This window comes from Carassius auratus, unplaced genomic scaffold (assembly GCF_003368295.1).
Source record: "Carassius auratus strain Wakin unplaced genomic scaffold, ASM336829v1 scaf_tig00046743, whole genome shotgun sequence".
Lineage (NCBI taxonomy): Eukaryota > Metazoa > Chordata > Actinopteri > Cypriniformes > Cyprinidae > Carassius > Carassius auratus.
This window is the reverse complement of record NW_020526995.1, coordinates 1-52,900: the sequence shown is the minus strand read 5'-3', so window position 1 is coordinate 52,900 and position 52,900 is coordinate 1. Positions and strand designations below refer to the sequence as shown.

Below are 52,900 nucleotides of genomic sequence, written 5' to 3'. Positions count from 1 at the left end.
ACCTCCGCACACACACCTCCGCACACGGACCTCCGCACACGGACCTCCCAACACCACACCCCCTGAACACACACCTCCCAACACACACCTCTCAAAACACACACCTCTCAACACACACCTCCGCACACACACCTCCCAACACACACCCCTGAACACACACCTCCCAACACACACCTCTCAAAACACACACCTCCCAACACACACCTCCGCACACACACCTCCGCACACGGACCTCCCAACACACACCCCTGAACACCACACCTCCAACACACACCTCTCAACACACACCTCCGCACACACACCTCCCAACACACACCCCTGAACACACACCTCCCAACACACACCTCTCAAAACACACACCTCCCAACACACACCTCCGAACACACACCTCTCAAAACACACACCTCCCAACACACACACCTCCCAACACACACCTCCCAACACACACCTCCCAACACACACCTCCCAACACACACCTCCGCACACACACCTCCGCACACACACCTCCGCACACACACCTCCGCACACACACCCCTGAACACACACCTCCGCACACACACCTCCGCACACACACCTCCGCACACACACCTCCGCACACACACCTCCGAACACACACCTCCGCACACACACCTCCGCACACACACCTCCGCACACACACCTCCGCACACACACCTCCGCACACACACCTCCGCACACACACCTCCCAACACACACCTCTGAACACACACACCTCCGCACACACACCCCTGCACACACACCTCCGCACACACACATCCGCACACACACATCCGCACACACACATCCGCACACACACATCCGCGCACACACACCTCTGCACACACACCCCTGAACACACACCTCCGCACACACACATCCGAACACACACCTCCGCACACACACCTCCGCACACACACATCCGCAAACACACATCCGCACACACACCTCCGCACACACACCCCTGAACACACACCTCCGCACACACACCTCCGCACACACACATCCGCACACACACCTCCGCACACACACCCCTGAACACACACCTCCGCACACACACATCCGAACACACACCTCCGCACACACACCTCCGCACACACATATCCGCACACACACCTCCGCACACACACCCCTGAACACACACCTCCGCACACACACCTCCGCACACACACCTCCGCACACACATCAGCATCAGGTCTAGACCGAATCAAGCCGCTCCATCACTCGTGTGTCATTGTAACAGATCTAGTAAGCTGTTACTTTACTTTCTTATTTAATTTGAGTGGTAATTTTGCTCCCAGTCATAAGGGGGCATTAGGGAGTCATTATCAGTAAAGTTTCTCTAGATCAGAGAATCAGAGGAGTAGGAAGTTTGAGAAGGGACACTTGTGAGCTGGGAGTGTTTGCTCTCCCCATGCTTAACCAAACCCTTATTGAGGAACATTAGTGTTCTACATCTCAATGTAAGTTACTTTTTGTTTCTTTAGTATTGTCAGAGGTTGTATAGTTGGTAATATACTTTGCTTCCAGAACCTCATGTTGTATTGTTTTTGTTTGTTTAGAGGGTTTTTGTTTCCACTTAATTTGAGGGCATCTCAACTCAGCTGGTCAATGTTTCTAATTTACGATCTGCTTCATCTTTGGACTTACTTCTAAATTGATCTCTACTCTACTCTGGATTGCCGCTGTGGATTATCTTGGACTTCATCCTTTTAACCTCCTAAACATCTACAATACTGTGATGAACCCAGGGCATTTGTGGATATTCAGACATTGAAAGGTTTTGCCTCTAGATAGGGACAGACTTGTTACAGAATATATGGATTAGACAGGTATGGTATTTGATGTTGTGTGCTCCTTAAAGAAATATATTCTGCTATTCAACCGTGATTGATCCCCCTTCATTTTTTTATGTGACATTTGTTATGACTGTTACATCATGATATGGCACTCCGGAGGATTCCTCCCTCTCATCCTCATCTTTCTCCTCTTCCTCCTCGTCCTCCCTCTCCTCCTCATCCTCCTCATCCTCCCTCTCCTCCTCATCCTCCTCTTCCTTCCTCTCCTCCTCATCCTCATCTTTCTCCTCATCCTCCCTCTCCTCCTCATCTTCATCTTTCTCCTCTTCCTCCTCATCCTCCCTCTCCTCATCATCCTCCTCATCCTCCTTCTCCTCCTCTTCCTCCCTCTCCTCCTCATCCTCATCTTTCTCCTCTTCCTCCTCATCCTCTTCTTCCTCACTCTCCTCCTCATCCTCCCTCTCCTCCTCATCCTCCTCTTCCTTCCTCTCCTCCTCATCCTCATCTTTCTCCTCTTCCTCCTCATCCTCCCTCTCCTCCTCATCCTCCTCTTCCTCCTCCCTCTCCTCCTCATCCTCCTCATCCTCCCTCTCCTCCTCATCCTCCTCATCCTCCCTCTCCTCCTCATCCTTCCTCTCATCCTCATCCTCATCTTTCTCCTCTTCCTCCTCATCCTCCCTCTCCTCATCATCCTCCTCATCCTCCCTCTCCTCCTTTTCCTCCTCTTCCTCCCTCTCCTCCTCATCCTCATCTTTCTCCTTTTCCTCCTCATCCTCCTCTTTCTCCTCTTCCTCCTCATCCTCCTCTTCCTCCCTCTCCTCCTCATCTTTCTCCTCTTCCTCCTCATCCTCCTCTTCCTCCCTCTCCTCCTCATCTTCCTCCTCATCCTCTTCTTCCTCACTCTCCTCCTCGTCCTCCCTCTCCTCCCTCTCCTCCTCATCCTCCTCTTCCTTCCTCTCCTCCTCATCCTCATCTTTCTCCTCTTCCTCCTCATCCTCCCTCTCCTCCTCATCCTCCCTCTCCTCCTCATCCTCCTCTTCCTCCTCCCTCTCCTCCTCATCCTCCTCATCCTCCCTCTCCTCCTCATCCTCCTCTTCCTTCCTCTCCTCCTCATCCTCATCTTTCTCCTCTTCCTCCTCATCCTCCCTCTCCTCATCATCCTCCTCATCCTCCCTCTCCTCCTCTTCCTCCTCTTCCTCCCTCTCCTCCTCATCCTCATCTTTCTCCTCTTCCTCCTCATCCTCCCTCTCCTCCTCCTCATCTTTCTCCTCTTCCTCCTCTTCCTCTCTCTCCTCCTCATCCTCCCTCTCCTCCTCCTCCTCATCTTTCTCCTCATCCTCCTCTTCCTCCCTCTCCTCCTCATCCTCCCTCTCCTCCTCCTCCTCATCTTCCTCCTCTTCCTCCCTCTCCTCCTCATCCTCATCCTCCTCTCCTGCTTGTTTTTAACAAAAAAGCTCAGAAACAGGGCCATGGATCTCCAAGGGTGACGCTGCTTATATAATGTTATAAAAAATTCACACATCACATGTCCTTATTACAGCCTCAAAAACACATGAGAACAAATCAGAGAGAGAGAGAGAGAGAGAGGAGAGGGAAGGAGGGGTTGCTTTAGTCTGTGCAAAACAACAAGAAAATGAAGCGCCTGCATTTTCATTTCCGTCCTGAATGTCACAAGCCCCCATCCCCGTGAGACGCCGAACAGACGTACAGTAGAATGAGAGAAGGATCTACAGAGAGCTGAGCGTGCCGGTGTGTCCGGTCTTTCTCCTGGGCCGGGGTCTGTGAGCACAGGGGTCTGTATGAATTAAAACAGCTGCTCTCACGGCCGTGGGACGTTACAGAAGATATTCATCACAGAAGCTCGTCTCTTAACACTCTTCACAGAGAAGACCAGAGAGCCAGAAGCGGGACAGAGATAAACAGATCGGCTCTGCGCTTCGGTGTGTGTGTGTGTGTGTGTGTGTGTGTGTGTGTGTGTGTGTTAGAGGACGTGTACTGACCTGAGAGACACACAGATCAGACAGGGACAGTACACATCTCTGCCACTGATCGAGAGAGAGAGCAGTGCATGATGGGAAACACCTCCACCGTGATGGAGAAACCAGCTGCGTCTGATCCTCTGAACACAGACAAACTAGTCAAATTAATGAGGAATATTCAGAAATTAATTATGGCTAATGGGTGAAAGGCTTCATTATTATTATGGCTTGTAAATCTTCTATAATCCTAAAAATAGAATAACTGAGCAGAAGATCTGCTGTGTGTGTGTGTGTGTCTGTGTGTGTGTGTGTGTGTGTGTGTGTGTGTGTGTGTGTGAGTGAGTGAGTGTCTGTGAGTCAGTGAATGTGTGTGTGTGTGTGTGTGTGTGTGTTTGTGTGCACGTATTAGCAAAATGTTGCATAATAAATAATTAATAAGGAATAAAACAAAAATGTCATGCAAAACTGATTTTTAACATTGATAATCAGAAATGTTTCTTAAAAAAATAAATCAGCATATTAGAATGATTTCTGAAGATCATGTGACATAACTTGAGCAAGATTGGAGCAATGATGCTGAATATACAGGAAAAACAGTTATGTGAAACTATAATATTTCAACATTTTTACTGAATATGATATATATCTGTGTGTACACCTGCATCTCTTTCCTTCTCTTTTATGAATCAAACATTTGAGCACTTTATATTAATCTGATTTGTAACAACGAGAGCAGTAAATGATAGACCCGTCCACAGCCAGAAAACACCTGATCGTAGAAATCCATTCAGCCCCTTTGGTTTGACCTCTGACCCCTCACATAATAAAGCCAATCCTTCTGTTCCCGGGTGCTGATTGGTCAATGCAGTCGAGTGGTTAAAAGACAGAGAAATATAACAGAATGTGTGCATGAATTAAGCCCTGGGGTCATTAAATATTTGTGGGTTTGTTCTAAACTTGAATGTTTTAGAGCATCAGATGTGACAGCTTCTCTGAAACCAGTTCACAAAATGAACCTTCAAATGAAAACGCAGTGTGTTAATGGAGCGAGACGCTGTCTTCTGTCTGCCTCATCCACCTCGATGAAACACTGACACAAAAACACCAAGAAACCACAACAGGGCAAGTGCTACAAGAAGGATGAAATGAATAAATAAAACCATTGAGCGAAGGAGAAAAAGGCAAACCACTGTGTCACTGTCAGTCGAGACCTTTGGCACAGATTCTGCACGGTGAGCCTGAGACAGACACAGAGTCAATGTGTTCTCTCCATCCTCTCAGTTCCCCTTTAATCACCAATGATGAGTTCAGAATCAAATACAGCACGTTCACACAACACATGGAGGAGCCAAACAACCTGAGAATGCAGGAAGTAACATGACATATTCTGTGACGTCCATATTTCACATTCTCAAACACAGACAGTATTTGTCCGAGAGGATCCATGAGAGCTTTCATTTCCAGTCTCAGACTTTCCATCAGCTTGGGATACATCACAGCCACCAGATCTTTCATTTACAGACGAGACATCGCCATGTGCTTCTCTCTAGGGTTAAAGGAAGAAACAGACAGAGTCGGTGATCCACCGCGATCCAGACCCGCTTTTGTCCTCCTCAAATACTCTGATGTTCTTCATCTTCATGTCTGAATGAAGACGTGGATGTTTGAAAGCCGTATGACTTCAGTCAACAGATCTGTGAATCAAAATCTAGATCAGAGAAGAAAAACCATGTCCCTACAAATAAATCCACAGGTTAAGACGCACAATGCTCATTTCTCGATCGTCAACAGCTCAGATTTCAGTCCCAGAGGGGCATTTGATCTCGCAGCGTGAGCCTGTAGCAAACCAATTTACTCCAAATCACACGCAACCCAAAAAAGAGCCAGAAAAGCACATTTCCACACAAAACACCACCAAAAGAAAATTTAACATTCTGCCTTTCATACGGGAAAATGCTGGAAAACATTTGCCCGGCCTTCTGTATTTTAACTTCACTAAATATCAGACACCGAAGCAATTGAATAATAAAGTCATTCATATTCCATTCAGAGTGAGGGAAAGGTGATTTACTGAACGCTGAATGGATGCGGGAGACGGAAAGAGAGTGACCTTCTTCACAAAGCTGCAGTTACACGCAGACGGAGTCATTCAGCGGCTCTAACGATCCCCGGGTGATCGTTCTGTTCACAAATGACTAACGTGAACCGCGGCCGTGCGTCCTCGGGGTGAGAAATGTCTGCCAGGAGACACACAGAGAGAAATCATCATGACTTCACGAGTAACTCATGTGAAAGAGCTTTCAAAACACAAAATATCGCTGTGAAATGCCCAAACTGTCACTACGTTATGACGACGCGACTCACTGTATGTGGCACTGAGTTCATTCAAACCCATGACCTCCGTGTCTCTAGCGAGGTCTTCTACTGCTTGAACACATTAACCCTGTTAGTAAAGATCACTGCTGAATCAACCAAACACAAACTATCATTTAACTTCTGGAAAACGACAAGTATATCATTGAGTAAAAGATCCATTAGGTAAATTACACCAGATACAGACTTCTAGTGAGTGACATCATCAATATTCTCAATTTAATTCTTTTCAGTACGTTTATATTTATGTAAACAATGCGTAACTTTGACGTGTTTTAGTCACCATGGAAACAGGACGGCAAGTTTTCACTGCTTTCAGGTGAGTTACAATCACACAAATAACACATTTTACTGTTCCTGATACTTTCTTACATGTAACTGACATTCTTACAGAAGTAGTTCAGTCCATTAGCATTACAACCATTACCAATAGGCTAATAGATTTGAGCTTTGAGATTTGAAGTTTGTAGTAAACATTTGTCAAAATGTTCTGATTAGGCGTTCATGTGTCAATATACAGTACAACTACAGCCCTACAGTACAGGTAACTATACTGCAATTTGTGACATAAAAGCCTACAATGAATTATAAAGAAATATAAAAACACCACTTAATTAATCTTTTTTTATTATTATTCAGTAATTGTTTCATATTAAAGTCATTTTACTTTCAAAAGTAATGTGGAAAGTTTGTACATGGTGAGTATGTTTCTAAAGCGTTACAAGGAGACATGATGATGTGATAAAAAACAAAGTTATAAATACGTTTCTGCAATGTTTTGAAAAACATTTTTATAACGTAAAAAAAAAAACGACATCTTTTTAAAACTAGAGTTCCGACAGAAAACCTGAATACTGGATATTCATAGCTTTCACCTGGAGATATTTTATTAAATATTTTAATTGTTTATAATCGTGGTTTTAATACAGGTCAAAAAAGGCTGAGAAGAGTTGCTCTATATGAAGCTGCCTGATGAATTAGACCGGGATTGATGGAATCAGAAAAGGCGTTTCACAGGTGGAGCAAGTGATTGTATGATTTATTTCTTTAGAAAATCAAATAAGAGCAGGAACCTGAATTAAGACAGTAAAGCCGTGTTGATTTCACGTGATTGAACACGTGTTCCTGGTGAGAGACAGGCGTGTGTAATCAATCCCAGAGTAATGACCAGCAGATGGTTCGGGGGGCGGCGGCAGATTTGACTTATTACGAGGGTCCTTGATGTGTTTAACTGAACAGGCTGTTCACGGATCCCCCGAGAGCCTCAGACAGACTCGTGCCAGCCGCTTCACAGAAACAAACATTATTTCCACATCAACCAAGAAAACAGAAAAAATGATCTCTAGAGGGCAAATCCCAAATTAGGTTGGTTGTAAATACACAGCAACAGCAGGTGGTTTTACAGCAGCCATAGAAAAGTGCTAAGACATCTCCTTTTACACTTAAGTCATATTTAAATTGAGTGAATTTCATTGCATTAGATATACAACATCAAGTCAAGTGACATCTGCGCTTAAATGATGCTGCTTAGCTCTCAGAACCTGAAATCAGTTTTCCTCACAGGAATCACATTCACTATCAACATGATACACAAAGCTTGACAATCAGAAAGTTTCCAGATAAATACTTAATGTTCATATATTCTGAATTGTGTATTTTTAATTGTGATTCAATATCTAAACACAGGTGTGTTAGAGTTCTTGCTGAAAATCTTAGTTTTTTTTTTCTCTCACTTCAACCTAGAGTATTAATACAGCAATCCTATTACCACGTGAAACATGAAGGACAGCTCAGATGATCATCACGATCTTCAGGTTTAGTTCACAAGGCATCAGCTGAGAAACACACTGGAGAAACTGAAGGTCATGTATTTAAACTGTGTTATGATCCGATAAACATGCAGGAACGAGAATCCTGAAATAAAGACCCGATCAAAAATGGGAGGCATTTGGCATTCCAGCCAGGAGTGTCTTTGGCAAAGCTGTTATTGTGAGTAGGTGGAGAAGTCTAGAAGAGAATGCAATCCCAGAATGCCTTTCTCCTCCTCCTGCACACAGACCAAAATACATCTTTATTACATCACAGCCACCTGTGCATCTCGAGCACAGCAAGGAAAAGGTCATGCAGTTTGATGAACTTCTCACATCAGGTGAGCTCAGATTACTCATTGATCACTCTGACAGATGGATCAGTTTTACAAGTCTACACTCATCCTCTAATACACCCATCTGAAACTCCCAGAGCGTCACGATCCTCCCCAAAAATAGAGTCTGCTATCTCACATGCTTCACGTCCATCATCTTACACATCTACTGTCTCTCACACACTTTTGCTCTTTTTAAAGACAAATTACATTAGAAATCCGAAATGACTCCTTCTACAGTGAGGTCTAAAATCTAGAATTTTGCTTCTAATTGCCGTTCATGGCCCCGAGCGCACCGCTAGACAAACTATTATACAAATCGAATGATTATTGTATTTTCTGGCCTTCACTACACGCAGAGCATCTGACGCAGTATAAACTGCTCTCATTCACATGTATGGATGAGCTGAGGAGTGATGGATCATGGGTAATTCAGCTTTGGCAAGGTCTGTGGGATGCCAGCCGAGGAGCGCTTGGGCTTTGACTGATTTATTCAGCGCCAGCGGCTGGCAGCAAATCACAGACGACATGGCCTCGTCATAAAATCTGTCTGAAGCATTTACCTGCATGAAAATCAACCCATTAACTCATTAATAACGTCAGTCAGATCTCATCTGATGGCCAAATTCTTGAACAATAACTTGTGCCCAAAAATAACACATAAAACTAACAAATAATGAAACGACGAGGTCAGTGCTGACAGCCTGTGGTCTAGAAACCAGGACACTCCTTACATCCTCTACACACCATCACTGTCTGTCATCTGTCCATCCATCATCTGTTCATCTGTCTGTGTCTGCTATCTGTCCGTCCATAAGCTGTCCATCTGTCTGTCTTTGTCTGTCATCTGTTGTCCATCTGTCCATCTATCTATCCATCCATCTTCTGTCTATGTCATCTATCTGTCCATCTGTGTCTGTCTATCTGTCTGTCAATCATCTGTCTATCTGTCTGTCCATCATCTATCTGTCTGACCATCTGTCCATCATCTATCTGTTTGTCCATCATCTGTCTGTCCATCTGTCCATCATCTATCTGTCTGTCCATCATCTGTCTATCTGTCTGACCATCTGTCCATCATCTATCTGTTTGTCCATCATCTGTCTGTCCATCTGTCCATCATCTATCTGTCTGTCCATCATCTGTCTATCTGTCTGTCCATCTGTCCATCATCTATCTGTCTGTCCATCTGTCCATCGTCTATCCATCTGTCCATCATCTGTCCATTGTCTGTCCATCTGTCCATCATCTGTCCATCATCTGTCCATCTGTCCATCATCTGTCTGTCTGTCTGTCCATCTGTCCATCATCTGTCTATCTATCTGTTCATCCATCGGTCTGGCATCTGCAGAGGAACTGAAGCTCCAGGTAACAGACAGATTAGAGGCTTGACATAAAAAGCTGCGCAAACACCTCAAAAACTGAGCATTATGAGAATAATTCAAACCTGCCATGTTGACGTTTGTGTGCAGCTTCTTCTCATTCTATGGTGCTTCACACAGAGAAGATATTGCAGATATCACCAACATATATGACAGACTCTCAGTGAATAACAGCTTAAATGTGCACATTCAGGAGAGCAGGAATATAGTCCAAGAATCAGATAGAGTCATCAATAAAGAGTGCAGTTAGACATTTTCTTTTCTTTACTGATATGTTTTGAAAGTTTTTCTTTTTTCAAATGACTAAATCACTAAAAATACTTAGTGTAAAACCTAGTTACAGGCTTAACCATCTCCAGTTTGACAGTTTAACACGTTGATCTGATTCTTTCACCTGTCCTGTCAATTTGTTTAATTCATTCCTCCTCTTTTTGTTTTAGTCTCCCTTGTTTTCCTGCAGTTGTCGGCTGACATTTGAGACTTGTGCAGCAAACACAAACGCGTCAGGCTGCACAATTTGCCCAGAGAGGTTATTTTTCTTCTGCCTTTTCTGACCTTCTGATGGCATCTCAAAGCATTTCTCTGGCAAAAACACCAGTAATAGCAGAGCCCAATCTCTCCAATCACTCGCCAATCAGATACTACAGCCATGCAATTTCTCAGTGTGGAGTCCAGACACCCGGAGGACCAAAGCGTTTGTAGGCTTTCCCAGCGGCTGTGTTTCTAACACCCCCGGAGCGCCAGACGTCAGAATCAGGGGCCGAAGATCCACTCACAACCTGACAGGCTGGAAAAGACCGAGAGACACAGAGAGAGAGAGAGAGAGAGAGATGAGCAGAGCCGCTGTGGTGACGAGCTGCTTCTGTTCTCTCAGGAAGCCCACAATCACAATGATGGATGAGAGAGAGGAGGAGGATATTCATCCATCCATGTGTCAGGCCGGTTAATGAGGGCTCACACACACAGACACACACACACACACACACAGATCACTCCTGTAACGTGCATCATCTTGAAGACGCATCAGATGCATCGACAGCATCATCAGAGCAGCTTTGGTGAGAAACGAGAGCACTGAAGAACAAAGAGTGAGAGAAAGACGTCCTAGAGTTCACTTAAACTTAATCGTACACATGATTATGGTCTGTTCGAGTCACAAACAGGAAGAGCCATGTGATGTCATTTCCTCTACCGCTGCGCTAACAGAGACTCTCAAAGCCACACAAAGCGTCTTTCATTCCTCTCCTGCCAGCTCCATTGCAGCCGTTCATATTAATCTTGTGTGGCAGAGTCATTTATAATATCTGACATGTAAAGAGGGAAATGTGAGGTCTGGAGGGGTCTGAGGGGTTTGGGTAGTTAGCGGCTGACTCCGGACATACGCCAACAAATCCCAGCAACGTCGAGAAATACTTCCAGCTAATAAACCACCATCAGCGCTGCTGCGCTCCCATTCACACACTCTCATCTCAGCAGCTGATTCATGATTTATGAGCTCAGCTCATGCAAACATAAAATACAAATATGATTTTCATGACTTCACGTGACATCAAGACTTTCTTAACCCTATCATATTTAATCATGAATTCCAACATCATCAAACTTTGCAGATAGACCCGTTTCAGTCAATCTGCTCCTGTCTGTCTGAATGTCTTCTCTTTTATGAGTTTTCATCCAGTCAAAGCTCTTTTACTCTCTCCTGATTGTGATCAAGTAAAGGTCAGAATAAGGTCAGTAATATCTCCAGATGAACTCTTCCTGGACTGAAGCAGCTCAGCTTTACTTGATTCTCCATCAATCATGTTTTAGAGTCTCAAATCTGATCCTCAGGATCTTTTGAGGAGCTTTACTTTCACTGTTCCTCAGCGGAGGAATGATCTTCACAAGCCTCCAGAACATCTCACATCTTCTGAGGAGCCTTGATTTCTTCAGCTCTCCATCACTGTGTTATATGTGCGGATCATTTACGTGTGTTTACAGCAGCTCATCAAACGTCCGTCTCACTGTTCGTGAGGCACTCGAGTGTTTGAGTCTGAGGATGACGAGGATGAAGAGGATATGGCTAATAGGGCATCTTGGGTCTGTCGGGCATCACAGTGTCGTCCAGAGGGAGAGCGTCTCTGTGTGTCTGGTCAGAGCAGAAATGGTCCCCAGACTTAGCCTGGTTTCTCCCAAGGTATTTTTCTCCGTTTCTGTCATGTAGCTTTGGTTTCTTTGTCTCGTTCAGCTGGTGACACTTGACTGATTGCACAGACACTACTGAAGAGGACTGAGCTGGATGATGACCACTGAATCAACAATGAACTGACTTTAGCTGAAAAACGACTCCGTTCTTGTCTTCTTGCATTATTGACACTGTAAAGCTGCTTTGACACAATCTGTATTGTAGAAGTCCTACATAATTAAAGGTTACTTGATTTGACCTGGCCTCACACACTTGAGTTGTTCCCATCTGAGACACTGTTGAGATCTCCAGTGAAACTCCAGAGGAGACACCGGTGTGATTACTGAGCTCTTCTCCTCATCTGACCATCATACAGACAGACAGCACACACACAGCGGCTTTAACAATCCCACAGAGGAAAGCACCGCTGCTGCTGCTTCAGACGGATGTTCTGTACGTGGCATCAGCAGCGAGGACATTAGCGTTCCCAGTGTGTGTCAGCGGTGATTGTTGGGAAGGAGATGTTTCAGTGGCATCTGTTGGTATTACAGTAGTTATTCACACAGCATCAGCAGAAAACTCCATCAGCTGCCGCTCCAGTGTAACCATGGCAACATCAATCCATCCGATCCATATTACATTCAATTAAATTCTTCTGAGCTAATGAGGAGGCGTACGAGCGTGACAGACCTGAGAGCTGTGAACTAGGATCATGGAGTTTCAGGAAACATTTCACAGATACACAAACGCCACACACACCGAAATATGATGTGTAAGAGCATTTTAATACACCACTAATATTAATCCAATTCAACTGAATGACTCCGACTTGTTTTAAAACACATTGTCATATATGCGTTTGTGTAACAACAGAAAAACAATCACACACTTACTGCAGGAAACATCTGAAGAGGAGAAGTGGAGGACGGCAACAAATAAAGAAAGAAAGAAAAGCAATTAAAGAGAAACAGTCAGTCAATGAAAGCTGCTGCAGCACAAACTCAGATCTCTGCAGGGTTAGACCCAGACTTTGAAGTAAACGTGTCTTATCTGACCCCAACACACCCACTGCTCCCTGACAAGGGCCCTCAGAGCTAGAGACACCTCCCAGGACAGAAGAGCCACCGGCCCCGATCCACGACACACACACAGAGACACACACACACACAGAGACACACACAGAGACACACACACAGAGACACACACACACACACACAGAGACACACACACACACACACACAGAGACACACACACACACAGAGAGACACATACACACACAGAGACACACACAGAGAGACACACACACAGAGACACACACACAGAGACACACACACACACACAGAGACACACACACAGAGACACACACACACACACACACACACACACACACAGAGACACACACAGAGACACACACACACACACACACACACACACACAGAGACACACACACACACACACACACACACACAGAGACACACACACACACACACACACAGAGACACAGACACACACAGACACACACACACACACACAGAGACACAGACACACACAGAGACACACACACACACACACACACACACAGAGACACAGACTCAGAGACACACACACACACACACACACACACAGAGACACAGACACACAGACACAGAGACACACAGACACAGAGACACAGAGAGACACACAGAGAGACACAGACACACACACACACACACACACACAGAGACACAGACACAGAGACACACACACACACACACACACACACACACAGAGACACAGACACACAGACACAGAGACACACACACACACACACACACAGAGAGACACACACACACACACACACAGAGACACACACACACACACACAGAGAAACACACACAGAGACACACACACACACACACAGAGACATGCACACAGAGACACGCACACAGAGACACGCACACACACACACACACACACACACACAGAGACACACACACACACACAGAGACACACACACACAGAGACACACAGACACAGAGAGACACACACAGAGACACAGACACACACACACACACACACACACACACACACACACACACACACAGACACACACACACAGAGACACACACAGAGACACGCACACACACACAGAGACACACACAGAGACACACACAGACACACACAGAGACACACACACACACACACACACACACACAGACACACACACACACAGAGACAATCACGGCAGGGGAATGTGGCTGAAGAAGCGCGAGAGAAAGACAGGAGAAAGCTGAACTTTACGCACGAAGGCCGCTTACTGCTGACACACCACACCATCATTAAACCTCAGAGCAGCTCTGCTCCTGTCTGGATCCAGCACTCACACTTTACTAAGCATTTCTATGAATTATTGAAAAAGCCAACAGTCAGAGAGAGAGAGAGAGAGAGAGAGAGAGAGAGAGAGAGACACTTCGACATCTGATATTCCTGATTTAACCCTCGCTGACACACACACACACACACACAACCCCACAAAACACTCGGCATCATGGCACACTTTTGATAGATGCTTGAAAATACTGGCTCCAAACACCAGGTCCCATGTGTCAGAGCCGACTGAAGCCAGCGGAGGATCAACACTCACAGGAGAATCACAGACACACGTATGAATCATCAAATATATGCATCTGCATCATATGGGATGACTCAAAAAATGAGATCCGAAACTCTCAAATGATGCCAGAGCTGTTCTCCATCTAACCCTAACTTTAACCAGCTCCTCTTGATCACATGTGCAGGGTCACACTTACTATCGACATGATCCAAACACTGATGATCGGAGAAGGACCAGAACTTTATCTTCATTTTTAACAGTATATTTAGTAGATTTCATTTTCTCAAATGTTTTCACAAAAAAAAAAAAAAGTGTACTTTTGCTATAATTTGCCAGTTTTACATTGATTTATATTGTGCAAAACACATGTACACTTTTTTCAATATTTCTTAAATGTACAGATACTTTGTGTAACAAACACAACATCCTGAAGTACTCCAGTGTCTACCCAGAAATCATATTTATATTTCCAAAAAAAAAATCACTTTGTCTAGAAATCATCTGCTGCAAGCAAAGATCTGATAAATGTCTTTGTAAAAACATCTGATCCAAGTTAGTTTTACATTCATTCTAAATTGTTTTTAATGTCTATTTAGAATCTGTGAGGAAATGTCTCTGTCTTCATCTGAGTCTCAGACGTGTCTATAGATGGATTGCTCCACCTGACAAACGTCTACAGAGCGATCAGACACTCGTCATCGTGTCGTTATCACACATGCGGCCCAACTGTCAGGCCATATCTTTGTTTTCTAACTGAATGAGATGCTGTTGGCGCGGTTTAGCACATTAGCTTTAGCGGCTTTGATGTGTGATCAGAAAGAGCTGTTAGTGTTTGCATTGACTGGGATATTCCTCCGAGTGTAGGGACGAGAGAGAGCTGCGTGGACAGAAACTGGGTCACTTAGAGTCACAATGTTTCAGCACAACACAGAAGCACTCGAGCGTCTGGGCTCAATGTCGCTTGCTATCTCATCTTTAATAAGCTTTTCCCTTCCCTACAGGACCAGCGTGTCCCTCACGAGGAGAAGACAGATCCCTTCACAGCGCTTTCGTGTGTGGATGAGCCTCTCATCATCCCCTAAATGAATCAGCCACTCGAGAGTCCCAACACACCTCAGTACGAGCAGAACAGATGAGAATAAAGTCCTGAAGCGCTGAAGGGCAATGGTTTCTGGAGGCCAATACACCTGCAGGACATTCCCTATCAGATGTCAAATAGACGTTTAGAAGATGTCTTTAAGATGTTTATGATGTAAAACTGACATCTTAGAGACGTCTGTCAGATGTGCCTGATCTGTTTAACACCAAAGAAACATTATATCGAGCAGACTTGCTCTGTTCTGTGATTTTCTCTGAACCACCGTCTCGTGTATGTTTGGAAGGCTGAATTCTTCACAAGCTTGGTGTGTATAAAAACACTACAGGACTAATAACACTAATTTGAGATGGGAGAGCAAAAGCACTTCCTGTCAGGTGGCTCTAGCATCACATCTTCGATCTGACATGACAAAGCACTCGCACAAATGTGTGTCCCCGGCTCGAGTGTGTGAGACTCGCTTCAGAGAGCTGTCTGCTTGCGTCTCCATCCGCTTCAGATCTCCATGCATCATTGATGAAGCCCGTCTGACCAAACCGTCCCGAGAGCTTCACACGCTCAGAGAGCACTTGTGCGGACGGGTCACCGAAGGACACCTCCACTACTGCCCACAGGACTGCGCTCTGCAGTAAATTTAAGAACATTTTGCGGATACCTTCAATGGAACACACTATACATCAGTTTGTTCTCTTAATGTAAATGTCTAGTATTAGCAACACTTTAAAATAAACACACCTACACTACTTTTTTAATTTTACAAGAAAGTAGCTTCGGGCTTGAATATTTATGCTCACAAACACTAGAATATGGAATCATTTATCCTGTACCTTCTGATCACACTAAAAAAAAAAAAAATAAATAAATAAATAAAAGATTTCTGTGTTGTTTTCCAGTGCCAATGTTCAAATATTCTTATATCAAGATCTTTTACTTGAGAAGCAAAATGATAGAAAATAAGAAACTGACCTAAACAAAGTGAGTTTATTATAAAAAGATAAATGATCTGCCAATGGAATCAGAAAATAAATTGACTTAATTCAAAAAGAAAACCACTGGCAGATAATTGTCCTCATTTTAATCATAAAACTCACTTTGTTTTGATCAGTTTCTCTGAAAACAAGACTTCATGTGTTCATCCTGCATCTCCAGTAAATGTCTCTTGATTTATAATTATTTAGATATTTCACCTGAAAACAAGACAGAAATACTGAGATTCAAGTAGGGTGAATTAAGACTTTAAGACCTGCAGAAACCCCTGCACGGAGAACCTGACAGAGCGCTCTTCTTAAACTCTCCAGAGCTAAACGCTGCCACTGCGTCTCACATCTCCTCATCGTCTCCGACCGGCCTCGTCTTCTCAGGGACGTTATCAGAGTCCAGCTCGTCTTATCAGCCTGCGGTCAGTAATTAGCAGAACTCACAGCAGCGCTATCGGCTGCTCGAGCCTAGAGAGAGACCGACTGCGCACACACACACACACACACACACACACACACACACACACACACACACACACACACACAAGACACACACATCTGGTCAGATATCCTTGTGGGGACTCTCCATAGGTGTAATGGTTTTTATACTGTACAGACCGTATTTTCTATCGCCCTACACCAACCCTACACCTAAACCTAACCCTCACAGGAAACTTTCTGCATTTTTAGATTTTCAAGAAACTTTCTGTGTAATTTATTAGCTTGTTTACCCGTGGGGACCTCAATTTAGGTCCCCACCGTGACACGAGTCCCCATGAGTCTGTGTGTATTCAGGTTTAAGTCCCCACCAGAATAGAAAAACAAGTACACACACACACACACACACACACACACACACACACACACTCACACACATATACACACACAGAGACACACAGAAACAAACAACCAAACAATAGACGTGTGCTGAATCTCTAGGAAACATTTCAGCTTCCATCACAGCAGCAGAATCAAATAAAATTCTTAAAGATACATTTACATTGGAAGAAAAATCACTTTTGCAAGTCTTGTAAGTCTTATTTTATTTTTAAAGTGTATTAAATCAATCAATTTTTTAGCCTTAAAACAAGAAGAAAAAATCTGCTAACAGGGTCAGAAAAATCTAATTGTTTTCCCTTTGAATTAAATGAAACCAAGCCAAAAACAAAATTCTCCAAATATCTTTTTTCGTGTTTCTCAGAAGATGTAGTTATGAGACTCAGACGAAGCATGTGGAAACATGTGAAGCTGTGCCTGCAGCGGGAGCCGAGCGTCTGAGCGTCTGTGCCTCTGTGTGTCTGAGCGTCTGAGCGTCTGTGCCTCTGTGTGTCTGAGCGTCTGTGTGTCTGAGCATCTGAGCATCTGAGCGTCTATGTGCCTGTGTGTCTGAGCGTCTGAGCGTCTGTGCGTCTGAGTGATGTTTGTTGACATCGGTCTGAGACAGAAACACGCTGTGACCCTCCTCCCCTTGCTCAGATCAAAGGAAACGCTCAAATCGCTGCTGTCCTGAACACTTTAGTGAGCACTTATCTATCCTGCTGAATGCAGTATGCAGATATGTCTGGAGCAGCGTAATCTCACAGCCCACAAGCATCCTGACGCTCACACACACACACACACACACACACACAATCCCACAGCTTCATCTGACAGATCTCTCTCAGGAAAGTCCTCCTCTGTGTCTTAAATAAAGGTAAGGTGAAAACACCAGCAGCTCTGTGTCACAAAAACATCACTCACATGATTAACAGCAAACTGAATGCACATTATCTGAGAGATTCAACTCTTACAGTAAACCTATTTATTTTTCATTTATTAATAAGGATTAATAGTTTAAGAATTGTCCATTGATAAACTCATATTGATCTGCAGTCTTAAGTAATCTGTCACAAACACTGCAGATGATGTGAACTTGTGCTGACACAATACAGCTGTAAACACAGATACATCTCACATTACACAACGCATCTTTTATTTGTCAACAGGAAGCACATGCAGTATGTGATCTCTGATGATAAATGAGTGTGACGAGGATGACTTCCTCTACTGTAAAACCAAGCGCTCATGCGAAAAGGGATACTCATCATCGGTTTATGAATATTCTGCCATCACTTACAGGATATCTGTGAAAACACTGGGAAAACAAACCACTGACAAAAGAGAGATCTGGATTTGTGTTCCACAGAATAAAGAAACTCACACAGGTTTGATACCAAAGAAGGGCGATGACAGAATAATCATCTGGGGGTGAACTGTCAACATGTTGTACTCAAAATTGTGTCTCAGATGAGAGTCTTTCTTTTCCACAAGCAGCACGAAATGACAAAAACAGGTAGATATCTGGAGAAGCCCCTCGTGCTTGTCAAAAACAGCTCATTTGACCAGCAACTTTGTCCTGTATGATGAGAGAAAATACTGTAAATGTCAAAATCCTGTCCTCATGTGAATCAGTCCAAACAGAGCGACAGAGACTCGTCAGTCGAATCCAGCAGATAAAGCTAAACGTGATGTGTGTCAAAGACGGTCAAACGCACATTCACATGCTTCGGTGCGGCTAAAACACAGACAGGATGGGACAAACGGTCCTCCTGCACACGAGATCAGCACTTACTCATGTGTGCATACAGCGTGACGGATGATTTCCAATCAGTTAAAAGAGCAGCGCAGATTAGAAAGAGTCACATCAAAGTCATCTGTCATGAGATGAAGGAGACGCGAGGAGGAGCAGGCCAGACACATCTGAACGTGACATGCAGAATTCATCGAGGTTTGAAACAGCAGGGAATCATGGGAAACAGAGCAGTGTAATAAACATTCAGCACACAGGAGAGAGAAGAATCCAGCAGGATAAATCCGACAGAGATTGGGAGCGAGCCGTCAGGAGAAATCACTACGGTTCAGACGCAATTACACAGAACTCCACCAACACACTGAGGACACGCCACAGCTGACCTGGAAAATGGAAAACAACGGGTTATTTTCTTTTCATTAGAAACAGGCATGACTAAATCGACTGCTGAATGACACTTTCCCATCATGCAATGGGGCGGATCAGCGAGCGCATCTGTCCTCGACCGCTGTGACCCAAAACACACAAGTGAAGGAGGAGAAAAGCCCAGCACTGGAGTCCTGCTCACGGCCGAAGCTTTTCTCCTGAATGGAAGGAAACGGGCTGATTGTTTTCTAAAGAAGACGTTCATTAAGGGAACAAGCGCACAGTGTTCCAGAGCAGCAGACAGACGCTGTGTTTTAGACATTCATTTGTGCGTGTCCTTAAAGAGCCACATGCTGAGAGTCTGACGGGAACCAGCGACTCGGCTTCCAAACAGGATTCAACACGCACACACACACACACACACACGACCAGTTTAGACTAGTCTGTGCTGGTCTTACTAGTGAAACAGTGATGTCTTAATGGTTGAAGTTAGGCTGACCATTTCTATGACACCAAAAAGGAGGAAAACACTTTGTAGGATGCAGCCAGAATAAAAACTGAAAAATAACCCAAAACCTGAGCAGTGACAAACACCCAGAACTTTCCACTGAGGAATGGAATTTAAATCAATTTTTACCTTTATAAAGGCATTTTCATAACCTATTTAAATGTGTGTGTCCCCTTTCATTTACACATTTAAATACATTTAATAAATGTAATTAGAATATTAAGACATTATAGGGCTCTTACCAATTTAAAAAATCAGACAAAATCCATCTGCACTAGATTTATTTACACACACCATTTACAACTGAATGAATAATATTATGAGATAAATATGCTAAATACAGAAATGTTGGAAAAATGTTAAATATAATTTTTTTGCAAAATGCAATATTAATTTAAACGATTCGTTCAAAATCACTGATTCCTTCAGTAACCAAAGAGAGCTGAACTGGACGATGACGTCCCTGAATCATCGGTGAACTGGCTTGAACTGGAAAAAGGACTCTGTTATTGTCCTCTTGCTTTATTGACAAATGTTTTACTGTTTGACACTGTAAAGCTGCTTTGACACAGTCAGTATTGTGTGTTACAGTGTTAGTCAGAATTAGCGCTACACAAATAAAGGTGGCTGGACTTGACTTATTGATTGGAATCCATGCCTTATTAATTGTATACAACTGTCAGACAAATGAACATCCAACAAAAGCCTGCGCTGGCAGACGGGCACGATATGAACCGATGCCCTGGTTAAAGTCAACATGACGACAGACGACGGTGTGCTTCCAGAAGTGTCTGCTTTAGACCAGGACACAATGTTTCCAAACAGACAGCTCATAATGCTAATGCTAACACAAACGTGCGGGGACTGGGACTGACAACTGAAAAGCGTGTACAGCTGCTAGGGAGTTTAGACATGTTTGCTCCAAACACTCGTCTTCATAATTGAGTCTCTATTGACGCTAATGATGTTTATGCATAAGCAATATATGCAAACATATTCAACCAACCGCCTCATTTTCATCACACTGTTGTCCTGAGATCAAAGGCTCCTCGTGAGGCGCAGCGGCTCTAGAGCAGAGCACAAATGCTCCAGTGTCTCTCGACGTGAACCAGACGCTCGATTACACACCATCACACAAAGTCAACCGGACATTAAACACGGGAGCTGATCGTTTTTCTGTTTGATAAGTGTGACATCAACAGCTTGCCCAAAACATGACTAAATAAACGTTTAACATGTTCCAGCCGAACCTCAAGCTCTGGTTTCACTGAGATGCAAATGAGCAAACAGCCAATCAATGCTCCCGAAAACGGGAACAGACAGGAAATCATTCCTCAGTATCTTGGTCTTGTTTTCCAGAGCAAACATCCTTAAATCAAGATGCGCTTACTGGAAATGTGAAATGACAGACGAGTCTTGCTCTCTAAGAAACTCAAAAAAGAAAAATCCTCTTAATTTATAGAGAAACCAAGCTAACGCTGGTGAGATTTTGAGACATCTCATCTTTAGGTCATTTTGCAGTCAGTCAGTAGGTCAGGATGTTTAGATGCTTGGACTGGAAAACTGGGGGAAAAACTGATGGAGAGCATCATGTTTTGCAGTTTGAGAACTTGATGCAGGTTTACACTCAGTGGAACTGGAATGGTGAAAGGATTTTCCCAAAACACAACTCCATTTCCATTCTGTGTAAGACATCCGTGTGTAGGTTTAGGTTTCTGCAGGTAAACAAAAAGGAACTTAAATGTTTTCCTGTTGACGAACACAGTTCAGCCACTGCACAGCGTCTCGAATCCCAGCTCCGCTAACAGGATGCTGGGATAATTGGAATCAATGGTCAGGATTATGAGGACAAATCTCCCGTGTTTGATATCGCAGTAGATCTGATCAATAAGAGCCGCTGCTCATAGCGTTTGTGTTGGATCAATGTTCACAGCAGCCCAGACTTCAGGAGCTAAATGTGTAAGTGATCCGCGATGAGTCGATGCCTGATTGGGCCGGACGCTCACAGAGACACCGCTGAGAAGATCAATCCCCATGTGACCTCAGGTCACACACACACTGATGGTCATGACTGTGTGTGTGCTGGACAGAGACAGAAGCAGAATTGTATTAGTATATTAGGATATACTAGCAAAGACCCCAAAGACAGGCAAAGGTCAATAATGTTAGGCTGTTATAAGTACCAAGTTTATGAAACAGAACCGTTTTACTACAAAGAAAATACATACCCAAGAAAGTTTTTTACACAGCAGACAAAAACTATTTATACTAGTTATTGCAGATAGTGGCAGTTATCTGCACCTCAGTATTATAGTACATTATAAAACATTACGCAGTTATAACGTATTTAATGTAAATTATCATTTTAATTCAAATTATTAAATGGATGGGACCTAATTGGGACAAAATAGCCCTCCCTGTACCTACTCTAACCCTACCCGATATTTAATTTAATAGATTACTTTTATTTACTTAATTTCCATTGAAAATAAATGCTTTTCTGATGTGATTTGAAATTTGAAAAGGGAGAAAAAGATTCACCAAAAGGCGGATTAGAACCCGGGTCGATCACGTCGAAATGAGTGAATCACAGTTTACCATCTGCACCACAGGAGTTGAGGAGTGTTGGCTGTCTTTGTAGTGTTCACAAACCAATTCACAAACAGTTAATTTAAATAGTGTACTTTCATGTACTCTTGGGGGCCCCCTGGTGGCCACAGGGTCCTAAGCAGCCCGGCTCTGTTGCTGGGACTGTTACTAGGGTGTTGCTAAGCAGTTGTTGGACTTGCAATCCAAGGGTTGTTCAAGTCTCGGGCTGGTGGTGTGTGTGTGTGTGTGTGTGTGTGTGTGTGTGTGTTCACAAACATTACGTGTGTGCGTAATGGTTTGAATGAAAACCTGATGCTCTGTGTGTCTCATCCCCGTATGTTAGTTGGGGAAGTCATCCCTCAGAGGAAAACAAGATCCCAGTTCTGACTGTTCACATCGTCCATTACTGAAGTCAGGCGTTTGGAGCGAGTAAAATCACTGAAAGCTTGCACCGGTGAAAGCTGTTGTGGATTTTCTACAATTACGTGTGGAAAGAAACAGTAATGGCTCCTCAATATCTGAATCCTTCACTGCTTAAAGCTCATTAGCAACAGCACATTTAATCTGCAGAATTGGCTACAAATACGAGTCTGTCTCTCCGAACACATTCACACGCATTCAGCAGCATTTATCTGTTTCAGAACGATTTGCTCATCTGCCGTCTGAAAGATAAACACACACACGGACCCCAGCGATGGATCAGGAGCATGTCAGGCTTTTATTTGTCGAGCAGCAGTAAAACTGAACACAGATCACTGCGTGTAGCTGTAATAATCTGCTCATACATGACGCCGCACGAGAACAGACAACCTCCAGACATTCAATGACATTCTCATCATCAAACACACGTGTTGAAGAGCCCATTACCATACAGACATTCATTAACATTAACAACATCATGATTATATCCCCTGAAGGAACAACACTACTAAAGGCCACAGACGAGACATGATGTGTAAGATGATCACGCATGATTAAGGGGTCATTTGATGTTGCTACAAGAACATTATTTGGTGTAATTAAATGTGTTTATGTGGTTTAAGGTAAAAAAAAATTCATTATTTTCCACATACTGTACAATATTGTTGCTCCTCTATGCCTTCTGAAATGTGTCGTTTCTAACAAATCTCATCGTTCTTGAAAGCGAGGTGTGCTCTGATTGGCCAGCTATCCAGTGCGTTGTGATTGGCTGAATACCTCAAGCATGGGAGGGAAATGTTACGCCCCTCACCGCATTGTGATGTGTGTCCCGGTCAGAACACCGGCGGGAAAAGACAATAACAATAAAACCCATTACAAACCAGACATTTGTTGCATCCAGTGGGGACATCATTTCTGATTATAATGACTGATACTGTGTTTGTATGTGTCGCATCGCGCCTCATAAACACAAAACCATGTCTGCATGAGTGATGTTCACGGTGTGTGTGTGCACTCTGGATGGGTTACATGTAGAGCACAAATTCTGAGAAATGGTCACCAAACTTGGCTGTATGTCACACACTCAAATAAATGGAAAATACTGTTTGTGTTTTATAGAGGCAGTGGTTGGTGTGTGTGGTGGTTTATGGTCTTGTGGGTCAGTTAGTGTGGTCAGTATAACAGCTTGTAAGTGTTAAACTGACCGATGTGCCACTCTTCATCACTCAAGAAAGTGACACATTACTCTTCAGAAAAACTATCTCAGTTTTCTAAATCATGATTTGATGCATCTGAAACTCCTCTGTAATGCATCATTCCAGCACAATTCCGAGTCAATCCCGCTCTAACCACTGAAAATAGACACGCAATTTTGCGGGTGTCAGAAAGGCTGTGTACGCAAAGAAAACTGCTGGAGACTGAATCCTGGAAGTTTCTGGCTTTTCTTCCACTGACTGCACTGATAAATTGCTTTCTTCTTTCTGCAGGCTCTGACAGGAAATCAAGGCTCGCATTGCTTAGCAGAGATGATTTGACAATTTGGTGAGACAGGAGCCGAGAGCTGGACGCGGCTGAGATTTTGTGGTTGGAAGAGCACGTCTGATGATCGATACAGAAATGTCTTCAGCGGAGGAGAGAAACACGCGAGTGTCATAACTGTTTCGAAGCTTCAGACGCTGAGCTGAGGTTACAGGGAACACGTGGGTCACAGTATTTATTCATTCATTACGCACAGCCATTTCGGTTTCCTCAACACACCCCCTCGTATGTCATTGGTCAGACGGGCTGATAGTCCCACCCCACACTCATGTCATTGGTCAGACGGGCTGATAGTCCCACCCCACACTCATGTCATTGGCTGAGTCAGAAGCTGACGTGTCACTCAAACAGACAGATCAATGTTGTGTAAGTGTTTCACTCTTCAGGAATCAAACTACCAATGTCTGAACTGTGTGTGTGTGTGTGTGAGTGTGTGTGTGTGTGTGTGTGTGTGTGTGTGTGTGTGTGTGTGTGTGTGTGTGTGTGTGTGTGTGTGTGAGTGTGAGTGAGTGTGTGTGCGTGTCAGTGTGTGTGTGTGTGAGTGAGTGAGTGAGTGAGTGAGTGTCAGTGTGTGTGTGTGTGTGTGCGAGAGAGAGGGAGAGAGAGTGTGTGCGTGTCAGTGTGTGTGTGTGTGTGTGTGAGTGAGTGAGAGAGAGTGTGTGCGTGTCAGTGTGTGTGTGTGTGTGTGAGAGTGAGTGAATGAGTGTCAGTGTGTGTGTGTGTGTGTGAGAGAGAGAGGGAGAGAGAGTGTGTGCGTGTCAGTGTGTGCGTGTCAGTGTGTGTGTGTGTGTGTGTGAGAGTGAGTGAGTGAGTGAATGAGTGTCAGTGTGTGTGTGTGTGTGTGTGAGAGAGAGAGGGAGAGAGAGTGTGTGCGTGTCAGTGTGTGTGTGTGTGTGTGTGTGTGTGTGTGTGTGTGTGTGTGTGTGTCAGTGTGTGTGTGTGTGTGTATTGGTGCTGTGGGATGGTTGTGTATCCCATGAACAGAAATCAATAAAGAGACTGGTGGGGAATTGAAGGAATTGCCCGGAGGGGAAAATCTAATTAGAAATTAATTTGCGGAATAGATTCCAGCTCTGAAAACCTGCGCTCACAAATTTTATTTGCTCCAATTGTGTGACCATATGCTCGTATCTCCCGCGGCTCATGGAGAGTGACAGACGGGTTTATATCTTCCCAGAGAAGCTCTTGTGGGAAACTGGAACGCGACCAAAGCATCTGAATATCTCACTTTAACTCAGAAGCCAATTCAACATCTTTAACAAAACAGCACAGAGAGTTTGACATGTTTCTCTCTCCCTTGCACTTCTTGGTTCTGGTCACAGATCATGTCTGTCCATCCCCGTATTTAACAGCCTTTAATATTAATTATAAGGCGACGTGACGAGCTCTAAGTGAATCTGTGCCGTGCTGATGTGCCTTGTTTGGAATAATCCCTGCTAGTTCTCTAATTAGCGGCTCTTTGTTCATTAGTATGTGTGTGTTTGTGTGAGCAGAAGAGACTCCTGACCTGAACAGAAACTGATATATTGATCCTAACACCGTTAACAACATGACATCTGTCTCATGTTGAAGCGTGCCCTAACCTTTCCTGGAGCATCTCAGTCCATCAGAGACGAGATGCTTTTACTTCAGCCACTCCAGGACAGGAGAAAAGAGACTGAGATCAAACTAATGCACATGATCTTCAGCCAATCAGTGGAGCCTGTCATGTCATGTGACTAATGACTCTGATGATGTCATGCAACACAATCAATAGTGATGTCACAGACCACAGAGCGACAGATATAAGAGTATCACATGCTTTTCTCATGAGACACTGACAAAACAGCTGCTAGAAGATCAATATTACACATATAACACACTACAATATTATGTCACACAAATGCGTGTTACAGTTGAATATGAGTTTCCAGGTCCTGAAGAATCAGAAACACTGAGTCTTGTTGAAGTACGTGCTTCAATCATCAGAGGATCACTGACGCAGGCCGCGGCCGACAGATGATCATTATGAGAGGCGTGTGAATATCATCTCACTCTATTGAATCAATCATCTGATGAAGATGAGCAGAATAATGACTGCAGATCTGATGATCCAGCCCCGTCCACGGTCAGAGACACAGAACATCATGTAGGACGAGGCTGTCTCCAGTGCACTTTTAAAGTAATGTGTTATAATACTGCGTTATTCCCTAAAAAAGTAAGTAAACTGAGTTACTTTTTTATGGAAAGTAATGTGTTACTTTATTTTTTTCTGTTTCTTATTTGGGCTGGGTTTGCTTGTTTGCGTCATATTTGCATTTCTCTTCTCATTGATCTTGAGGAAGACAGAATGTGTGTGTGTGTGTGAGTGTGAGGAGTAAAAGCATGTTGATATTGAGTCTAGATCTACAGTAAGATCATGTTCACACACACACAACGCATCTGAACTCACTCCTGATTCTCTCTACATGAGCTGTCCTTCAGTACAGGAGAAAACTGTTTGGGAAAAGTTATTTTATTGTAAATTATAAAGTAACACATTGGGAAAAGTAATGATTTCATACCTCCTGTTACCCCCAACACTGCTTTATATTATCACCATACTGTTCCTGTCATGAGCGGAGCATGTACAAATGAGGATCTCAGTGGTTTTTGGTCTATTATGTGTGCTACACAAGGGTTTTTTCTTCTGAAAAAGCATAATGGTGTTCACCCAGGTGTTTCATTAACATCAGCGCTCTGAACGTCTCTCTCATGCTGAGCTGGTCAACAAACATTCAAAGCACACATATCTTAACAGACGTGAAACCTGTGCTGATGTGAAATCTGTGTGAGAACACAAGCATCAGCTGAAAGAATCAATGTTTCTGCAGATCAGTGCAGAGACCTGAGACCGGCTCATCATGTGAAGCAGTCTGAATGACTCCTGAAGCACTGGAGATACGCTGAACATCAGGAGATTCACTCCTCTCCACAGACACACACTTAACATGCAAAACAAGAGCACATTCAGACTCCACACGCTCCTTCTCTCCTTCTAAGGTTTCCGTCATAAATTCTGGGAAACCCATTCATATACAAAACATCTGAATCTGTCACACGTCTCTTATTCTGGGTCTGATCTGGCCCTGGACTGTGTGACTGATGATCTCCTCGGTCTTCACAGAATAAAGTCATATTCTTCATCAGTATTTACTAGGGGTGGAAATCTATGGTTATCTCACGATTCGATTCGATTACTATTAGCGATGTATCGATGAATCACAGTGTTGTCATAAACCCTGTACATCTATTAGGGTTGGGAATCTTCTGGCTCTTCACGATCCGATCTGATTCTGGGAGTCACGATCACAATTCCTAAATGATTCTTGATCTACATTTTTCCTTAATTCTTCTGCTGTGCTTTAAAACTTTACATCTTAAATAATATTGCAGTTATATGCTTTTTGTTAATAGTTGTAATCTCTGTATGTCAGTACTGCTATATTAAAACAGGAGTGTGCATCTTCACTGGTTTCACTGTTCAGTGGTGTATATTGTTCTAATTCTGTTCAAAGATCTGTCCTTCAGGAGCTACAGGAGATATCTGTATATTTGTATTTCGAGCAGATGTTTCCCTGAAGAGCTCTGCAGTGTGTGATGTAGAAGATGCTCAGATGGACCGGCGCTGCTGGACGCTCTCTATATTCACACAGCGGCACATAAACCCAATTCTCCAGACGTGACGCGGGTCGATTTATACCTGACCTTTTGCTTTACAGATAAGAGGAAGTAAACACCATTAAAAGGTCACATCCTGACCAGAGCGGGACGATGCCACAGGAAGCCTTACATTAAAGCAGCGTGTCACGTGAGCTGACCCCGGTGCACACGGATCTCCCATCAGCCCGTGTTTGCTGTTCCTCAGGGATCTCATTCATCATGTTCCTGTGTTTCTCCCCGTGCTTCCACCTTCAGCATGTTCCCACGTGATGTGTGCAATACACCTGCCGTCACACCCCACTGCTGCAGATTAGTCCTGATAATGACAGAGACGCGTCCCAACACAGACACCAGAGCGGCCATCTGGACCTCAGCGGGACGGGAGACACAGCACTGCAGCCCAGCACGCTCACACACACACACTTATACACTCTCACACACACACACACACACACACACACTTCAAAAACCTGATGTCTAGAGAAGATCATCCACACACTGAACACAGAACCCAAGAGCTTGACTGTCATCTGGAGATGAGCAGAACTAACCCTAACTGATCTGAAGGAGAGCGAGAGCATCATAACCTCCAGAGAAACTCTTCAGAGAAGCTGCAGTGAACCAGTGAAGAAGATTTACTTCTGTCTCCAGAAGCACAATCTAGAATGAGACACGGGTCAAACGATCTGATCCGGTCAGCAGATGAGCAGAGAGAAGGTGAGGGGTTTCTTACCTGAGCCGCGCTTGGACACCACTTTCAGACTTCTGATGACCGTGGCATACAGCAGGATCTGCAGAGGAAGCCGTGATCTCATGTTCACCGCTGAGTCTCCTGCAGAGACACGAGAAGACAAACAAGCGTCACACTCCTCCGTCTGATCCAGCGCTCGGCATCACCTCAGATAGGACCACCCGATCAATGAGGTCACACTCTAACGGTTTATACATGGTCTCCAGCGCACACACACACACACACACACACACACACACACACACACACACACCAGGTGTTCATCTCTGTGTCCACAACACATTTGATCAAGAACTCCCACAGAAACCAAGCTCCAGCCAAAACAAAGCCAAAGATCTCTGAACATCAAAATACAAGGAGTTGCAATAATCTAAATGTGATGTGATAAAAGCAGGAATGACCTTCTCCAAATCTTGAAATGACAAGAATGATATACGTTTAGAAATTATCCATAACTGATAAAAACTATTTTTAACAACCAAATTTACTTGTTTGGTTAAGCATAATTCAGAGTCCAAGATGACACCTAGGTTCCTGACCTGAGAAGAAACTGAGGGGAAATGATTGCCAAGTTCCTTAATAAGCCTGTTTCTCAATTTCAGGGGACCAAAAACTATTTCAGTTTTAGTTTCATTAAATTGGAGAAAGTTATTTTTTAACCATTTCTTGACATCATTAAGACAGTCCAACAACTGTTGAATGGAATCAGCAGCTTTCAATGGGATATACAACTGGGTATCATCAGCGTATAGATGAAATGAAACATTGTGCCCTCTAATAATATTCCCTAATGGAAACATATACGAGTTAAAAAGGAGCGGGCCCAAAATGGAACCCTGAGGGACACCACTAATAATAGGAGCTGAAGAAGAGAAGAATTTGCCCAATGATACAGAAAAGGACCGGTCTCTAAGATATGAAGTGAACCACTGTAAGGCAGTACCCTTGATCCCAATCAAATTCTCTAAACGCCAAAGAAGTACACCATGATCCAATGCAGCTGTAAGATCGAGTAGCATTAAAACAGTATTTTTACCAGCATCAACTGAAAGTAAAATATCATTAGATACCTTTAACAAAGCAGACTCTGTGCTATGATAAGCAGTGAAGCCAGATTGGAAAGGTTCCAATACATTTGCTGAATTTAAAAACAGGATCAATTGTGATTGCACAACTTTTTCTAACAACTTTGACAAGACAGCTTAGAGACAGGGCGATAATTATTTAAAGAACTCAACCAAACCCTGTTTCTTGAGCAAAGGTTAAACAACAGCATGCTTAAAACAATTTGGCACTAACCCAGCATCCAAAGATGAATTTATCAATACTTGGATACTGGGGCCAATTTCAGAGAAAGATGCTTTTATAATCTCCGAGGGAAGGACATCAAGTGAGGTGGAAGTTATTTTCATTTGTTTGACCAGATCACCCAGATCCTTTAAAGAAACCTGTTGAAAACTATAGAAGCATACCTGAGTAGCCAATGAATTCAAAGTCAGATCTGGGAACTGTCAAGTGAAGGAAGAACGGATGGCAATCACTTTGTCAGAAAAAAAAATGTCTCAAAGTTCAGCCGAGGGTTCCCCATGAAATTGGCAACTGGGATTAATTATTGAATTAATTGTGGTAAATAAAATCTTAGGCCTATGAAGATGTGTGGCAATTAAATCAGAAAAATACCTTGACCTAGCAAATTTAGCAGCATGCTGAAACTTGAACAGATCAGTCTTTAAAAACCTCAAAGGACACAGTTAAACAATCATGCTTCCGTTTCCGCTCCGCTTTACGCCAGGCATGTCTGAGAGAAAGAGTATTATCATTTGAAGGGTGCAATGGCATCTAAAATGTTAGAACAAAATGTATAAAATAAAGTAATCAAGTCATCGTGCCCAGAGGAAGACTCGGCAGCATTTAAGACAGATAATTCAACAGCATTAGCTAGATAACATTCACTAAACTGAGAAGCAGTAAGTGAGTTTATAAATCGGGAGTAGTAGCCAATAGGCGTAATTAACAGAGCTTACAGCAGGGACATTAAAAACAATCAGCTTGTGATCAGAGAAGGAAGCATTTTCAATATTAACATTATCAATACGTGTCCCATTTCACAATATAAAGTTATAAATATAAAGACAAAAAAGTAGGCTAAATCATGCACACGGTTTACTATTTCGAGTAAGGTGAATATATTGTAAAGCCTCCTGTATACAGGTGCAGCTCAATGAATTAGAATGTCATGGAAAAATTCATTTTAGTAACTCTACTCAAATTGTGAAACTCGTGTATTAAATAAATTCAATGCACACAGACTGAATTCAGTATCAGAATTCAGTATCTCAACAAATTAGAATAACTCATAAGACAATGTGTTTCTCTCAGTTGGTTGCGCATCTTTTTCTTCCACACACTTTTTCCTTCCACTCAGCTTCTTTGGCAATGAATGTTTGTGTCTTACCCTCCTTGTGAAGGGTGTCAATGATTGTCTTCTGGACATCTGTCAGATCAGCAGTCTTCCTCATGATTGTGAAGCCTAGTGAACCAAACGGAGACCGTTCTGAAGACTCAGGAAACCTCTGCAGGTGTGTTGAGTTGATCTGCTGATTGGCATCATGTCACCATATTATAATTTGTTGAGAGGGAATTGGTCGGTTTTTGTTAAATGTGAGTCAAAATCATCACAATGAAAGAACCAAAGACTTAAACTACTTCGGTGTGTGTGCATTGAATTTATTTAATACACAAGTTTCACAATTTTAGTTAAATTACTGAAATAAGTGTACTTTTCCTCGACATTCTAATTTATTGAGATGGATTTGTATATTGAATATTGAATAATACTGAATGTTTGTTTATATTCAACACTTGGATATTACAAAAATACTGAAGTTTAACTGCAAATGCCAAAAAGGTCAAATAAAACTCTAATTGAGTATCATGTTACAGAACACTCAAATACTGTAAGTGTGCAATTGTAAAATCAGGTGAAAGAGAGATTAATTCTGTCTCAGCATCATGTCTTTGTGCTTGAGTCCGGCCTGAGGTAATGTTCACAGGTCACATCACAGGTAATGTTGTGTTCTTTAGACAAAGAGGAAACCCCCTCCTGTCTGACAGATCCAGCCTTGATAACCCTCTCTCTCTCTCTCTCTCTCTCTCTCTCTCTCTCTCTCTCTCTCTCTCTCTGTCTCTGTGTCTCTCTCTCTCTCTCTCACACATCGTTAGAAACAAGTGTGACCAGTTTTGAATCAATGGCTCTCATTCATGAAACACGAGCAGAACGAATTTTTGTGTAAATCGTGTGTAAAGTGGTTCTGGCGTAAATTTTCGGATTCATTAAAACGTTCGTATTTTCCAAATGTTAGTTAGTACGAAATAAATCTACACCTGCTCCCAGCCACGCGTGAATAGTGCGTTTAACATCTGAACGTTTTGCTCAGTAATACGGATGCATTTTAATTCATAATCGGGTACATATTTACACAGCATTTGGAAAAATATATTATATATAGTAATTACATACGGTTTTTCTTTTCACTTCTGGGACTGTTCGATTAACAGATGAAACTCCATTAAAAGCATATGTAATATGCTGCCAAGCTTCCTTTCTTTAGGACCTGATACGCCACTAGCTTGAAATAAAATGTGGCGTTTTGAATGAACTTCTGATAATAAAACTTCAATTTCTGCAGCTGATAAATTATTATTTTCATTCGTTTTTGAGAAGACATGAAATCCTTCGTTTGGTGTCATTATATGATGCTCATATATAGTTGTCAGTCGGGTCTAATGGGCGGGATTTATGGTAATTGAGAGTGAGCGTGCACGCGCGTCCCATTTACGACTGATTGGAATTCATTAACACACACACACATATTTCACATCTGACGTTTACGAAGTATTTGTGAATCAGGAGAAGATAGGAAGTTCTCTTTACGCGCAAATCACTCACATATTTACTCTTATATTTACGAATGTTTCACGAATGAGAGCCAATGTGTGTAAACGATGAGAACTGTGCTTTAGTTGTGTTTAACATTTAGCAGCACAAATGCATCACAGTGTGATGCGTGTTTAAGAGAATGAATATGTGCTTAGAGTTGTCTGAACTTGATCAAGGTTCAGCAGAAAGAGTGATTTATTTGACAAATTAGTTTAAGCTAGTAAGAGTTTGGCTCAGAGATTTTAGCAATCCAGACAAACTGTAATTAGATTAATTAATCACCACATCATGTGATTAATTAGATTAAACATTTTACAGTTTGCTAAGACATTAAATCTCTGAACCAAATGCTCACAAGCTTAAACTAATTTGTCAAATAAATCACTCTTTCCACTAAACCTTGATCAAGTTCAGTGTGTGTCTGCTATTTTCCTTTTTGAGAGTAACCTTTTTTTTGGTATATTCTCTTACATTGGTTGTGTGAATTATTGTATGTGTTTTTACAGTATTGCAAAAATATTTACTGTATACAATAATTGTTTTATTAATTTTGTAACTCTGGAACAGTTTGTAGCGTCCCATGGTTGTGGTGTGTGTGCTCAGGAGATCTGAGCATCATCAGAGACACACAGCACACTAACACTAACACGGATTAAAGGCTTTAGAGATTCAACCACACACATCCTGAGCCCAACACACGCAGCATCGGAATATGCACAGCATCCTGCAGCTGTTTCCAAGGAAACGCTCGTGTTGTTCATGTTGCGGCTCACTCTCACCTGCACACGGCCCTCGTGCACTTCACCATTCTGCTTTCCAACCAAAAACACCTCCTGAAACCCTGAGCGGATCTCCACAGACACGCGACGTCTCTTTCTGTCTGTCTCTCTGGCTCAGGAAAGAAAGAGAGGAGAACATCGGATGGTTTCTCCACCTCTTTACCATGTCTCCTCTTCTTTTAGCTCCTGTTATACTCAGCCAAATTCTGTTGCTCAGTAGGACTCGGTGCCAAACAGAAGAGAGAGAGTCTACAGATTCCACCGCTCCAGTCTCTCTCTCCTGTTTGTGGAACTGGGTGAAAAATTGATGTGCCAGCTGCCTTTGCTAGTCATTAACATTTCTATTTGAGAGAAACTGTAGCGAGAGCCTCCTTCTCTACCTTCAGCTCACCCACGCAAAACCTGAGCTGCTGCGCCCTGAATTATTCTGTTTCACATTATCCACTAGCGCATCTCAGAGAGAGAGAGAGAGAGAGAGAGAGAGAGAGACAGAGAGAGAGAGAGAGAGAGAGGGAGAGAGACAGGGAGAGAGAGAGAGAGAGAGAGAGAGAGACAGAGAGAGAGAGACAGAGAGAGAGAGAGAGAGAGAGACAGAGAGAGAGAGAGAGAGACAGAGAGAGAGAGAGAGAGAGAGAGACAGAGAGAGAGAGACAGAGAGAGAGAGAGAGAGACAGAGAGAGAGACGGAGAGAGAGACAGGGAGAGAGAGAGAGAGAGAGAGAGAGAGAGAGAGAGAGAGAGACGTTTAAAATTCTTTACTCAATCAACAATTACATTACACACTCAACATTAATACAATATATGTTCAAAAGTATTCACCAAACAAATGATAAACAGTTTTCTTCACAAAACACAAACAAACCGCTATTTACACACCATTTGTTCATAAATTCGCCCATATTCCCGGTAGTTTTAAAAAATATATATTCTGCCCTTATTCTTGATTCAACAAGTGCTGTAAACAGCGTCAAAACTTTAACAATTCTTCCTTCCAGAGCAAGTCTGCAAGTCTTCCACATAGCCAATTTTGCTTGCCCAAGAATAAAATTAGCAACAGTACAGCGATCCTTGTTCACTTTAGAATACCTACAGCCAAAAATAAAAAGTACTTTGTTAAACTCAAAACCCAGCCCATCAATAATTCTTTCCAGCAATGCCAAAAGTGGCACTAACCTTGGACATTCAATAAAAACATGAAAAACCGTTTCATGACTATTACAGGCATGACACAAGGGCAGAACATTCAAGTTGAGTTTGGACACAAAAGCATTAGTGGCTATCACACAGTGTACTATTCTCCATTGCAAATCCCCTGAACGCTTTGGAAGGGGACTTTTATAAAAGAGTCTCCAAGAAGGAGAAATATCATCTGCAACTGTGAGCTTTTCTCTCCATTTTGTATCAATTCTGTCATGAAGATCCTTAAAATACGCAGTTTTTACACAGGCCTGATACATGTCTTTTTTCCCCACAGAATGAAAAAGTAACCCTTTTAATCTCTCAAAATTTAGCAGCTTTCCAACCTGGCTGGTTTCAGGACAAACTCCAGGGCACACACCTAAATCAGGAAAATCAAGATGTGTAGGCCCAGCCTCTAGAGAAAGCTCTACAAACTGCAAAAGAGGGAACGGAAGAGCAGCTTTCATCCCTGAAATCAGCCGCTCTACCACCCTCACAGACCTCAAATCAACCTGACTGGCAATATCTTCTGCTGACCTCCACTCTTTTGATTCTACATTAATCAAATGCCCCACTTTGGTAAAACCTTTCTTCATGCATAACTTAACTATACTATTAGCCACGCAAACATTTCCTAAAAAAGGATTAAAAAACAGTGGTTCATTCAAACCATAATGATCATTTTCAGACCTATGCAGCTTAAACATTTCCCAAGATTTCAAAACCGATGCATAAAAATTTGCACCAAATGTGACATTTTCAATAAACGGTGACATCAAAAACAGTTGCTTATCAAGATCACTACTACAAAGGGATCTTAGTAAAGTTAGTCCAAAAGACACCCAAGGAATAAAATCTCTAGAAAAAAGCAGCTTTTGTGCAGATTGTAGTCTCATGGCTCTGATTTTAGCTGATAATTCAATCAGCCCTTGACCTCCTTCATTTACTGGCAAATATAGGATTCCTGAAGGAAGCCAGTGAAAACCATCCCAAAAAAAATCCACAAAGTCCTTCTGTAGCTTTTGTAGTAGTTCTTTTGGGGGGTCGATAACAGTCAAGCGATGCCACAGCATAGATGCTGCTAGATTGTTAACAACAAGAACCCTTCCTCTGTATGACAATTGTGGGAGAATCCATCTCCATTTCTGTAAACGACCAGCCACCTTTTCATAAACGCCTTCCCAGTTTTTCTGCATGTATTGCTCTGTTCCAAGAAAGACCCCCAGCACTTTAAACCCCTCTGAACTCCAGGGGCAGCGCTGAGGAAGTTTAGGAACAGGCCTACCTTCTTCTTCCCATTGGCCTAATAACAACGATGCACTTTTTCCCCAGTTAACTCGAGCTGAGGAGGCTTTTTGATACATGTCAAGAGCCACTTCCAGCTTGCACACATCTTCATTGGATCTTATTATGACAGTGACATCGTCAGCATAAGCACTGAGTTTAACGGGTACCATCTCTGATTCAAAACGGCCCGCCGTTGAAACTCCACAAAGTTGACGCCTCAGTACAGTTAGCAACGGTTCAATGGCTATGGCATATAAAATACCTGACATACTGCAACCCTGCCGTATGCCTCTGCCAACTGAAAAAGGTCTTGTAAGTGAACCACTTATTTTTAAGAAACTATAAATATCAGTGTACAATAATTTAACATAAGAACTAAAAACAGAACCAAAACCGAAAGCTTCAAAACATTTAAAAAGAAACTCATGATCCACACGATCAAAAGCTTTCTCCTGATCTAAAGATAAAAAGCCCACATTAACATTATTGTGTCTGGCACATGAGATCAAATCACGAAGCAGAAACAAATTATCAAATATTGTGCGTTTTGGAATACAAAATGACTGGTCTGCGTGAATTATTGTCGATATATGGAGTTTTAATCTATTAGTTAATGCTTTTGACAGAATCTTATAATCCACTCCAAGCAAAGACACTGGACGCCAGTTTCTTATATCCGCCAGATCACCCTTCTTGGGTAGCAAGGTGATAAGTGCTCTTCGTAAACTCAGCGGTAAGGTGCCTCTTTCAAAGCACTCTAAAAAAACTGAGAACAAGTCTTCTCCAATCACTGACCAAAACCGTTTATAAAATTCTGCCGTTAAGCCATCCAATCCTGGAGCCTTTCCAGCAGACATGTCTGTAATAGCAGCAGTCAATTCACTTAAGTGCAAAGTCTGATCAAGCTTGGCCTTATCACTCTCCATCAGATGAGGTAAATCCTGGAGAAGTGTTTCTGCTATTTCTCCATCACATGGCTCTGCTTTGTAAAGGTTTTCATAAAAAAGCAGTGCTTGAGCAATTATCTCATGTTCATCAGTCGTTTCACCTCCTTCAGGCAGTTTCAGACGACTTAAAGCTTTTTTATCAACAACTTTCTTCTCCAAATTGAAAAAAAAAAGATGTTGGGGCATCCATGCAATTAAAGGATGTAAACCTTGCCCGAACCAGAGTCTCTTTTGCTTTCTCTTCCAGGAGATTGTGGAGAAGAATTTTCCTAGTTTCCAACACCTCAACAGCACTTCCATCATATTGTTCAATGTTCAGCTGCAAAATGTCCTGTTCAAATTGTCTCATTTTGCTTCCAAGAGTATTCTTATTATGTGCAGTATATTTCTGGCAAAACATCTTAACTTGAACTTTACTAATATCCCACCACTGACTTAGGGATTTATACTGAGACTTATTCTCTCTCCACCTCTCCCAGAAAAGTGAAAAAGAGTGCACAAAATTTTCATCCTGCAAAAGCCTATTGCTAAAGCGCCAGTAGGGGCATTTAAATGTGCTCTGTGCAGAAGTGATACTGACAGACACATAATGATGGTCTGAGAAAGGAGTAGGAATAATAGAACTATCAATAAACTTTTCACAAAAACTTCTTTGAACATAAATTCTGTCAAGTCTGGCTGCAGAAACCCTATTTGAATTTACTTTTGTCCACGTATATTGTTTTACATCAGGAAAAGCTTCCCTCCAAACATCCATGAGATCATGATAAATTACTAATTTTCTAAAAACATCTGCTGACGGCCTATGAGGTTCTTCATGATTTCTGTCCACTGTGTGATCTAAAGTGCAGTTAAAATCTCCAGCCAAAACAATAATCCTACCCTGTGGGACACTGTTTAATGCTGTATGAAGTTTTTCAAAAAAAAGTATACGTTCCGTCCCAATATTGGGGGCATATACATTAAAAAGTGAAAAATCGAGCCCATGTAATGCAACATCTACTCTCTGCATTCTACCTGGTAGAACATCAAAAACGCTCACATTTTGTTCCTTAAAGTCAGCTCCAAGAAGAATAGCCACTCCTGCACTGTTACTTGAACCATGACTCAAAACAACCTGTCCATTCCACCCACTCTGCCACTGGATTTGATTTTTAACATCCGTGTGAGTTTCCTGTAGAAAAACAACACTACTCTTTTTCATAAAAATATAATCAAAAAGACTAGTCCTCTTCAAAGCCTCACGACACCCATTTATATTTACTGAGCTAAATTTCAAAGGTGCCATGAATAGATTAAAAGATAACCACACAATAAAAAGACTCCACAGGGATTATTTGACAACCAAACTATATTCATTTTTTACTTTGCAATTTCAAAGAACTTCTAACGTTGCTAAGCAGTTTCTTGAGACGGTACCGTTTTGGTTTATCAAGCTCATCCAAAGAAGCCTTCTTCATGGCCAAGGAGCCGGACAATAAAACAATTTTACATCAGGGAAAAATGAATCAATTCTCGGTTTACGTAGTCCTTTTGTAGTATCCAAAAAGTGATTAATCTGTTGAAGTGAATAAAGTTTGATCTTACCTCCAGAGATGAGCTCCGAATCCTCCCCATAATTACTCATTAAATCCGTATCATCATGCTCATTTTCAGAGTCATCCACTAAATCCAACGAGGCCTGAGATGAAAAGTCATCTTTACTCTGTTTAAACAATTCCTCAGTAGTAGTATCACTCTCCATTTTATCAGGCTGCGCCTGTCCTCCATCGCAAAACAAATCAGTTTCGGGCATGGGCTGCAAACCCACCTGTCCCGAGCTCGTCTCCGGCTGCGTTTCGGCGGGAGCATGACTCGGACCGGCTTCCTCCTCAACAGCCTCCTTCGGGCCGTCTCCAGAGGCCTCCAGCACCCCAGTCCCCTCGGGCAGATCACCGGGCGCAGAGATCGCTCCGTCCGGCTGCGGTTCTGACGCCCCAGCGGTCGCAGCATCATCCGCGCCGGCCGCCCTCTCAATGTTCTCCAAAGCCGGAACCGGTTTATCTCGCTTCGGGCAAGTTTGTCTGACATGTCCAAAATCACCGCAAAAAAAGCACTTCATTGACTCTGAACTTATAAATACAGTATAATCCTTTCCCTCAATACTCAACTTCGCTGACAGATTTAATGGATCACTCTGAGAATTCAGAATCATTAAAGCCTGACGTCGAAACGACATGACGTGTCTAATCTCCGGACTTTTACATCCAAGAGGAATCATTTTAATTGGACTTACTATCTTTCCATACCTCTGGAGTATTTGCTCTAGTTTTTCATTTTTTACAAACGGTGGTACGTTTGATAAAATGACCTTCTTGGCTGGGCTTGACAAAGGCAAAACAGGCACAAAGATGTCTTTGATTATCAACCCTGTTTCAACCAAAATCGTTCACCATGTGGCTTTCACTGAGAAAAAACACAATTGCTTTGTTCATACGGGAGGCAGATTTGATATTTGCGCCACCGATCGCCGCACTCACAGCTATCAGACAATCCTCCACTGACACCGCGGCCTCAGGCATACACTTGCAACCATGTTTGATGGTTAACTGTGAGAGATCCGCCATATCTGACCCCACAATCCTCCCTCTCTGACCGAAGTCAGGGGAAAAAAAAAAAAAAAAAACTAACCTAACCCTAATACCTATAAATAAGTGAAAAGAAGAAAATAAATAAAGAAATAAAGAAATCTCACTCAACCAAGGAGACACTTTCACTCCCAACAAACGGCTCCTTCCACAATTTTCTCACGCAAACCGCTCTGCTCCACGCACCCACACCCTCGCGCAACAGTCACACCGGAAATGTGAGAGAGAGAGAGAGAGAGAGACAGAGAGAGAGAGAGAGAGAGACAGAGAGAGAGACGGAGAGAGAGACAGGGAGAGAGAGAGAGAGAGAGAGAGAGAGAGAGAGAGAGAGAGAGAGAGACAGAGACAGAGAGAGAGAGAGAGAGACAGGGAGAGAGAGAGAGAGAGAGAGAGAGAGATGGACAGAGAGAGAAACAGAGAGAGAGAGGGAGAGAGACAGGGAGAGAGAGAGAGAGAGAGAGAGAGAGAAACAGAGAGAGAGAGGGAGAGAGACAGGGAGAGAGAGAGAGAGAGAGAGAGAGACAGAGAGAGAGAGACAGAGAGAGAGAGAGAGAGACAGAGAGAGAGAGAGAGAGACAGAGAGAGAGAGAGAGAGAGAGAGAGAGAGACAGAGAGAGAGAGAGAGAGAGAGAGAGAGGGAGAGAGAGAGGGAGAGAGAGAGAGAGAGAGAGAGAGAGGGAGAGAGAGAGAGAGACAGAGAGAGAGAGAGAGAGAGAGAGAGAGAGACAGAGACAGAGAGAGAGAGAGAGAGACAGGGAGAGAGAGAGAGAGAGAGAGAGAGATGGACAGAGAGAGAAACAGAGAGAGAGAGGGAGAGAGACGGAGAGAGAGACAGAGACAGAGAGAGAGAGGGAGAGAGACAGGGAGAGAGAGAGAGAGAGAGAGAGAGAGAAACAGAGAGAGAGAGGGAGAGAGACAGGGAGAGAGAGAGAGAGAGAGGAGAGACAGAGAGAGAGAGACAGAGAGAGAGAGAGAGAGACAGAGAGAGAGAGAGAGAGACAGAGAGAGAGAGAGAGAGAGAGAGAGAGAGAGAGACAGAGAGAGAGAGAGAGAGAGAGAGAGAGAGAGGGAGAGAGAGAGGGAGAGAGAGAGAGAGAGAGAGAGAGAGGGAGAGAGAGATTTTGAGATTTCAAACCTCTTTATTTTTCAAAACATGAGTTCTCTACAACACAAATAAACCCATTTCTGAAACGAAAAAGAAAAAAGCATGATTTAACTCAGAACAGTACCAAAAAACAAGACATTTTCCACTACAGAACATAAAACATTTTTAAGACACCAAATGTTTATGAACTCCTCTACATTATTTGTGGTACTGTAGAAATCAAAATCAACTTTCAGTCTAGCTTTCACCATTCTAACAAAAACAGTGTTTATGTCAAAGTCTAAGGACTCTTCAATCTTATTTCTTCTACTGAGGTAGATAGCCATTTTTGCTTGACCAAATACAAAGTTAAACAATTGACATTTCAATCTCCTTTTTTGACTATAACTAAAACCAAGAATAAATAAATTCTTAGAAAATTTCTCTCCAAACATCATAAACATTTGTTGCAACAACTGAAAAAAAGAGCACAATCTGCTACAATCCAAAAAGCAGTGGTAAACTGTTTCCCTCTGCAAACAAAAAGGGCACTCTTCACTTACATTAGGATTAATGATGGAAATAAAAGCATTAACAGCCACACTACCGTGTAGGATTCTCCACTGTAAATCCCCAACCCTTTTGGTCAACGGTGGTTTGTAAATCGCTCTCCATACTGGTCTGACCTCATTGTCAAGCCCCAAATGGGCTCTCCAAGGAGTGTCAGCCCGACCACTTAATTTGACTTTATTTACAATTTTTACAAACATTTTATACATAGTTTTTCCTCCCATGTCTTCAAATTCATTTGTGAGAGTCTCTCTGGACTCTAACAGTTCACCAGTACAGTCTTTAAAATCAGGAGATAGAATCAATGCAGGAAAAGAATCATCAACAACTGGTTGACCTTGTCCATTACTGTAGTCATTTAGCAAAGATAATTCAGTCTTTGTGAGTTCGCACTTCCAAGTGCTAAGCATTTGATTTATGATCCTGATCGATCTAACTCCAACACGAGAAGCTAGAGCTGCAGTGTCGATCAAATTTGGTCCACACAGATCAACCACATGTCTCAGTGTAACAATCCCAGCCGTACAGAACGACTGCATCACAAAAGGTCCGGTTATGTGTTTTAAGTTGAAACGAGTGCCATTCACCACTGGCTCTTTCAACAGCCATGACAGGGACTCACAGCTTGCCACTCTCTTTTTATGGAACATCCCCCACACGGTGAACAGTCCATGGTAGAACTTTGGGAGGTTAGACAGCTTTTGAGCACTCAAGTCCATTAAAAACAAAGGCTCAGCAAGACCCAAATTCCCGCCTCGGATCAATATGGTTCTGGCTAAGGGTCTCCAGACAAGATCTACGGGCCCAACAAGAAGTCTCTGGATAAACTGAAGTCGGAAAGTGGCGCCCCTACTGGCGAGATGAATAAGTCCCTGCCCTCCTTCCTCTTTTGGCAGAAACAGTACACTCTGTGGGACCCAGTGCAGCCGGTCCCAGAAAAAGTCCACCAACACTGCCTGTATCTTAGCCAGCAGTTGTGCAGGAGGGTCTACGCATGATAACCGGTGCCACAACATTGATGACACTAAATTGTTGATCACTAGTGTTCGGCCCCTAAAGGACATGTGTGGCAAGATCCATTTCCATTTTTTGAGACGTCCTTCGACTTTCTCTAAAACATTTTCCCAATTTTTACATAGAAAAGTATCATCTCCAAGATAAACACCAAGGTATTTAAAACCACCCTTGTTCCAAATTAACCCGGCAGGTAAAACAAGTTTTCTGCTCAACTCATTACTATTCGTTAAAGCTTTGCTTTTCTCCCAGTTAATTTTGGCAGAGGACAATACGCCAAACCCATTAATATTTTCTACAAGGGTGTCAATATCTTCTTGTTTTTTGACAACAACAACAACATCATCGGCATAAGCAGATAATTTAAAAGAGGTTTCACATCCAGGAAGGTTTACACCAATAAGAGATTTTCTTAGTTTGTGCAGAAGAGGCTCTATGGCCAAGGAGTACAGCATGCCAGATAATGAACATCCTTGTCTGACCCCCCTATGAACTTTAAAAGGAGCACTTAAACCACCGTTGATCTTTACAATACTCTCAATGTCACTATACAAGACTCGAATCATGTTTATTAAACCAGAGCTAAAACCAAACGCACCTAATGTTTGCCACAAATACTGGTGCTCGACTCTGTCAAAAGCCTTTTCTTGGTCTATTGAAATCATACAAATTTCACAACCCAATGTATTGGAGAGGTCCAAAACGTCACGAATTAAAATAACATTGTCAGATATCAACCTATTGGGTATGCAATACGTCTGGTCAACATGGATAACATGCTGCATAACATTTTTCAGTCTCATTGCCAACACCTTCGACAAAAGTTTGTAATCAGTGCAAAGCAGAGCAACTGGCCTCCAGTTCTTTATCTCTTTTAAATCTCCTTTTTTGGGGAGAAGAGTGAGAATTGCTCTCCTACAACTCAAAGGTAAATGTCCTTTTCTTAAACTGTCTCTGAGAACAAGCAACAAATCTTTGCCAATCACAGACCAGAAAACTTTATAAAAGTCCACAGGAAGTCCATCAATGCCCGGAGATTTACCGCTTTCTAGACTCTGCAACGCAGAATATAATTCATCAGCAGAGATCGGTGCATCCAACTCCATGTTGGCCTCTTCGGAAACCTTAGGTAAGCCTTCATAGAAAGACTGCGCCACCTCTGGTCTCTCTTGGAACTCACTTTTAAAAAGCTTCTCATAAAAAACAACTACAGATTTACGAATGTCCCCAGACTCCTGCAGCAATTGTCCAGTACTGGCAGACCGCAGAGAGTGCATTAGTCTCCTTTGTCCATTTTTTTGTTCAAGGCCAAAAAAAAAATGAGAAGGTGCATCCATTTTGGCTATATTTTGATGACGTGAGCGAACCAGAGCACCTTGACCAGAGAAACCCAACAGGTTAGATAGAGCTGACTTTTTCCTTTTTAAAACTTTAAAATGTTCTACTTCTCTTGTTGAGTCTGCCAAATCTTGCAGCTTCACTATTTCACTCTCCAATGCTTTCATGGATCTAGTCATGTCTCTTGTGACATTAAGAGTATATTGTAGGCACAGCTGTTTTATTTTGACCTTACCTATGTCCCACCACTGTTGTAATGAAGTGTACTCAGATTTTTCTTTTGTGTAACCACTCCAGAAATACTTAAAAGTATCTTTAAAAGCATGATCAGAAAGCAAGGATACATTAAAATGCCAATAGGCACTTTTACATTTAACATCCTTAACAAAGATATCAACTTGTACGAGACAATGATCTGAAATGCCAACTGGGTGTATTGAACACCCTTTTAGTACATTACTCTGATGTTTGAAACAGTAGACTCTATCAAGTCTAGCCAAAGACAAAAAATTATCTTTAACATGAGACCAAGTATACTGCCGCTGAGTGGTGTGAAAAAACCTCCAAACATCACATAAATCATTCATCTCAATTACTTTTACAAGACAATTCTTACTGGCTCCATGTGGTTCTGGGTGGTTTCTGTCTAGAGCTGCGTTCTCAGTGCAGTTAAAATCACCACCCAGGAACATGTATCCATCAGCACTACATTTGCTCATTACATCATTGAGAGTGTTTAAAAAGACCACTCTTTCTGGGCCTACAGTAGGAGCATAAACATTTATGAAAGTCATTTTTACACATTCAAACACAGCTTGTATTTTTAACAAGCGACCTGGAATTATTTCCTCAGTAACACAAGAGATTGGTAAAAAATCTTTAGAAAACAAGATACCCACTCCACCACTATTACTACACTTATGACTGAGAAAAACTTCCCCATCCCAATCTTTCTTCCAGTCAGTTTCATTTTCAGCTGTGCTATGAGTTTCTTGTAAAAAAATTACATTCAGTTTTTTAACTTTAAACAAACTGATGAGGGAAACTCTCTTCACATCCTCTCTCGCACCATTAACGTTTAAAGAACCCAACTTTATGTCACACATAGAAAATGTTAAGTTGCATTTAAACAGAACAGAGAGGTTAACACAAACAAAGAAAAAGAAAAACAAAAGGCACTTAACCATCATTAGCTAATTGTGCTCTCGCTTTTATCATTAATTTTTTTAAACGAAAAATTTCCTGGTCTGTAAAGGTCAGTTGGCCTGAGTTTTCTTTATTTTTCATGAAAAAACTTGACTGAGTCAATGAACAACTTTAAATCTGGAAAAAACTCATCAATTTTAACTGATCTCAAACCTTTGGTTCTTTGTAAAAAAGACTGAATTTTAGTGAAAGGGTAAGCACTCTCCACGTTCATCTGTGTGTCTCCACTAACATCACTTTCAGACTCTTGTGTGCTCATCAACACATCATCTGACTGAGAAGAAATGCTCATTGGATTCGTTTTTGATACTTTTGTAACTTGTTCAGTGTTTGATTTATTTTCTGGATTTTTTCTCTTGGTTGACAGTTTTGAAATTTCAGCATCCAACAAAGCATCTTCTTCATTAAACAACACTGACTCAGCTACTCTAGTCGCGGTTTGACTAACATTTTGATCCTCTTTTTAAAACATCTTGTGCGTTTTGATCACTCGCTACACTTTCTGTCTGCTCATTCTCCTGATCACTATCATCTCCGTTTTCTTCCTGGACCGTTCTCTGCGGTTCGACGGGTAAAGAAGTTTCGCTTTCGGCCCGTACGGGCGGCAGATCCGCTACAGCCCGCACCGCACCTGCTCTCTCTGGGCACGAGCGAATCACGTGACCAACAATTCCGCACCCAAAGCATTTCATCGTCTCTGATGTTACATGAACGGTGTAATCAAAGTCATCAACCTTAAACTTAAACACTAAGTTTAACTCTTCATCGCTCTTTTTAAGAATCATGTGCACATGTCTCCTAAAAGACACAACGTGTTTAAGATGAGGAGATTTACAGCTGATAGGGATCATCTTTATCGGAGTCACTAGTTTTCCGTGTCTCCCTAGTTCTTTTTCCAAAAGTTCATTTTTCATAAACGGAGGTACATTCGAAATGATGACTTTTTTGGCAGGGTTCACTAGAGACAAAACTGGTGTGTATGTATCTTGAATCACAACTCACTTTCAAGTATCTGATTTACTTTGTCCACACTGTCTAAAAAAATCACAACGGCACTATTCAATCCTAGAAGCCGATTTAATACTGTCATAATTCCGACAATCTCACCCACCGCTAGACTACAATCTTCAACCGAACACCCGTTAGGCGGAGAAAGTTTGATAGCGTGTCGGCGCGTGAGCTTGTGCAAACTACTGTGTTCACCTGCAGCAGCCATGCTGACCAGCCACGCCGCAGCCGCCGCCTCCACCAAACAAACACAAACGATCCCCAATAAACACTGTCCCTCTAAAAACTTCTCAAAGCATCACAGAGAGAGAAAAAAAAGAGAATAGAAAACTCACATTCAGCACGCTCTCAGCAGCAATCACCGCAATCACTCCCAACACGCACCCACACCCTCGCGCAACAGTCACACCGGAATAGTGAGTGAGTGAGAGAGAGAGAGAGAGAGACAGAGAGAGAGAGAGAGAGAGAGAGAGAGAGACAGAGACAGAGAGAGAGAGAGAGAGACAGGGAGAGAGAGAGAGAGAGAGAGAGAGATGGACAGAGAGAGAAACAGAGAGAGAGAGGGAGAGAGACGGAGAGAGAGACAGAGACAGAGAGAGAGAGAGAGAGACAGGGAGAGAGAGAGAGAGAGAGAGAGAGATGGACAGAGAGAGAAAACAGAGAGAGAGATTCGCCATTAGATCACCAGATTAGTTCCAGTCACTCAGTGAACATGACAAATTAAAAATATTACTTGGTGAAGGACCTGCTTCCTCTGTGGTAGCACATTATATTTACAAATGCCACAAACTAAGAGGAAAAGAGTGAACACATCTACATTAGAAGTACCATCAATGTTTATGAAAATGTATATAGATTTATTTTGCATGTATTTTATTCTATTTTTTTTGTTTTTTTTTTTTTTTTTTTTTTTTTTCTTATGGATATATATGAATTTTTGTTTTGTTTGTTCCTATTCTGCTATGTACAATGCTTTGGCAATATGTACCTTTGTATGTCATGCCAATAAAGCAATATGAATTGAATTGAATTGAATTGACAGGGAGAGAGAGAGAGAGAGAGAGATGCTGCAGATGCTGATTCTCTCTTTCTCTGCAGATGAGGAGTGTAAGAGTCACACAGCAGCAGATGAGCGTTAACTGAAGGTCAGCAGAGAACATGACCTCCACAAACCTTACAATAAATATGAATTATACATTGCACTGCAAACGCTGTTCTCACTCACTATTTCTCTATTGATTTCCAGTACACATACCGTATACTTAATGACATAAACCTGTTTATCCTTTTTAAAGTGCCCCTATTAAACCACTTTAAAAACTGCCTTCCGTGCAGTGTGTAATGTAGCTATATCTGCATGTAAACGATGTGGAAAATAATGTCTCCCGAACCTTAAAAATTGCACAATGGGGCACTTTATTTTATTATATTTTTTTTTTGACCACGCTGGCAGATAGTTATTAATTTCAAAGGATTTCTCAGGTAAAAATATTTTATCTGTTCAGTATCTTGATTTAATCATGTTAGATATTTTATCAAAATACTGAGGAAGAAAAGTTATTTTTTATTAAAATCATAATTCTTAATCGCGAATATTCAGTTTAATTCAGTCAAGTAATCCAAATAATTGCAATTTCAGATAAGCATAACTCCAAGGGACTGTCGATTCTCATGATCTGTTCACAGATTAGTGACAGAAACAGCACAGATGAGCACATGAGAGGAAACAGAGATCACTAAACATCGTGAACTGAACCTACACTGAACTCAATTCATCTGAATAATGACACTACTGTCTTTTAGAGCTGCTTTACAGCATCATCTGTAATAACTGTTCCTGTTTATCAGTGTGAAGCTGCTTTGACACACTCTGTATTATATACAGCAGAAATAAAGATGACTTGACTGCGGTTAGAAGACACTGATCAATACTCATCTTTTCAAACACTGAAGCTTTTACTTTACAATGTGCATAATTCAGATTTATTTATGTTAAATACACACAGTAAATAAATCGGATGTTTCACACAATAATAAATCACTGTCATCTCTCAGAGACAAAAAGAAAGAGTGCCAGAAAGAGCTGATTTGTGAAGCGTGTGAATCATGATAAACCCCCACACACCCCCAGTGCGCTTCCGGAACACACGGCAGTCACGTGACTTACCTCACGCGCAATCACGGACTACACACGGGCGATAACCTCCGTCTGAAGCGTCTCCCGCACGTCTCTGACCGTTCCTCCCAGAAAACACTGAGGAACTCCGCTGCTAGCTGCACTTTATAGTGTCCGGAGCTCATCTCACATCACTGCCTCTGAACACAACCCACACGCATCATGAAATCAGGCGAACAGTGGCAGGGCGAGCTCAAACACCCGTCAGTGACGGCTCAGAGGGGAAGGGGTTGTGGAGTTTGAGTGATGCGTGTCGCTGGACTTGTGTTGGTTCTCCTGCTGTGCTCGGAGCCGGTGACCGGCGCTAATGAGCTGCTCCTCTGACGCTCACTTCATCCTGACCCGTGACCCGTGACCCGTGGCCTGACCCACCTGATAGCGTCCGGTTAGACCGGTCTCGCCCTCCGGAGAATCTAACAGAGAAACTCATTTAAAGAGGACAGCAGGACACATCTGGAGAAGACGGACCCTTCACACTACAGCCGGAGCTCACACTGATCAATCCCCACTGAACCACTGTCATTCCTACAGAAATATACTGCTTAACATTATATAAAGTGTCTCTCTTCATGTATGTTGTGGCTTTATGGACACATTTTCTGGACTGAAGCATTAATCTCCACAAACATAGAAGGACTTATATTATTAATCCCTCCAAATGATATCTGTATGATACAGATAAAGCCTGTGAAACAAACTAAACTCACATATATAAGCTACCGAATATGAATACATCTGAAATAAATACATATAAAAATACATCTATAGACATATCCTTCCTTCCATCTGTGTTGTTTCACTTAAAAATGTCTGAATTTCACTAAATTAGATCACAGCAAAAAATCTGTTCATTTTTAAGCGATTAAATATATAGTGCAGAAAATGAAGAACATATGTCAAAAAAATGAAGTAGGGAGACGAGAACATCCCTGTCCAAAAGTTACTTGTTACAAAGTGTGTTTGTGCTTCTTTCTTTACAATCAAAGACACTTGATATGTTGTGAACTAATGCCTTCATTGGTTCTGCAGGACTCTCACAGATCTAATACAAGTCAAACCAGAGAGTAAACTATCTCTCCTTCATCTGATCTTCTTTCTTGAAGACAAACGTCACCACGATGGTTCAGGACAGATGCTGTGATTCTGACGAGCCTCCTTCAAACATTTAACACACACATCAGAAAGAAGAAACAGGCAGATGATATTAAAGATCTTGCTTCATGCGTCAGGTTCTGGAGGCAGAGACCACGCTCGGCTCGTGATGCTCAGCGCATGCAGAAGAGCTGCAGAGAGAGCCACTTCTTCACTGTCAGGACGCCCGGCCTGTGTTTAATAAAAGATAAGAGAATCCAACCCAAATATTTCCAAACGCACAACACTATTAAATCCAGCACCTGAATAATTCAGTCTTCGTGCTGCTTTACGCTCTGTGTTTAGCACGCCTAGCATGCGTCCTACAGCCACGGGACAGATGCGTCCGACCCTCGCTTCACTTCCCTTCCTTATCTGTGATGCTGAGAATGCGTCTCCTTTCTGTACGAGTATGTTTCTCTATCACATCTCTTCCCAGGGAAACCAAACACATTACATCTTGTGTAGACGCTGTGAGGTTAAACTTTGAAAGGAATGAGTGAAGATCCTGAAGGTGTCGCTCAGGATGAACCCAGTGGATCTGACGTGGTACTGTGAGCAGGAACACAAGGTAAAATCTACACGATAGAACTTAATACCTCATCAATATAATAGGGCTGTCAATTTTACGTGCAAATTTGGTGCCCTATCTATGCCTGTACTTGTAGCCATTAGCCTAAAATTAACAACACAATAGTTTAAATTGTGTTTAATTATTGTGAATATTCTATGCTTTGCTCAATTTAGAAAAAATGAAAAATGTTCCTATCAAATCCACAGCAGAACTCTGATAAACACACAGCAGTGATTCGTTCCTGAACAAATCTGCAGTTTTGAACAAATCAAGTGAACCAGTGATTCAGTGAGCCATTCAAAAAGCACTTGCTTTGTTTCTGAAGCAGTTTGAGCCATCAACTTGGCTCTTTAGTTTATATTAAGAGTATAATTCTTAAAAAAATATATATATATATATATATATATATATATATATAATCTCATATTTTAAAGGGGCCATAGACTGCATTGATAAAATATATAAAAATAAAAATAAATTCTCTGATGTCCGCAGAGTTTGGATATAACATTTTATCTCAAAATACCCCACAGATAATTTATTTATAGCTTGTTGTACTTGCCACTTTGAGGGTATTGAGCCAAGCGCTGTTACTTGTGTTTGTCCCCTTTAAGTGAAAATGAGCTGCATGGTGCTCCCACCTCCATTTACAGACCAAGGGTTTAAGCAAACCCAATAGTGTGATATTGAGCCTTAAAAAATGCTGGAATCTCTCCATAAACGTGTATTTTACCCCACCGGAGTGTGATTTCTACTGGGGGATGAGCCTCAAATGTGATTGGGCTAGTTTTGAGTAGCAATTGGGTGGGTTTTGTTGTGAAAACCTGGCAACCCTGGCTGAGCTTCCAGACCTCATGCTCGCGGGGATACCAGCCTTACAAAGAGCCAAGAAAGCTCCTTGGAGAACAAAATATGACGCATGATGCTTACTTTGACTGTGGTCTGGATCTTAGCACACGAAGCATTGGTATTGATCCCTCTTTCAGAAGCCATATTTACACAACTCCAGCGTTAAACTGACACTCGTTTGTCTGGTGTAAAATGTCAGCACAAATGTTTAGGACTTTTCATTTTTTTTCTGGGACATTTCCTTTGAAAATGAAAGTTAACCACTGTGTCCTCAGCGGTCTATGGAGACTCCTATGTTCGTTGGTGCATCACAACACATAACAGTTTTAATGGCTCTTTGGCGCTGACATTGTAACTCCAGGAGATAGGGCAAGAGAACAGTAATGACGGACTGCAGCTTCTCACTAATAGGGCAGAGAGCGTCAACAAATGGGTGACGTCATATTAGTGAGAAACCTGGAACTGCTAGTGTGGATAAAACTGTTTATGAATTATTGGATTATGGATTATAAAACAATGAGTGGGTGGATTTTTTACCATTACAGGCTGGTTGTTCTCACACACTGCGGCCACACAACTGTGTCCAAACACCCTTATAAAAGGGATTTTTGCATTCTATGGCACCTTAAATATGCATTTAAAATAAACATTAATGGCCATTTATTATTATATTTTATGCAACCTTGAATCAAATATTTCTTTATAAAGCTATTTTTGATAACGTTGATTCAATGTTATCTTACATAATTATAAAATCTTTCATGGGTAATTTCCCAGCCAAAACTGATGTGTGATTAATTTACAATTAATTAACTCCACATCATGTAATTAATGAATTTTTAATTGCTTGACAGCCCTACATTTTAGCACACATAAACAAGTCAAGTCAATCTTTATTATGTGTAAAAGCATCTTTACTAGGGGTGTAACAGTATGCAAAAATAACGGTTCGGTATGTACCTCGGTTTTAAAGTCATGGTTTGGTTAATTTTCGGTACAGTAAGGGAAGAAATGCAAACATTAAACTGTAGGTTGTTTATTATTATACACTTTTTTTAACAATTTGTTTACACTTTTTTATACTTTTAATATATATAATATATATATATTATATATATATATATATATATATATATATATATAATATATATATATATAATTAAAAAAAGAATAAGAAATAAAATACTGCTGCAAAGTTCTCCACTAAATAAAATACTCTCAGTCTCAAACCAATATCATATAATAAATTATAATGAAAATATAAATAAATAACTATGATTACAGTTCAGCATTACCAATCCCAGCTTTTAGGCGTGCTCATATTTAAAAAATAAAACTTTTCCAAAGTGTAAAGTGCGCGACACGCAATCTTGTTGGAAAGCGTTTCCAGGCAAAATAGAATGGAATTTGTGTTTATATATGTCATTTTTGTACACAAATACATATTAATCCAGGACACTTTGATGTTTGAAAGTTTATAGGTTGACATCAGTGGTGGACAGTAAGGAGTAGCTTTACTTCATTACTGTACTTAAGTATATTTTTCAAGTATCTATACTTTACTGGAGTAGTTTTATTTTGAGTAACTTTTACTTTTACTTCACTACATTCCAAAGCATAAGTCTTACTTTTAACTTCACTACATTTCATAAAACATATCGTTACTCCCTATAATATATCACATGTTCCGACACGCAGAAGCGGTGTCTGATTCATCATGAACGAACTGAGTCTTTTCAAAATAAACTTTAATCGGATCGGAATCGCACTAAATGACTCGTTTCGAATTAGAATGATCCGATTGCAGCTGTTCTGGTGTCGACCACTCACTGATTCAAATGAACCGTTTAGTGCGAGTCTCAGTAAGAACCGGGAGATCTTGTGACGCGCGCGTGTGTATGATGTTGCTAAAAGGAAGTTAAATGTCGAAATTTAGGATTAATTATTGTAACTGAAAATCATATTTAGGTCAAAATTGTCAGTTGTTTGGGAACTAAATCCGCTGTAAAGAGTGATCTGTTTAAGCCCCACTGAAATGCTTCGAGTGCAAACGATGCAGACACATCAATCAGCGTCTCTGTGTTTTAGGTTAATAAAAATAAAAAAAATAACCTTAAACTAACACAGATTAAATAAAATAACTAATGCATGTCCAAATTCCCCGCTGTTCGTTTTATTAAAATGCTACCATCACGTCTGTTTTTATATTGTTTATCAACAGTAACGTTATATTGTTTAGATTAACTAGACGAGTAACGTTAGACAGACA

The 52,900-nt window shown here is 42.0% G+C and overlaps 1 protein-coding gene and 1 long non-coding RNA gene across 2 annotated transcripts; one reads left to right on the top strand and one right to left on the bottom strand.

Moving 5' to 3' along the window:
* The first annotated feature begins 1,138 nt into the window (after window positions 1-1,138).
* LOC113088645 (uncharacterized) lies at window positions 1,139-1,884 on the top strand. Its single transcript, XR_003286147.1, has 2 exons — window positions 1,139-1,457; window positions 1,557-1,884. It is a non-coding gene; the product is annotated as an uncharacterized LOC113088645 (long non-coding RNA).
* Window positions 1,885-18,475: 16,591 nt separating this feature from the next.
* Window positions 18,476-39,459, bottom strand: LOC113088643 (uncharacterized). Its single transcript, XM_026255792.1, has 3 exons — window positions 38,642-39,459; window positions 28,906-29,004; window positions 18,476-19,452 (listed from the first exon to the last, which is right to left on the bottom strand). Exons 1-3 carry the CDS (start codon window positions 39,312-39,314, stop codon window positions 19,391-19,393), a joined length of 834 nt encoding a protein of 277 aa, XP_026111577.1. The 5' UTR covers window positions 39,315-39,459; the 3' UTR covers window positions 18,476-19,390.
* Between the last annotated feature and the right edge of the window lie 13,441 nt (window positions 39,460-52,900).

Excerpts from the sequence above, each read along its gene's own strand:
- LOC113088643 (XM_026255792.1), bottom strand. The coding sequence starts at position 39,314 with ATGATTCCTCTTGGATGTAAAAGTCCGGAGATTAGACACGTCATGTCG. Across the intron at positions 29,005-38,641 it reads TTCGGAGCTCATCTCTGGAG|GAGACTCAGCGGTGAACATG; the intron begins GTAAGATCAAAC and ends GTGTCTCTGCAG. Across the intron at positions 19,453-28,905 it reads GGTGTCCAAGCGCGGCTCAG|GTCAGCTGTGGCGTGTCCTC; the intron begins GTAAGAAACCCC and ends TCCATTTTCCAG.